The sequence below is a fragment of the Chlorocebus sabaeus genome, chromosome 18 (genome assembly GCF_047675955.1).
Source record: "Chlorocebus sabaeus isolate Y175 chromosome 18, mChlSab1.0.hap1, whole genome shotgun sequence".
Taxonomy (NCBI): Eukaryota; Metazoa; Chordata; class Mammalia; order Primates; family Cercopithecidae; genus Chlorocebus; species Chlorocebus sabaeus.
The window spans coordinates 60,497,101-60,569,189 of record NC_132921.1 but is presented as its reverse complement, the minus strand read 5'-3'; the positions used below and the strand labels follow the sequence as shown (position 1 = coordinate 60,569,189).

The following is a 72,089-nucleotide window of genomic DNA, read 5'->3' as shown; positions in this document are numbered from 1 at the left end:
CAAAATCCATGAATGTGTTGCAGTAATTATTCTTTTCCCTGGGAGATCAATAATGGATGAGGCAAGGATTGAAGCCAAGAGGATCTAAGGATCATAGGAAATGAGTCCCCAGGGCTTTCCAATGGAACCCTAGAGTGTAATATTTTTGGACATGGCTACAGTATTTGGAAAGGTAGTTCTTACTAATACAGTTCAGTCCATGTAGAGCTCACAGATCACAGGATGGAAGATAGGGGGTTCATGCCAAAAAAGTAGTCCATCAAATGCTTTATTAAGCATGGAAAAATGAGCTTTGGCAAGGATACACTCTCGTATGTGCAGAAAAAGTGATCAAGGTAAAGAAGCCAGTAGAAATCTCTAGAAGCCAGAACTGTGAACATTTTTCAACTGAGATGAAAAGAAAGAACAGACAACCATAATCAGGAGACATTTTTTGGCAATGAAGGATTATGACATGAGGCCATTTCCTCAGGGAAAGTTGGTTGTGGTTTGGGAAGTTTGGGCTTTGGAGCTGATGATGGATTGGAACAACCGATGCCTGATGGCAGCCCCTCAATTAGGGAACAACACAGGAATCTGTGGGAAGGGCTGGGTTCCCAAGAAGGCATTTCAACACTTGTCTAACCTCTTCTCTCTGTTTTTTTGAGCAGCCCTAAACAGGCTTCAGCCACCAAAGCACTAGGATTACAGGTGTGAGCCACTGTGCCTGGTGAATTTTGGTGAGTTTACTCCTATGCTCGGCTCCCTGTTGGGTACTGAGCGTGCACCTTGACAAGAGTGGCACTCGTCTCTAGACACCTGGCACCCTATGTTTAGCGCATAGTACAGTCATTAGTAAATGCTGATTAGGGATGAAGGCAGGAACAAATGAAGGAAATGAGTGATTGAATGAATGTATTTAAATGGATTTAGAATCCATTACTGAAATCTAAGTAATGGATTTCTGGGCGTCACCTGTTTGGGTTAGGGAAGTTAAACTGATTTCAGTTGCATTGTTAAAATCTTAGGTGTGTCTGAATAACAGCTGTGCTGGTGCCTACTGGAGGGCAGAAACATGGAAAAGAGTAAGGGGAACTGATGGTATAGAATGTGTAAGGTGGGAATTCAGGAAAGAATAACAGCAAAAGTGATTTGAGAAACAAAGCAAAAGGAAAAGGTGAGTTAAAAGAAAAGAAGGAAGCCCCATCTTCTACAGGGCAAATACCCTAGTTATTTAGCTTGGTGTATGAGGTCCTCTTGGTCTACATTTGCCTGCCTGCTGCCTCTAGTGTTGCTTCATCATCCCCTTAGTACAAGACAATCTGTAGTTCCCCAAATGGATGATGGGAGGCAGTGTTTAATCTGGCCCCTATGATCCCTACTTCCCAGTAGCCACATCACTGTAGAATCCCCTCTCCTGAGTGTGGGCTGGTCCAGCAACTTGCTTCTAACTGACGGAGAATGACAAGTGATGGGATGTCACTTCCGTAATTAACTTAAGAGAGACTGTAGCCTCTGTCTTGCTAGTGGATGCTCTCTCTTCCCTTCCTGGCTTGTGTGCTTTGATGAAGCAAGTGGCTGGGTCTACACCCAAAGGAAAGGAAATCCCTGTTTGGAGGGATGTCTAAACCCCACACTCAGGGCAGCACTATTCACCTCAGTCGAGGCGTGGAAGCCACCTAAGTGTCCATCAACAGATGAAAGGATAAAGAAGAATGTGTAATACACAATAGAGTACTCTTCAGCCATAAAAAAAGAAAGACATCCTGTCATTTGTGACAATGTGAGTGAACCCGGGAGACATTATATTAAGTGAAATAAGCCAGGCACAGAAAGACAAATACCATGTGATCTCACTTATATGTGGAAACTAAAAAAGTTGAATTCATAGAAACAGAGGGCAAAATGGGTAAAATGATGGCTACTACGGACTGAGGGAGGGAGATGTTGGTCAAAGGGCATACAATTTCAGTTAGACAGGAAGTGAGTTCAAGAGGTCTATTGTGCAACGTGATGATTATAGTTAATGAATTATATACTTGAAAATTGCCAAGACAGTAGGATTTAAGTGTTCTTATCACAAAAACGTAACTATTTGAGGTAGTGGATATGTTAATTAGCTTAGCATAGCCATTATACAACGTATATATATTTCAAAACATGTTGGATGCAATAAATCATACAATTTTTGTTTGTCAATTAAAAAATAAAAAATAAATTTAAAAAGTGAAAACAAACCCAGGTGCTCTTGTATTGAGAGCATTGGGTGGAGGTAGCGCTGGAAAAGAGAAAATAAAGTGCAGCCTGGCCTCGAGGGGCCCTTTCTGGGGGAACGTCCCCCCGATCCATTTTTTTTTTTTGTGCTGGGACGGCAGAACTGCCTGGCAGGAACACCTTGCTTTCCGGTGCATTCCACAAGCTCTGACAATCACCTGATAAGCACCAGACATTTCACCAAAAGGGGATGCTAGGACAGGGCACGATGAGCTTCCTGACCCTCAGGTGCTCACAGTCTGCTCGGCGGGAGAGTGGGAGGGTGAGGAGGGCCGATGCCTGCAGAGAGCGGGGTCAGATAGACAATTCCGGGTTGGCTCCATCTGTGCTTTAGAGGGGGCCTTGCCAAGCCTGCCAACTTGGGCTGCAGGGTGTTGTCAGGGAAAACTTCCTGGAGAAGTTGGCCCCGGGGTCAGGCCTGAGGAACAAAGAGGAGCTGGAGAGGGAGCGGGGAGGATTGGGGAGAGGAAGCAGCAAAGGAGGCCTGCGGGGTCCCCAAGGGCTGGGCACAGGCAGTCAGCAGGACAGATCAAGCCTAGCTGCCCCGTCTGGGTAGGACTCCGGCAAGGAAGAACGGTGGTGGGCGCTTTGCTGAGCCTGGGACTGGAAAGAGTGTGGAGCAACCTGCAGGGGCTTCAGGTGCAAAGGGAGGAGGGCCTGAGCTGAGGGACTGGGCTGTGGAGGAACGGGGGAGATGGGAGAGGCTTCTCTTTGGGGCCTGTGAGCAGGTGGAAGGGGAGCATTTCATGTCCCAGCCTGAGACAGGGCTGGCTGTGCACCATCCAGAGACAGACAGGCTCAAACTTCACCTGGTCCCAGGCCAGGGCTCCTCAGGGTTCTGAGTGGGCACTGGACACTCTGGCTCTTGACGTGAAATGACTTAATGCCCGGGGTGCTAAAGGACATTTGAAAGCACTGGCCTTTCAGAGTCAAGAGGACTGGCCCTGCCACTGATGACATGATGCTTGTCATAAGAAGCAACTGGCCCTGCGCGGTACCTTCTGTGGGGAATGCCCATTGTGCTGCTTGTGTCCTTGTGTGAGGTCATCTCAGTCCCAGGGAGCGATGAGCCCTCATATCCATGATCGCGTCAGACACAATGGACTGAGTGCCTCGTTCCAGAATGGGCTGGGATGTCAGCCCCGTAAAAAGCAAGCTGCAGGCTTGAGGCCAGGGCCCAGCCAGAGTTGCCCTGGGATTCCTGAGCACTGAGCCTCCCTGGGTGGGGTGAAAGGAAGTTCTCAAAGGGCAACCAACTTGCTCTAATCATAGATAACTCACCTGCTCACCGCTGCCCCGTTGCCCCTTGCTGGCCGGCAGCACCATGTCCCTGTGGTTTGTGGGCGTGAGGACAGGTGTCTCCACGATTAGATCAGGCCCACCCAGGTACCTCAGGAGAGTCCTCATCTCAAGGCCTTTCTACTCATCTTCACAGTCTCTCTGGGGTTTAGAATCTCTGGGGGTCATTATTCTGAAACAAAGTATACGTGCATAACTGTTGTTCAGTATTAGGAGGTGTTCAAATAAAGAACCATGGCAGGTTAGAGGAGACAGAGGCCACTTTAGGCTGTGGGGAGGCAGTGGGGCAGGCAGAGGAGAGAAGGACCCACCAGGGCTGTTGGCCATTTTTGACCATAAAACTTTTTAAAGAGGGTGAGCAGGTAGTGCAGGGCAGGAACAAATAGGATACAGACATTCACTTCCCAACTTAAACAGATGTTAAAGACCTTTGCTTAGCCACTCTCAGTGTCACCTCACTCATGGAGCTCTTCCCGGGCTCCAGGCAGCATCTTTTGGTTTTCAGCATGAGGAGCTGTGTGGTCTGGTGCGATGACTCTCAGATCTTGGTGAGCACTGTTTTGAAATCGGGTGGACTTCTCTATTGTCTCTACTAACTGGAGATTTTCTGGGGTCACATCGGGAAACTCTCCTGGATTGCCTGCTCCTCCTGCCCCTCCAAACAGGGATCTTTCTTAATTCTGTGTTCATAAACAGTATCTATCTATCTATCTATCTATCTATCTATCTATCTATCTATCATCGATCTACCTATTCTTCCAGGGATCTTTCTTAATTATATGTTCATGAACAGTATCTATCCATCCTCTATCTATCTATCTATCATCAATCTACCTATCCATCCAGGGATCTTTCTTAATTATATGTTCATGAACAGTATCTACCCATCCTCTATCTATCTATCTATCTATCTATCTATCTATCTATCTATCTATCTATCATCAATCTACCTATCCATCCAGGGATCTTTCTTAATTATATATTCATGAACAGTATCTATCCATCCTCTATCTATCTATTTATCTATCTGTCTATTATCAATGAATCATCAGTCTATCTCTCCATCCAGGGATCCTTCTAAATTCTATGTTCATAAACAGTATCTATCCATTATCTATCTATTTATCTCTTATCAATCAATCAACCAATCATTGATCTATCTATCCATCCAGGGATCTTTCTTAATTCTGTGTTCATAAACAGTATCTATCCATCATCTATCTATCTATCTATCTATCTATCTATCTATCTATCTATCTATCTATTTATCTATCTATCTATCTTCGATCTATCTATCCATCCATCCATTATCTAACATTGATTTATTTTACCATCACTCAGGCCCTTACCTAATTACATTTTCTGAGCTTACTTGCTTCCTAGGAATCTCTAACATTTCTAAAAGTCTGAAGTCTAAATTTCTAAAAGTCTAAAAGTCTAACATTTCTAAAGTCTGTTTCAATTTTTGCCAACTTTCCCTGACTCAGAAGATATGACTTCCCTTCTACAGACAAATTTGGGAAGGGACCATTTCTTTCCACCCCAGGGTTCTTGAGCACATCTTCTAGGGAGTCTCAGAGAAACTTATCACTTCTCAAGAGTTGTTCATGAATGTCAGATCCAGAATGAGGAGCCGAGTCTCTTGGCTCTTATGCATCTATAAGCATGCATTTCCTTAACATTCTGCAGTGCTCACCCACTGTTCCTGAACCAGGGGACACACACACACACACACACCCCACACACACCCCATACACCTCTTCAAAGAAAACTGCAACTGATAAAAGTTTTGTTTAGCAACACTGAGAATGTCACAAGGACCTACATGATTAAATGCCCAATGGTTGGTGCAGACAGAAATTGAGAGGAGGAAGAGATGCTACTAGTGGAGTCAGCCTGGGAGGAAGGACATCATGGAGGAGGAGAGAGAGACAACAGCGATGAAACCAGAGCAATTGCATAATTTGGCTGGTGCCATGGAGATGCATATATCACAGCTCTTCAACACAGAACTCAAACCTCCAAGGACAACTTTGAATTTGATCTGCAGCCTCCAGAGCTTGGGGGCTCCTCCCAGGGGATGCAGCTACATAAGTGGTGAACTCCACCCCTCAGCTGGCCATCCAGGGACACGTGCGTTGGTGGACCACATGAGGCCCTTTGGAAAGCCCCGACTGGTTGCCAGATCGCCTGAGAATTCCAACTCCTACTCTAATATTCAGAGCTGCTACTCGTGATGATAGTGGTGTATCCTTTTTGATGTTAAGTGCACACCAATCCCTTCCTAAGAGTTCCTTCCCTGCTCCTTCCTGTGGTTCCTGTTTCCTCCCTGAGGCTGGGGCACCGGTACCTGCCCACACCATCAGCACAAGTGTCACTTCCTTGCCCAGATGAAAGGGAGTCTGCTTCTGTCTTTTAGTTTAAGAACAGAAATGGGTTGCTATTTTTAGCTTTGCATGGGAAAAATCCAAGGGAGCATGGAGAAAATGGATGAGCCAAAAATCTTTTCTGGGGCAGCTGCCATCTCTGTTGATATGGAGCAAAAGAGGAGAGAAGGGAGGTAGAGATGTCTGAGACACTCCATTAAACATTGCAAGGCCCTCCCTAGAGCACCCTGGTCATTAGGGAAAGCGGGGAACTGAATCATTCTCGGTAAGGCAGACATTCTTTGCCTGCTATAGGCAATGAGGAAGGACAAGAAAGGCAGAGATGAGAGATGTGGTGTTCTCTGAAAACAGTGAATCCAGTCAGCAACGGGTTTAGAGATGAGTGGCCTGTAAGTGGGCTCCAAGCAGGATGGGAGGTGGCCCAGGAGAGGGGTCCAGCTACAGGTGATGAAAAGAAGCCCGATAAGACAGAGAGAAGGTTTGGGGACAGGGGACTGGAGGCAAGCCAAGCAATCTGTCCCTATCAAAGAGCAAGGGGAGTAGGTAGAGCCCAGAGAGACGTGTGGAGACAGGGTGGGGATGGGAAGAGGAGAGCCAAGGAGGTGCTCTGGGTGTTCAGTAGTGGCGGTCCCAGAGCCTGTAGGTAGGAACTGGCTCCAGCTATTGGGAAGAAATAGGGGGCAACTTTAAGCCTTGGAGGAAAGGGTAGAGCAGGGTGGGCACTGTCTTTTCAAAGAAATCCCGTGCCAGGCTCTTGATTTGGTCTTGGAGACGCAGCATGACTTATTAGAGTGTGAGCTTTTAGGCAGAATTGGTATCAGATTCCCATTATGATTCTTAATAGCTGAGTGAGCTTGAGCAAATTGCTGAGCCCCTCTCTATCTCAGCTTGCCCATCCATATCTTGCAGAATGAGAGCAGTTGTATTCAAATGACTTTACCAGAATTAGACTTAGGGAGAGCGTTATCCTTTGTGGGAAAGCTGTGTTGTCCTGTGCTGACACCCCCAGTCACTGGTGGCAGGGGACGGTGGGGTCTGTGCAGAGTGCATTGTGTCCTCTCTTCTTGATCCTTCAAATATTCAAGGCTCCTAACTGATTTGGTGTGAAGGAATCTTTTGTGATCAACAGAGAAAGGGCTCAGAGGTGTGTCAGGACTGACGTTGGACAAAGAGGCAGTAGCTACACATGAACTGAAGCAGGGTACATCCGGTCCAAGTTACAGGCAACAAAGGGATGAATGATAGCAGCCTCTTCCAGGAGCATCTGTGAGGAGAGGTGGGCCCAGTGCCTGCAGTCAAGTACCTGGCATGATGTTGGTACTAAGTAAATCAGAGTTACTCACTAGCCATGGAAGCCGACCCACAGGAGTTAGAGGGAAATCCACTGTCTAGCTTCTAGGAGGGGCTTTGGGCACTAGAATGAAGTGGAAGCCCACATAGGGACCTAGGGCCAGGTGTGGTGAGTCAGTTCCGGGACCACCCCGTGCTGAGTCTGACCAACCCCAGCCCAGGACCAGGCTGTGTGCAGGGAGGGCGTGGCTTTGCCACCTGCAACAGCATGTGGTCACATAAGCTGCTTCTAATTTTTCTTGAATTTGATGCCAGATTAGGAAAAAAAAAATGATGCCTACTTTATTGGATGCCAGATTGGGGAAAAATTATAACTACCTGAAAATGATTTAAATGTTCACGTATTAAAACCAAACCTAGGGGATTAAATAGAAATTTAATCCCTCAGAAGTTTCTAGAAGTTTTATTTTTCCTTTTTGTTTAGTTAAAGCCCTTATTTTCAAGTTTTTAATTCACTGTCTCATTTCTTTGAATGGGGCAGTGTAGCAACGTAAAATATTGAAACGTAAACCTAAGGTGAAGGTCGCAAAGAATAATGTGCACCCAGCACCGTTAACTGCAGAAAGCCCCCTGCAGCAGGCTGGCGTTTCTCCTCTCCAGCAAACCCATTGCTGACTGGATTCACTGTTTTCAGAGAACAACACATCTCTCATCTCTGCCTTTCTTGTCCTTCCTCATTGCCTTCCTGTGGCAGGTATTTATCAAAGAAACCTTGGAAACTTCTTCCTTTGATAAATACCTGCCACAGGAAATTAGAGTTACTGATCTCTTACAACTTTATCTTTTAAAAATTATAAATAGACACACCCCAAACAGTATTTTCTCCCTCCAAGTGCATTTGGAGAACCTGCTGCTTTCTTATGAACCGTATCCCATGCCGTCCTTTCCCGGACACGTTCTGTCCCTGAGTGAGGTTAACTTCCTCCCAGCATGGAGTGAGGCCACAGGATGACAGTCACAAGCATCAGGCTTTGAATTCATGGGGTTGGCGATGCGCTCCTTCTTGAATGTGAGAAATTAAACATCTCTTTCTCATTAGAAATCTCCCGTCAGGGTTGGAACATTTCCTAGCTGTATGTCCTTAACTCTGAGGAGCCTGGCTATGATGGCAATAGCGTGTGTGTGAATGGCGGGGCTGAAGTACGACGGGTGTTACTGCTTCTAGCGCAATGCTTACTGTTGTCATGAGCTTTCGGAACCCCATCTGGCATAGGTGGGCTTCCCCAGATGGAGACTGTGACGCAGGGAAAGTCATTCAGATTATTTTTCTGTGAGGGCTCCCATGAAAGACCAGCTGGCACGAGCAACATGAGACAGGCCAGGGAAGGGGGCCAAGCAAGGGGGGACATGAAGCAAAATCCTGCAGCAGAGCTCTGGGAACAGGGCAGGTCATGCATCCCTGTCATCAGCTCTCGGGTCGGGGATGGAAAACTTAATCCGCCCTGGGGGGCTGCAAATTCCCAGACCCATCCTGTGTGCAGATACAGTGGGCTCTGGCATCTGAGACAGTCCTGCCAGCTGTGGGGACAGACGGCACCGGGAAACAGCCACTGGAAGCAGGTGCTCAGTGACGGCCACCCCTTCCCAACAGGGAGACAGCTGTGCCTCTGTGTGACTCTCATGTCTCTTCATGTCTCCAGAAGTGTCTCATTTGTTTCAAGATATGAGCAAACACTACTTCAACTTACAGACAGAAGAAGAAATTGCTGACACCAAGTAGTAGCCAGCTCCACTGGAATCTGTTATCTTGTTATTAAAAGAGCGTTCAAAGCCGAGCACAGTGGCTCACGTCTGTAAACCCAGCACTTTGGGAGGCTGAGGTAGGCGGATCGCTTGAGGTCAGGAGTTCAAGACCAGCCTGGCCATCATGGTGAAACCCTGTCTCTACTAAAAATACAAAAATTAGCCTGGCATGGAGGTGGGCACCTGTAATCCCAGCTACTTGGGAGGCGGAGGCAGGAGAATGGCTTGAACTTAGGAGGTGGAGGTACGTGCCACTGCACTCCAGCCTGGACAACAGAGCGAGACTTTCTCTCAAAAAAGAAATAAATAAAATAAAAATTTTAAAAATAAAAAATAAAGAGAGTTGAAGATGGCTTGGGCTGGCTAGGGCTTCCTTTCTCCTTCTTCAAGGAAATTCCACCACATTGGGATGCACTGATTCTGCCCTGGTTCCAGCGAGTGGCTTGCAGATGTTTCTGGTGGCGCTCACTGCCTGTCACCAAGGGTTGTCTCTCACGGGCATTCTCTCCTCCCTTGCTCTCTCACAGTCTTCTCCTCTGCCCTTCCTCCCCTGTAAGCGTGGCATTCCAGGCTCTTCCTGACCCGTTCCTGCTTACCCCTCTGCCTTCATCCCACACCACGCCAGGCACATCTGATGAAAGCAGCATACCTGTATAAGCACCTACTGTGTGCCTGCCACTGCCTCTGGCCCAGTGATACAGAGACAAGCAATGTGAATACTATTTCTGCTTCCACAGAGCTTGGGGGCCAGGGTGGAATACAAACAAATAAACAGGTGGTGACAAGGTAGTGTGATAAGTGTCAGATGCCCATGAAAAGGGTGCTATGGGAACCAGTAAATGGAATGCCACCCGGACTTGGTGGGCCAGGGATGCTTCCCAAAGGAAGGGATATTTCCCTGGAGACCTGGAAAGTGAGTTGACATGAGCCAGATGAGGGTGGGAGGGTGGGGAGAGTGTTCCAGACAGCATGTGCCAAGGCTGAGGCATGAAAGGAAGAGTTCCACGTGGTGAGAAGACAGAAGATGTGCCGGGAAGAGGTAGAGAGGGGGCTGGAGGCATAGGCTGATGCTGGAGCCCACAGGGCCTTGGCAGCTGGCTCAGCAAGGCTGCAGAGCCACCAGCAGAACTTCATAGGCCCACAGGCTTCCTAACCTCTGGACCTTATCCAGGGATAGGGGTCCCTCCACTTCCAGTGCCGTTGAAATGGCAGGTGACCCATGTGCTCTAGTGTGTGTCACACCACACTCTGAGTGCCTGTTTGCTTGCTTGTCTCTCCCACCTGTTCAGTGGGTAAGCTGAGGGCAGGGCTAACTTTCATGCCCAGCTTTGAGCACAGGGCTTGGCTCAGCCTTGCCAAGGAGGCCACTGGCCTTCCTGGGAGGTGGGGGTTTGGGGCCAGCTGCAGGCTGGCTGACAAGGAGAGCAACAGGCAGAGAGTGGAGAAGCAGAGAGGGATAGAATATTGAGAGAGAGTGAGAAAGTAGAAAAAGGAAAGGAAATGGAAAATTGCCCCTAGCATTTTGGGCTTCTTAAAGGAAGGGAATAAAAGTATAATTTTTTTTCTCTCCCCCCTGCCTCCACCCCCCGCCCCTCTGTTTCTTTTGTTTGACTGGATCTCACTATGTTGCCCATGCTGGGCTGGAACTCCTGGGCTCAAGGGATCCTCCTGCCTCAGCCTTCTGCGTGCTGGGGTTAGAGGCTGAGCCACTGCACCCAGCTTAAAAGTACCATTCTTACTGCAGCTGGAAATGAACCACAGCAAATCACCTTCAAAACAAAAGGATACAGCAGATAAGTCAGTGCATAAAAGAACCACAGGCTGAGCCAAGGTAAGAGGCCCTTTGGTAGAGGGCTGAGTAATGGTGGTGACTTGGGCCTCTGCCCATCAGTTAAGAGCATGACTCCTGTGGCTTCTTCAAGCAATCGGGATGGTCAGAACCCACTGCAGAACTGCGGTGTGCTTTTACGGTTTAAATTAAATTAAATTAACTATAATAACCAGGGCTTCTGTCTGCTTCACTTTCCAGATCAAAATGGTCTATTGTAGCTGTTGGGCACAACGTTTCTGAGCTGAAAATCTAAGTTGCGTGTGTTGGTGCTTTTTTTCTTCCTTTACTAGAAGTGCAGGCTGATCTTTTGAGAGCTGAATTATAGTAATAGGAATGGAAATGAGTTACTAATGGCAACTCTGTATCCCTAGTACTGTCACTTCTTCCCATCTGTGTGCCCGAGGCATTGGCCATCATTCCGGGTAAAATGCAGAGTTAGAGCTCCAGCTAGGAGTCAGGAGACTTGAGCTTGAAACCCAGCTCTCTCCTTTATTAGCTTCAAGTTCATGGGCAAAAAACCTATGGAATAGTCCTAAATCCATACAGTGGGAATGATAATAGTACTTACTTTTCTGGTTATTTGAGGATCAAATGTTGCTCATGCAGCACCAGCTGATGTCACGTACTTCTTAAGGGCTTAACAGACCAACCAGTGATATATGTGAAAAGGTTCACAAAATCCCTCGTTTTCTGAGCGAGGAAGGCAAGAGTCCTTTGCTGGGAAAGGGAAAGCCCCTCTGCTCTCCCCATCCACCTCTTGGTAAGTGCCTTTGCTATTAACCCCCCCCGCCAATAAGTGTTCATTTGCTCCAGGATTACAAGGGGTGTTGCAGGGGGAGTGCTGGTCTAGCTCTCCCAACTCGCCGCTGTTGTTACTGGGCTGGGCTGACATTGCTGCCCTTCACTCTGGCTTTGTAGTCAGTTCTGCCCCCAGAGTGATGAGACTCTCCCTCCCGGGGCCCCTGATGTTTGTTCTCCCCCATGGCCACCTCTTAGGTCTTGCCTGCGTGTGGTTATCTTCCTCCCAGTGTGCAGAGAGGCCACAGGATGACAAATGCAAGCACCAGGGTTTGAATTCACGGGGTTGGTGGAGGGCTCCTTCTTGAATGTGAAAAATCAAACATCTTTTTTTTTCATTAGAGATCCCCGATGAGGGGGATTATAAAGCACCTGGTGTGCTTTCCTTCCTTAGCATCACTGCACTGCTGTCTCCACTCAAATCAGCTGTGGCCCCAAATGCTCTGGACCTCAAGGTTGATACAGATACAGCCCTCGATCCCTTTCCACTTCTGAAACCCACGAAGCCCTGAACACTGCAAGGTTTTTGTTGTTCTTTTTTTTTTTTTTTTTTTAAATAACACATTTGATGCCCAAACCTGAACTCCCATGAAGCTATTACAACCTTCATTTGCTCACTTAAGGGGCCAAACATATTGCTGCAGAATTATGAATATGTTTGTTTATAGGATGACACGAGGATGACACCTAAGACTCCAGACCCTACTGGGGAGTTAGATAAAACAAGGTATGCACTGATCTATTGTTCTAAAATTGGAAAGAGTCTGAATTCCAAACACACTCGGACCCTTGCATTTCAGAAAGAAAGTGACCATGCACCCACAACAATGGCGAGTCTTCATGGCGCACACTCATGCTTTAGGCCATTTAATCCCCACATAGCCCTATGGGAAGGTTCCTTTAGCTTTTCCATTTGACAGTGGGTGACACACAGAAAGATAAAGAAACCAAGCCAGGCTGCACATTTAACAAGCACAGAGTCAGGACCAGACCAGGCAGCCTGGCATCAGAAACTTTTCTCTGAAGACTCCTTTGTACTGCCTGTGTTTTCTGTTTCACTCCTACTGAGATATTCATCACCTACTGAAACCCAAAATACCACGAGACGCACACATTCTGCGGTGGTGATATGCACTATGGATACAGAATGCCTGAGAAGCACACATTCTGCGGTGGTGAAGAATATGCAGTATGGATACAGAATGCCTGAGAAGCACACATTCTGCGGTGGTGAAGAATATGCTCTATGGATACAGAATGCCTGAGAAGCACACATTCTGCGGTGGTGAAGAATATGCTCTGTGGATACAGAATGCCTGAGTTTACCTCTCAGCTTCATCACTTAGCAGCTGTGTAACCTGGGGCACGTTACTTAACTTCTCCGTGCTTCATCTGTAACATAAGGGTAACAAGAATATTTCTTAGGGTTGCTTGAGGATGAGTTAATATATGTGAGTAACTCGGCACATGTCTGTGTTAACTATTATTATTATTTCATCTCACCTATCCGCAGCTGAACTAGCACTCATGAATCTCATTATATTTTAACTGAGTTAGGTTAAGTTCCAGGGTCAGATCCTGCTCTCTTTATCTAGGGGCTGACAGTGTCACTCACTGTTGACGGGACAGCCTCTAACAGGGGTTACTGTCATCTCACGCAGTAGTGTTTCCTGTGGGTACAGAGAATGGCTGCATGAATAAACCAAGGGCTTCTCAACTTTCCAGCATATTAATAATGAAATGAAAAGACAGGAGATCACGCGTATTGACCAACTCCAAAGCAAATTCATTTTACGTTATCAAATTGTTACCAAAATATTTGCTATTTCAACTCTGGAAAAATACCTTTGCGAGGGTGAAAGGATTGAACTTTTACTTTTTATGCTTTAAATAATTTCTAAATACAAGCCTGTTTGGTGAAAAGGGAAAAAAACATGTGAATGTCTCACTTTGCAAAAGAACAAAAGGAAGCTCTTGTTGGCAAGGTTTTACACGCACTTCAGAGAGTTTAAGGTCAAGGTGCAGAAGGACTAGTGAGGAACTGGAGCTGAGGCTGAGCTTGTGGCTCAAGAGCTGGGTACTAGATGTCTGCCTGCTCAGGAGAGGCTGTGCATCTCCCTTCTCCCCTGGCCAGCTAGTCACAGGAACTTCTTTTTCCGGAGCCTTGTAGAAGATTCATCGTGGTCCCAGCACTCACACATCTGAGCCAGCTCAGGCTGGGTGGAAAGTTTTGAGGGTCACCTATTCCTAAATACTCAGGAGGGGAAAAAAAATCCCTTGCAAATGACAGGAAAAAGCCATCCTTTCTCAATACATAGACGTGATATTATGATTCCTGGAAACAGCAACAAAAAACAGAACAACGTTCACTCTGTGTCGAAAATTCAAGTGGGCACAAGGCAATGACATACGGTAGTTTTTGTTTCTCACAGGACTGAGATCTGCAGTTCTCAAGGACTTTCTGGATGGTGACTGCAGCCAGGGGCAATGAGGTCGGCGTGGCTGGGGCTTTCCGGTCACTGGTGGGCAGAGGAGCATAGGGAACGTGTACTAGGGTTGGATCTATGGGCTGGGAGCCAGCAGGCCTGCACTCAAATGCAGTTCTACCACTTTCTACTTGTGGGGTTTGGTAATAAGGCCTCTCTGCCTCAGTTCCTCAGCTGTCAAGTAGGGAGAATATAGTATTCAGCTCCCAGGGTTGCTGTGAGCGTTAAATGAATGAAGACGTGGCAAGGCGTTCAATACCTTGCACGTGTCAGCTATTTAGTTAATGTTATTTATTATTGTTGTGCTCTGATCCTAGTTGTGCAATCAGGGGAACGTCATTAACCTCTTTTTGTCCTCGTTTCTTCCTTATAAAATGGAGTAAAAATACTTCCTTTGGGGCTGTTGTAAAGTTTAAATGGAACAGTGTACAAATTGGCATTTACTGAGTTGAGTTCAGTAAGTGGTAGCCTTCCCAGTAAGGATTGTTTGGGAGTCTTCTACGCCTTAGATTCCCCCTGAGACCTTTTCAAAGGCAAATCTGATAACACATCTTTGCTTCCTGGAGAAGCCAAGATTTGATCCTGGCTCAGAGCAGCTTGAAGGAGCAATGAGTGAGTAAAGCTGGCAGCCCTCTAGCTGAGAGAGGAAACCTGAACAAAACTGTGGAAGGAAGCATCTAGAGGGCTTTATGCAGTGCTAGGCACACTTCTAAGGATGTGATAACTTAGTTCAACCTCCCACATTCATAGGAGCTGGAACTACTATCATTTCCATTTTGCAGGAGATGAAACTGGATTCAAACCCAAGTCATCTGGCCCTGGAGTCTGTGTCCTGAGCACAAAACACTGCCCTGGCATAGGAACTTTCTGAGGAGACAGGAGGCTGAGGTCTTGGTGGGGAAGTGAGCAGAGAGGTTGGTGGGAGTGCTGTGAACACCAGGCCCACCTTCAATGTAAAACAATTCCTTCAAGGAAACACAGCTCCAACTCCTCCTCGTCAGTAGAGCAGCTGCACGCAGTCCCTTGTCCTGTATGTCCTCATAATCGTCCTTTTCCACTTCCTCTCTCCCCTCCCCCGGCTGACTTATTGATACCGACGTGGACAAATGAGGTCAGAAAACTTCAGTGACCGCACACAGTGTCCTTCTCTGTGGGTCACTCGCTCACAAGGTCAGCACAACAAACTCTCCCGCTGCAAGGACTGTCCAGGGGAAGCTGGGGGAGGAGCCTGCGTGCTTCTGTGTCTCCCTTGACTCCTGCCTGTCCGGGGCCAGAGTGGGACTGCTGATTAGAGAGGGAGCAATTCTGGAGGGCAGGAGTGAGGTGGAGGAGGTGACCCTGAGCTAGGCAGAAGATCACCCAGGAGGCTGTTCACTGAAATGAGCTTTTGCACTTGTAACATTACATAATCACAGAACACCTTGTTGCCTTATTTTGGTAATAATTAAGAGTTCAATCACCTTTCCACTCATTTTTAAAACGACAGATGTAAGAAATCTAATCCTTGTTTTTACTGTTTTGGGGGATGTGGGGAAGCGAGATTAGCCAGCCTCTGAATCACCCACCCACATGTGGTACATTCCTTGGGGTAATTAAAAGACTGTATGTTCCTCTTTCCAGAGGTACTTGAAGAATCGTACTGTAAATTTGTGTAACATCTTATAAATTATTTTGCATACATTTTTAGGAGATGAGAAATCATTTTGTTTCAGATTAAAAACTCTCTCAAAATAAAATCTAAAGATCTCTTCCTGGGCATAACTTTTTTCAGACTGCAACTGCAGAATGGGGCTTTTTTTCTATCTCCCTTTATTTAAATATCACATAAATTTTAAGAAAAGAAAGCCACTGGTTTTAGGAGGTTAAGAGCAAAGATTTAGAAAGAAGAAAGAATACGCCTTTGGAAGATATGCATACTTTGGAAATGAAGAGAGTTTTACTTCTTAGAGACAGGAGGAAGATTTACAGATTTATGTTTCCTCCATAAGACAAATGACCGAAGCGCACGTTGTTGGTTGTTTTTTTTTTTTTTTTTTTTTTTTTTTCAGCAGTAAATCTAATCAATAACCTTTGTTACGAAAGAAATAAACAAATAATCGCTAAAGTTTAGTAAAGGTAAAATTCACCAGGTTCTAGTGTTCCGGGTTATTTGAAACTTTTGTGTGTGTGTCTCTCTAGAGCTGTGCTTTAGCTAATTTCTATTAAATAGTTACGGAGTATTTTTTCTTCTTGCTACGAGCCTTGATACATATGCGGCAAATCAGACAAGTTTAGAATCACAGAATGTTAGGGCTGGAGAGGACCTGGCGCTAGCCGCGTGCCCAGGGTTTACAGCTGAGACGCTGAGGCCCCCAGAGCTGCTGAGACTTGCCCAGTATCACCCAACTGCTGAGGCCCGGGGACCTCGGAGTCGCATCCGACCTGGGGCGTGCGCAGCTCTAATTCTCCGCTCTGAGTGCTGACCGTGGAGTTGTCCCTGCTCTTTTACAGCTCAATACTTGGGGACCAAACTCTCTCTCTCTCTCTGCTCCCCTCACACCTACCAAGCGCTGCACCCACCTCCCTCGCTAGCAGACAAAAAGTCCAGGCATTGGACACGTTTCCCCGCCGGGAGCAGCCCGGGTCCGGCCACGCTGCGGGGTCGGGTCTGCGCGCGCGGCGGGGCGATGGGCGCGTCTGGCCGCCCGGGTCTGCAAGCTTGCGGCGACGCCGGCCCGGGCCGTCGGTCTCAGCGCCCGGCTCCGGCTGGGCGGCCCCGGCCGCGCCGAGCCAGGCTCGCGGGGGTCAAGTCCAGGTTGCGGCGCAGGAAGGCGGCGGGGGAGGGGCGGGCCGGCCGCGCCCTCACCCCCTCTTCTCCGCGCCCAGCGCGGAATGTTGGGCCGGTTCCCTCGGTGTGGTATGTCTGTATAAACATCGTTAGCCCCCGGGCCGACACGTGGTGCATTTTTAATTTCGCCTTACAAATTGCGGCCTCCTGGCGCTGGAGAAGCGGTGGGGGACCTTGACTCCCCGCCTTTCGGGTGCATTCCTGGGCTCCCGCCTGCCCAGACGCGAAAGGGTGCTGTGCTTCCTGGCTTCGCAGCGCACCTCATTTGTAACATTATCTGTGCTCGGGAGTCAGTCTTTCCAACTTACCTGGAACTGACAAAACGTGGCTGCATGGTAGGGTTGACCCTTAATCTCCCGGGGCGGGAGCAGAGCGCAGAATCCTCTTTCCACTCTGTGTTCGCAACCACAAGCCCAGACAAGCGGCGCTGGCTGCTCCATCGGGTCTGCGGGCCCCAGGACCGTGCGCTTCCCCCCGTCGCCCTCACCTGCGTCCCCGCCACGTTTCCATAGCGCTCAGTCCTCTCCCACCTCCCCGCCTCGCTCACTCAGAGCACGGAGCCTCATCCAGAGCCGCCCCAAACCCAAACCCTTTAAAAATCGATTTCGGCATCCCTCAATTCTCTACTTTCCTCTTCCTGGCAGGAGGGGATCATTCTCCTTACTTGGGAGGTTGTATTTTGAGGCAGATCATACAAATGACAAAGATGGAAATCCCTCAGAGCCTATGGCAGTTTTGACTTTAAACATGAGGCGAGTTAACAAGGCAAGCAGCGATAAATTCAGCCCAGGGCACGACCCAGCACTAAATCCTCCCTTACAGTGTCCAGATTTCTGGCCAAGTTGTCAATGTGATGCCCCGTGTCTCCACTGGCCTCCTCAACTCCCTTTTAGGTTGTGTTGTTTTTGTTGGTTCACTTTTGTTTTACTGCCAAGTTATCTCTGCCACCACTCCCCACCGCCCTCATTTTCTGATTCTGTTTTCCAAGTTTCTTACGCATGACCAGAATAACACACCCCTCGCTTCTCCTGCTAAATCCCTCAAACTGCTGCCCTAGTAGAAATTTTGAAACAAGTTCGTGGCAGAACATTTTGTTCATTCCCCTACATGAGCTGGTGAAAGATGGAAGGACATGGTATTTGCTGGGAACGAAAACATGGGAAAAGCTGTTGGAACCGACACCACTATGTTCTTTTTGTCCCTTGCACAAGGTAATCATGTATCCTTCACATTCTATATAAGAACAACCTACAAAAAACATGTAGTCCCCCCCGACTGGAGATGATGAGTACTGGGCAGGGTTAACCAAGAAGCACTTAGGGTGCCTGAGTAAATAGTGCGGGAAGGATGACAGCGTGTTAGGCTAATAGGCTGAGCAGAGCGATAAACTTGTCCCGAAGATTCTTTCCGCTTTACGTTGAACAGTTACTTTGCTTCAAAGGAAATGGGTAAATGGTGTTGGTTTTATGGCCTGGAACCCTCTACTCAGACAGCTACACAACAAGCCTGCATTAAACGTTGTGTTATCTTCCTGCTCCGTCAGATTTAGAAAGAAATAATATTATTACATACATCATACATTATTTTCCTCTTGATGTTCCACAAAAGGAAGGAGATCAAGTTACACGCGGAATAAGTGCTCCGTGGAATAAATGGTGCACAAGGTAGAAGTAAGCGGATGATTCTGCCTGCCTACCTGACAGTGGTGGGGATTATACAAGGTAAGAAATAAAAAGAAAATGAGGATTTTCACAAACACATGAAGGTTCTTTAAGCTTCACTCTGTTTAGCGCTTTTGTTCAACCATAATAATAATGATAGTGATAATAATGGTAACTGCTAAATATTTGCCAAGTATTTATGATGTACTGAGCCCTGTGCTAAGCCCTTGCATACATGATCTTATTTAATTCTCACAGAACTTCAGTGAGGTGGGTCCCTTTTATCCCAGTTTTATAGGTAAGGAAATGAAGTCAGAAAGAGCTTATGTAACTTGCCCAAGGTCACACTGCAAGGAAACAGAAGGGAATTTAAAGTACTACTTTTAACCCCTGTTCTCTTCTGCCTCCCATGTGATTTCGTGCTGAAAAGTCGTTGGCAAAATCAGTAAAGAAATGAAATCAGCTCTATTAAACATTGGATTCTGAAAATAGTTACCATTAACCATTAATGGGGCATTTAGTATGAGCTGCTCCTCAAGGTAGTTTTGTAGTTGTAGTAGCATCCCCAATTTGACGAGGGTGCACCAAGGGCTCAAACAAGCTGAATGACTTTCTGAAGGTCATGTGGTGGCAGAGCTGGTGTTTGAACCCAGATCTCTTCACTCCTGAGCCTGAACTTTTAACCTTGCTGCTGTATGTGGTATCCTCTGCTCCCTGGTTCGTGTGTGTGTGTGTGTGTGTGTGTGTGTGTTGGGGGAAGGGAGACGGAGAAGTCCACTTAGGCTGAGCAGCAAGAAAGAAGCCTTTTTCTCCAACAATCTGTAGCCCTCCTTCAAATCCTATCAAGTGACTGTAATTGCGCTGGTGGCCCTGACAAAAGAGAAATTAGAAAGGGCACAGTGACTGTAGCACTGGGCTTGGCACATCATAAATATGTGGCAATTGTTAGCAGTTACTATTATCATCACTATGATTTTTTAAAAATTTATTTATTTATTTATTTAGAGACAGTCTCGCTATGTCGTACAGGCTGGAGTGCAGGGGCACGATCTCAGCTCACTGCAACCTCTGCCTCCCAGGTTCAAGCGATTCTGCTGCCTCAGCCTCCTGAGTAGCTGGGACTACAGGCGCCCACCACCACGCCCAGCTAATTTTTTGTATTTTTAGTAGAGATGGGGTTTCACCATGTTAGCCAGGATGGTCTCAGTCTCCTGACCTCATGATCCACCGTCCTCGGCCTCCCAAAGTGCTGGGATTACAGGTGTGAGCCACCGCGCCCGGCCATCACTATCATTATTTTTATGGATGAGCAAAAGCAAGGACACTAAAGAAAGTGAGTCTTGAAGAACCTTCGTGTGTTTGGGAAAAGTTTCAGGAGATAGGCGCTCTGGGGATTGCCCTTAAAGGGCAAGTCAGGTTTGGGTGGTGGGAGATGAAGGGGCACCAGCTTTGCAAAGAGCTGGAGGTAGAAATGGGCAGGGCAATGACAGAAGAGTTTGGCTGACGTGGGATTTGGTTCAAGGCTTATAGCTGAGCCTGGCATCACATCCTCTTCATTATTGACTCCTAACTTGTGTCTAGCACAATGTGTGGCAAGTAAATGCTGAGTAAATGTCAAGGTGAAGAGAACTGAGATAAATCGGCTGAACCTCTGCACACGACCCCCACTGCCTCCCTCGCTCCTCTCCCATCACGGCTCTGGGCCTAGCCTCCTTCACTCTTCTTTGCCTGCTTGTCCTGGATTCATCAGTTCCTTGCCAGAAACAAGACTTTTTTTCTTTTTTTAAAAAAAGGTTTTATTTGATTTTTAACTGACACATAATTGTATATATTCGTGGGGTACAATGTGATGTTTTGATAGATGTATGCATTGTGCAATGACCAAATCAGGGTAATTAGCAAATCCATCACCTCTAACATTTATCATTTCTTTGTGGTAAGAACACTCAGAATCCTCTCTTCTAGCTATTTTGAAATGTACAGTACATTATTGTTAACCGTAGTTACTCTACTGTGCAATAGGACACCAGAACTTACTCCACTTATCTAACTATAACTTTGTACCAGCCTCTTTCCACCTCCTCCTGCCCTCTACCTTCCCTAGCCTCTGGTAGCCACTTTTCTACTCTCTCCTTCTATGAGAACAACTGTTTTAGAGTCCACATCTGAGTGACATCATGCAGTATTGGTCTTTCTGTGCCTGGCTTATTTCACTGAACATAACATCTTCAGGCTCGTCCATGTTGTCTCAAATGACAAGATTTTATTCTTTTTTATGGCTAAACAGTATTCCACATGTGTATATATACCACATTTTCTTTATTCCTTCATCCAGCCGGTAATGAACACTGAAGTTGATTACATCTCTCTGCTATTGTGAATAGTACCGCAGTAAACATGGGCATGTAGACACCTCTTCCACATACTGATTCAATTTCCTTTGGATGTGTATCCAGTAATGGAATTGCTGAATCATAGGATAGTTCTATTTTTAATTTTTTGAGGAACCTCCATACAGTTTTCCATAATGGCTGTACTAATTTACATTCCCACCAACTGTGTGCAGGGGTTCACTTTTCTCCACATCCTTGCCAACACTTGTTTTGTTTTTTTTTTTTGTCTTTTGGATAATAGCCATTCTAACTGGAATGAGATAATATCTTACTGAGGTTTCTGTTTGCATTTCTCTGGTGATTAATGGTGAACATTTTTTCATATACCTCCTTGCCATTTGTATGTCTGCTTTTGAAAAATGTCTATTCTGATCTTTTTCCCATTTTTAAAATGGATTATTATTATTATTTTTTTGCTATTGAGTTGTTTTTGTTCCTTTTATATTCTGGTTATTGACTCCTTGTCAGATGTCTGGTTTGCAAATATTTTTTCCCATTCTGTAGGTTTCTCTTCACTCTGTCAATTGTTTTCTTTGCTGTCAGGAGGCTTCTTAGTTTGATGTAATCCCATTTGTCTGTTTTTGCTTTTGTTGCCTGTGCTTTTGAGATCTTATCCAAAAAAATCCTTGCCTAGACCAATGTCATGTAGTGATTCCCCTAAGTTTTCTTGTAGAAGTTTTATAGTTTTGGGTCTTACATTTAAGCCTTTAATCCATTTTGAGTTGTTTCTTTTGTATGGTGGGAGATAGGGTTCTAGTTTAATTCTTCTGCATGTGGATATTCATTTTCCCCAGCACCATTGATTCAAGAGGCTGCCCTTTCCCCATTGTATGTTCTTGGCCCCTTTGTCAAAAATCAGTTGTCTGTAGACTTGTGGATTTATTTTGGAGCTCTCTGTTCTGTTCCAGTGGTCTGTTTGTCTGTTTGTATGTCAGGATCATGTTGTTTTGGTTATTATAGCTTTGTATATTTTGAAGTCAGGTAGTGTGATGCCTTCAGCTTTGTTCTTTTTTGCTTAAGATTGCTTTGCATATTCAGTGTCTTTTGTGATTCATTACAAATTTTAGAATTGTTTTTTCTATTTCTGTGAAGAATGTCATTGGTATTTTGATAGGGATTTCATTGAATCTGTTGATTGCTTTGGGTAGCAGACATTTTTATTTTAGTTTAGTTTAGTTTTTATAGATTTAAAACAAGTGCAGTTTTGGGCCGGGCGCCGTGACTCACGCCTGTTATCCCAGCACTTTGGGTGGCCGAGGCGGGCAGATAACGAGGTCAGGAGATCAAGACCATCCTGGCTAACACAGTGAAACCCCATCTCTACTAAAAATACAAAAAATTAGCTGGGTGTGGTGGCGGGCACCTGTAGTCCCAGCTACTCGGGAGGCTGAGGCAGGAGAATGGCGTGAACCCGGGAGGTGGAGCTTGCAGTGAGCCGAGATTGTACCACTGTACTCCAGCCTGGGCAACAGAGCGAGACTCCGTCTCAAAAAAAAAAAGAAAAAAGAAAAAAAAAAAGTGCAGTTTTGTTACATGGATATATTGCATAATGGCTAAGTCTGGGCTTTTAGTGTAACCATCACCTGAATAGTGTACATTGTGTCAATTAGGTCATGTCTCATCCCTAACCCCCTCCCACCCTCCTACCTTTCTGAGCCTTCAGTGTTTATTGTTTTCTCCCTCTATGTCTATGTGTAGACTTTGTTTAGTTCCCCCTTATAACTGAGAAGATGCAGTTTTTGACCTTCTGTTTCTGAGTCATTTCATTTAAGATAATGGCCTCCAGTTCCCTCCATGTTACTGTAAAAGACATTATTTCATTCTTTTTTATAGCTGAGTAGTATTCCATGGTATATATACCACATTTTCTTTAACCATCTATTGTTCGGGACTTAGGTTGATTCTATATCTTTGCTATTGTGAATACTCATACGGGTACAGGTGTCTTTCATAGAATGATTTCTGTTCCTTTGGGTAGATACCCAGTAGTGGGACTGCTGGATTGAATAATAGTTCTATTTTTATTTCTTTGAGAAATCTCCATACTCTTTTCCTTAGAGGTTTACTAATTTACACTTGCACCAACAATGTGTAAGCATTCCTTTTTCACCACATCCTCACCACCATCTGTGATTTTTCCACTTTTTAATAAGAGCCATCTGACTGGTGTAATACGGTATCTCAGTGTGGTATTACAGTGATGATGGAAAGAGGTGAAAACATGCACATAGCTCTCTTTGTGTGTGTCAGTCACTGTTCTAAGCATTTTATATGCATTAATCAGTTTAATCTTCTACAAAATAAGCCTGCTGATATTCTTCACCTTACAGAGAAGGAAACTGAGGCACAGAGCTTAAGTAATCTGCTTAAAGTCACTCTGTGAATTTCGGACTGAGTTTGACTAAAACTCAGACAGTCTGGCTTCAGTTCCTGTGCTCTTCACCATTTACTTACTGCTTTTAAAAAGTAGCTGCACATTGCTCCAACTGCATCCAAGCCTCACACACCACCTCTTTGATGTGTGTAATTCAGACCTTCAGATCAAACAAGTAAACGTCAAAACTTCTAGCCTCAAGGAGTTTTAAGATGTGCTGACTTTCCTTCCTACCGTTTTTCTATCTCTCTCCCTCTCCTTCTCTGTTGTCTTTCAGCTTTCTTGGAATTTTTAATTCTTCTTACTCTTAATCATCATGGAATAGCACCAAGTTCAGGCATCCAACTATGCCCTTTTGAAATTCCCATAGAGAGCATCACGCAGCTCCAGGCCTGACCGTTATGCAGCTATTTTTACTCACAAAGTCTTTGTGAGAATGAGCCCCACATTCAGTGTTCTGAGCATCCTATCTGGGACATGAAGCCGTAAGGGGAGCTTTACCACACTTGGAACTCATCTGCTTTCCTGTCCATCAGTCAGAATCTTGCAGAAGCTTAGGGTTGAATAAGTGCCTTCTTCTAATCTTCAAGAAATGGAGAGAGTTCCCAGCCAGCTTCACCACCTCAAGCTGATAGTGCAGTTGTAGAGAGATCTGAGTGGTTCCTTAAAAAATGGAAACAGGAAGCAGCTACAGATGAAATTTTGGACTCTCGAATGAAGTTAATACATCAAGCAGATGTGCGGAATGCGACCATGAACCGGTGTTCCTCTAAATACACTTAATAGCATGGCCAAACTTGAACTTCCTGCATTCCCTTGCAAGCATCCTTCCAAGTCTGGCCTCTCAGTGACGTTGGTGAGTTGAACATTTTTAGGATTTGGGGACACTGTGTTAGAGTAGAGGCCAAAAAATCATGATAGAGAAAAAGGACATTAAGCAGCTATAAGATGATCCAGGGAAAGGGATGTGTCATTCTAATGTTGGAAACGTCCTCTGATAAGTGTGTGAAGTTTCCTGGACACTCAATAAGAATAGGCAGTGGTTTGCAGAAGACCTGTTCACATAGTAACTACTGAATTTTCTGATCCAACGTGTTGGTGGATTCGTAGTCAAGACGAGAATAGGAATTTATAGTGGTTTAGAGTTGTGATCCCAGATTTATATCAATGCCTCATTAGCTGAAGAGATGGACCATAGGCAGGCTCATTTAGGCAAAGCAAGGAACAGTTCAAGGGATCTCCTAAATCCTTGAGATAAAAGTCATATGTAACAGTATTCAGGCAACTTCCTCAATGCTGGGAAGTCAGTCAGTGTTGTATTTCTGCCAGTTCTAGAAATAAATACAATACCTTGCATCTTACTTTGATCCTGTGATCTCACTTCACCCTTCACAACAACCCTGTGAGGTAGGTAGCCCATAATATCCTTAATGTTAATTTTAGAGATGAATAATAGTCACAGGGAGATTGAGGAGCTCTGTTCAGGCTTCAGAGTTGTTTATTTGGAGAACTGGGCCTGGAACTCAGGCCTTCCCACTGCCTGGTTCATACGTCTCCAACATGCACAGCGTTCTCCAACATGCACTACTCATTCTGTTCAGGTTTGTCAGTACAGTTAATGTAAGATGTGTCCGAGAATGATAGGGATCTTGGTAATATCTGAATATTAGGGGGAAGTAAAGATAGTGCCTAGCGCCCTCACACCTGGAAATGATGTTCTGCTGACTCCCAGCAGCTCTCATGCCGAGGATAAAGGTCGAACCGTGAGCACTCAGCCCGCGGGAGTCCTTGAACAAGTTAGGAGGGGAGTTCAGGTCTATTCACTCCCATGGCATGTTCATTTCCTTTGTCCCCATAGCTGTCTCTAAGTGAGGATAAGGTCGGTGATTCATGAGTTGCTAAAGTCTGTGGAGGAAGCTACTCTTATGTAAACACCACAGATGCTGAATAGCTGAAGAAAACTAATTATTCAAAGTTGACTTTTATTGTACTTTGAAACTAAATTTTCTGTCATTCCACGTCTCTATTCTTTCCCTTTCTTTGAGTTCTTTCTTTCCCTCCCTCCCTCCCTCCCTCCTTCCTTCCTTCCTTCCTTCCTTCCTTCCTTCTGTCCTTCCTTCCTTCCTTCCTTCCTTCCTTCCTTCCTTCCTTCCTTCCTTCCTTCCTTTCTTCCTTCCTTCCTTCCTTCCTTCCTTCCTTCCTTCCTTCTGTTCTTCCTTCCGTCCGTCCTTCCTTTTTGCAAATACCCAAGTATCAGTAGCTTCAGAGGTAATGTCTTGCTCACATCAGATCAAAAATGAGTATTTCTGATCAGCAGGTGGCTCTCCTCCAAGCAGCAACAGGGCACAGGCTGTCCATGCTTGGGCTCTGTAGCATCCAGGCTCCCCACCAACATGAGGGAGGCCTCCTGGGTCATGGTGCTCACCTCCACCAAGCCAGCAGAAGTGAAAAGAGCCTGCAGCATTGCACGTGGGGAGACTAATGTGGACTTCTCAGGGAATGGCATGGGTTACTCCTGCTCGCATCCCATTTACTAGAGTTTGGTCAAGGTTCACACCTCCCATGATGGGCACTGGGAAGCATCTATCTGTGTGCCAGGAAAGCAGGAGCCAGGTTTGGAGAAGAGCTGGCGGTGTGCTTGCTAACTAGCAGGTAGATGAAGTCTCTTCCTAACAGAGCTGTATTTGGCCACGAGTCACAGAAGCAATATCAGGACACACAGGACAACAATAATATGTAAAGATGAACCACTTACTTTGAATAAGCCCCCAAGTGGTACCGATGTCCTCTACTGCAAGTAGGCAATTTTAAATTGAAAAGAAGTTTTCAAATAGTACAGCTCCTGAAAGAAAATATATAAAAAGCAGGTAAGTAAAAAATTAAAACCCATTGAGAACCACCATACCATTTTGATCTATTTCCCATATAAGAATTTTAATCATTAAAATAATTTTATTTCAAATACATTATAATCCCATCTCCAAATAAACTATATTTCTATTTATACTTAAACATAGGATTTTGTTTGTTTGTTTGTTTGAGACGGAGTTTCACTCTTGTTGCCCAGGCTGGACTGCAATGGCACAATCTTGGCTCAGCGCAACCTCTGCCTCCCAGGTTCAAGCAATTCTCCTACCTCAGCCTCCCGAGTAGCTGGGATTACAGGTATGTGCCACCATACCCATCTCATTTTATATTTTTAGTAGAAGTAGGGTTTCTCCATGTTGGTCAGGCTGGTCTCGAACTCTCGACCTCAGGTGATCTACCTGCTTTGGCCTCCCAAAATGCTGGATTACAGGCATAAGCCACCGCGCCAGGCCAAACATAGGTTTTATGTGATTGCAGTGGTAAGGAAATATAATTTTAAGCACTACCCTTTCATTCTGTAATAATGCTTTACACTAGCATAGCACATTGCTACATGCAAAAGACATTTTTGCATGTTTTTGTGATCTTATTTCAGATTTTTCTCTTTTTCATGTATTTGTGTAGTCTTCATATTTACAACCTTTAATACAATGTATGTGTTGTTAGTTGAATAACTATAGCAGGCTTAATTATTCTTTTTTTAAATTTTAATTTTCTCCCCGCCTCCCCACGGTGGTCAAGGTTAGTGCTCCTTCTAGATCCTTTTCAAATCTTTTCAACATTTTCATGTTCATAGAAATGCGAATAATTTTAGATTCTTTTGGAAGGCTAGCTGGTAGAATGTATTAAAATTTAAAATGTATGTGCTCTTTGGCCAAGAAATCTCCTTTTTAAAAAAATTTTATTTCCAGAGATTGGATAGCTGGAAAACACATTGAGAAATTATTCATAGTAGCAAATGGAAAAACAAAAGCCCAGAGTGAAATAGTAAAAACCTGGTGACAAAGTGGTTGTCCAGTAATAGAATATTTTGTAGCCATTAATGAGAATGAAATGGAGTTATATCAGTAGAATTGAAGGGATTTCCGTAAAGTATTGGTAAGTGAGACAAAATGCAGCCATTGTGCAGAATGTGTAGTAGAATTCCATTTCTGGAAAATAGACAAGATAGAAACAAACAAAAACAAAACTGTAAAATATAGATGACCCAAATGAAAGCACAGATATGTTCACATCCTAGTCACAAATTTTATTTTTTCATATAGCTGGGATAGTGATATTCCAGTGACACTTATCTGTTTCTTTGGAGCAGAAATTATTACCCACCTCTAATACCTCATGATAACAAGCATTGTAAATATGTGGTCCAAAGACATTCCTTTAGAATACAAAGGTTTGGCCAGGGATGGCAGCTCTTGCCTGTAATCCCAGCACTTTGGGAAGCCGAGGTGAGTGGATCCCTTGAGCCCAGGAGTTCGAGACCTGCCTGGACAATATGGCAATACGTACACTTTTTGTATTTTTGGTAGAAACCCCATCTCTACCAAAAAATACAAAAAAATAACTTTGTGTGGTGGCACACACCTGTAGTCCCTGCTACTCAGGAGGCTGAGGTGAGAGGGCTGCGTGAGTCTGGGAGGCAGAGCCAAGATTGCACCACTGCACTCCAGCCTGGGCAACAGAGAGAGATCCTATCTCAGAAAAACAAAACAGAGCAAAACAAAACAAAAAAAGGGTTAAAGGAGACATTTATTTTGAATGTGCACAAGTAATGTTATTCTTAGTCAATGATTTTGCTTTACATTTTCAGTACTGCTTTAAAAGCATGATGATATTTGTGCCTGGAATAAAATAAAATAGTGAGTTAAAGAGTGTGTCTGTCCTAAAAATGATAAGGATGATGACTAACTTTCCTAGTTTTTAACTATGTTCCAGATATATGGCTGATTGCTTTACATATATTATCTTATTTGTCGCAATTCTGAGAGGTATTATTATTTGCTCCATTTTACAGGAAAACCCAGAAATATTAATATTTATCTAAGGTTATACAGCTTGTGAGTTGTAAAAGTCAGATTTGGAATCAGAGTGGCTGACACCAAAGCCTGTGTGCTCAGTCTCCCTCCTAAATGGCCTTGTAGTGTCTTTCTATGAAATGAACAATTTTCCATACATGAAATTAATGCTTTCTTGAAATATCATGGATAGAGTTAATTTTCTTCAATTAAATAATAATTTATAACTGACTTATTTTTTAAAATTAGATACATGTTCCTAAGGTCTAACTTTTTGTCAAATGATGCTATAAAGTTATATATGTATATATACATGTCTCTCTATATATTTATTTATGTCCATGTAGAATATAATGTGTATATATATAGAACGTTATATATTATTATATATTATAAATACTGTTACCTTTGGCATACACACACGTGTATATAGAGAGTGGAGTGCTGTGAGTGGGGTGGAGAAACTTTGTACTTTATTCTGTGTCTGGGCAGTGGTTTCACTTTTCTCTTGTTTGGGTTCTAGATGGCAGGAGGGAAGATGAGCTCTGGGCTGCTCATCCTATGGGTTTTTGTATTGCTTTCAGAATTTCCAGATACTTTGCTTAAGTCAGTGCCCCAAGAAAGACTGGAAGTGGTAGATGCAGCTATAAGATGAAGGAACCTGAACAATCCATGAACAGGAGGAGTTTGAGGTAATTATATTTAAAACGTTAAATAATGTTTCTATTTTGTATGTCGATTATTGCTCAATTCAATATAATTTATCTCATAATGATATTTTCACTTTCAGTAAAATCCAAGTGTAAGTAGACTTGGATATATACTAAAAGTAATAAAATGAGATTAGCCATATTGCAAAGTAGAATTTCTGTTCTAGATTTTTAAAAATCAACTTTATAAGCATAGAGGATTCATGGGATAATTGTGAGTTCTCTATTTTGCTAAGGATGGTAAAAATGTATTAGGCATACATTAAAATGTTTCTGTATTATAATCTCTTAAGCCTAAATAAAATTTTTCAGTACATAAAGGGCTATCTATTCAAAATTAAAAGTATTCAGGAGTAGAAAGAAAAAGTATTCAGATTAGAAAGAAAAAATAAAAAAAGTAACAAAATCCACAAAAACATCAATAACTTCTTATGCTGCAATGTTTAAAAACTGCGGACTTGTGAACCAGGAAGGCAGAGGTTGCAGTGAGCCGAGATGGTGCCACTGCACTCCAGCCTGGGCGACAGAGTGAGACTCCGTCTCAAAACAAAAACAAAACAAACTGCAGAATTTCTTCTAAGACAAAACTCAAACATCTTCCTTATTGATACTCTGAAGACAAAATTAGGTTTGCATTTCCACAAAGTGCAAGCTTACTGGAGGAAGCAAGCAGCTTGGTTGACAGGGCATCTGTCTGCACTCAGGGAATGTCACTCCACTGTTATTTTGATCCTCTTATAGACTCCCCTAGTTTTAGGAAACATAGCCAAGGACTGGATATCAGGAATTCTCACTATGAATTGATGGAGATCTGCTAATGAATCTTTTCTTAATTGCCCAAAGACAAAATAGTAATTGTTTTTGGTGTAGCATCACAGGGATGGGAAAAGTTTTCATTTCTCATGCCAACTCTGACGCAATGGTCGTTGCTTCTTAGGTTGAGAAGGATTTTGAGGCCAGCTTCAATTCTGAGTTCAGTCAAAGTGTTCTGGGACCAGTACCTCATGCTGAACTTTGGAGTTTACCATATTTGATAGACTGACCTTATGTGGACATTTTTCCTATTGCAAATACATAAAAATGTTTAATGTAAAGAGTGTCAGGAAAACACTTGAAAGTATATATTCGAGCAAGCAAGAAAGGGAAAGTTGTGGTTTTCACAAACAAAAAGAAAACTGCAATTTAGAAGGGAGAGCTACAGTTGATGCTGAGGTGTGCCGTGGGCTTAGGTCTCAGGAGCTGTGGACTGGGAGTTTAATGCTTAATCACGACAAGGCATGGCTTGAGGGCTGGAACTCAGTCCCTCAATTCAAGATACTCAAAGGGCTACTGGTCTTTGTAAAGGAACTACACAAACAAATATCTTCGGGTCAGACCAAAACCTTGAATTTAATAGAAGCAAAGATAAAAATGTATCTGAGGAGACCTTTCCACAACTAAGGGTACATGGGACTCCTACTGAAAAACACCTTTTGCTGAAGATGAGCTAAAATAAATTGCAGACTACGTGAGGGACAAACCCACTGTGGTGCAGAGTCAGCAGATGCAATAAGTGGGAACACGGTAACCAAGACTGTGAGAAAACAGAACGATCCAAAAGAGACATAAAATAGAAATGCTGAAAATGAATAGAAATAAATGATAGAAGTGATAAGACAAGCAAAAGACCTTCTAAGAAAAGAATAAGCAAATTTGAAAAAGAACGAAATAGAAATTGTGAAAAGGAAAAATATTGACATTTAGAATTCAGTAGATGGGTCAAAGAACAAACTAGTCATAGTAGAAGGCAGAATTATTGAATCAAAAGGTAGAGCTAAAGAAATTACCCAGAATATAGTACAGAGAGATAAGGAAATGGAAATTTCAAGGGAGTTTTTGTGATTTGTATGATAGACTAAGGAGACCAAATCCAAATCCAAATGAGAGTTCTGGAATGAATATCTTCAGAGAATTGGGGAAATGTAATATTGGAAGACTAGGAGGCTGGTAATTTTCTAGAAATGAAGAAAAATTTGAGTCCCCAGAATAAAGAAGCACACTCCAGCAACTGCAATCTCTCTTTCTCCTTTTGTCCATCAGTTTTTTTCCTCTCAATTATGTTATTGCTATCAGCAAGAAAAGATATTGTAACAACTTGTCATAGTAAAATAAAACAAATTTCCCTTGTCTGCTACTGCTCCAGATACTACTCCATTCCTCTGCTCCCTTTCACAGCAACACTCATTCAGAGAGTTGCCTGAAGTCCCCATGTATACTTTCTCTGCTCTTATTCTTTCTCGAAACCCCTCTAATCAGGATTTCATCCTGGTCACCACACAGGAACAGTTTATTAAAATTGCTGAGGATACTCACATTGCCAAATCCAGTGGCCGATTCTCCATCTTCATGATGTGCAACCAGCAGCATTGGACAGAGTCGCGTGCTTTCTCCTCTTGGAAACATTTTCTTCACTTGGCTTCTAGGGACCACTTTCTCTGGGTTCTCCTCATACTGTTCTGGTTGTTCCTTTTCAGTTTCCTTGTTGGTTCCTTTTTACCTCTGAACCTTAAACATGAAGTTTTTGAGGACATAGGCTCCTTCCTTACTCTCTGAGGCAATGTCCTCCCAGTCCTGTGGCTGTGAGTCCTAATGCTAACAACTCCCACATTGCTCTCTACAACCTGGACCTTTTATCTGAAATTCAGATTCCCGTATCCAGCCTCCTATACCACAACTCCATTTTATCATCTGATAGACGTCTCGAACTTACCATCTTCAAAGGAAAACCCCTGACATTGCATCTCTCCCTCCACCTATACTGTTCTCAACAATTGTCCATGTCATAAAATGATTTTTTTCATTCTTTCGGTTATTTGGTTCAAAGAATTTGATGTGATGCTTGTATCTTCTCTATCTCATACCCCACATCCAATTCAGCAAACGTCACCAGTTCTTCCTGAAAAGATACCCAGAATTTGACCATTTCTCAATGCCTTCATCACTACTGCCACGGTCCATTATCTTTCCTCTGGAGCACTGCAGTAGTCTACAACTGATCGTTCTGCTGTCCTACTTGCATCCCTACACAATAAAATGTCTGTTCTCTGCACAGCAGTCACAGTGAGCCTTTTAGACAAATGTCATACTCTATTATTTAAGACTGTTTAGTGGCTTCCCAGAACCCTTCCAAAGTCCTTGCGAGGGACTGGAGGATCCATGTCCATCACCCCTCCATGTGTCTGACCTGATCCATTCTCCCTCTCACTTCTCCTGTCCAGACACATTGGCTTCTGTGCTCTTCCTTGAGCACACCAGGCATGCTTTGACCTCCAGGTTCGTGCTTGTGCTGTATCCTCTGCCGCAATGCTCTTTCCCCAGATGTTTAGGTAGTTGGTGTCCTCATGTTCTTCAGGTATCTGCTCAGATATCAGCTTATCACAAAAGGCCTCCTGACCGCCTTATACATAGTACTCTCCCAGTACCCGCTACTCCCATATCCTAATTTTTTTCCGTAGCTCTTATCATTATCAGACATAATTGTATTTGCATGAGATTGTCAGTTAATTTCCATTTCCTTCCACCAGAGTGTAAGCTGCATGAACACAGGAACTTTGTCTGATTTGCTCTCTGCTGATCCCTAGTGCCTGGATCTAGCAAGTAGTGGGCGCACAATACGTATATATCGAGTGAATGAATGAGTTTCAAGCAGAATATACAGTTGACTCTTGAACAACATGGGTTTGAACTGTGTGGGTCCACTTACATGCAGATCTTTCTCAATAAAATTTAAGCTAAGTGTGCCTGCCTCCCCTTCCACCTCCTCCTCCTCTTCCGCCTCTGCTACCCCTATACAGCAAGACCAACCCCTCCTCTTCCTTCTCTTCGGCTACTCAACATGAAGATGATAAAAATGAAGACCTTTATGAGATCCACTTCCACTCAATGAATAGTAAATATGTTTTCTCTTCCTTATGATTTTTAATAACTTTTTTCTGTAGCTTACTTTACTGTAAGAATACAGTATGTAATACATATAACATGCAAATATGTGTTCAGCTGGGTGTGTTATTGGTAAGGCTTCTGGTCAGCAGTAGGCTATTGGTAGTTAAGTTTTTGTGGAGTCAGAAGTCATATGCATATTTTCAACTGCATGGGGTTGGGGAGCCAGTGCTCCAACCCCCATGTTATTTAAGGGCTTACTGTAAATATAAATCCACACCTAGCCACATCAGAATGAAAACTGTAGGACATGCAGAACTATATTTTATTTATTTTTATTTATATGTATTTTTATTGATATATCATAGTTGTACATATTTGGGGGATATGTGTGATATTTTGATACATGTATATAGTATGCAGTGATAAAATCAGAGTGATTGGGATATCAATCACCTCAAATGTTTATCTTCTTTTTGTGTTGGAAACATTATAATTCTTTTATCAATTTATAAATATGCAATAAGGTATTATTCACTATAATTTCTCAAACTGCACCATTGAATACTAGAACTTATTGCTTCTATTGAACTGTATTTTTGCACGCACTAACCAATTTCTCTTCATCCTCTCTACCCTCTTTCCTCTGGTAACCACCATTCTCATTCTACTCTCTCCCCTTTTGTTTTTTTTTTTCCCGAAGTCTTACCCAGTCACCCAGGTTGGAGTGCAGTGGTGTGATCATGGCTCACTGTAGCCTTGGCACCCTGGGTTCAAACGATCATCCCACCCCAGCTTCCTAAGTAGCTGGGATTACAGATGTGCGCCACCATGCCCGGGTAATTTTTTAATTTTTTGTGGAGTTTTTTTTTTGCCATGTTACTCAGGCTGGTCTTGAACTTCTAGGTTCAAGTCATCTGCCTGCCTTGGCTTCTCAAAGTGTTGGAATTACAGGTGTGAGCCACTACACCCGGCCCATCATTCTACTCTCTATCTCCAAGAGATCCACTTTTTCAGTTCCCGCATATGCATGAGAACATGCAATATTTACCTTTCTGTGCCTGGCTTATCTCACAGAATATAATAACCTCCAGTTTCATACATGTTGCTGCAAATGCCAGGATTTCATTTTTTATGACTGAATAATATTCCTATATATATATACACAGAAATATATGTATATACATCACATTTTCTTTATCCATTCATCACCTTGACTATTATTAATAGTGCTGCAATAAATGTGATAGTTCAGATATCTCTTAGATATACTGATTTCCTTTCTTTTGGATATATACCTAGTAATGGGATTGCTGGATCATATGGTAGTTCTATTTTTAGTTTTTTGAGGAACCTTCATACTGTTTTTCGAAATGGCTGTACTATTTTACATTTCTACTAATAGTGTGCAAGTGTTCCTCTTTGTCTGCATCCTTGACAGCATTTGTTATTTTTTGTCTTTTTGATTATAGCCATTCTAACTGGGGTGAGATGATATCTCATTGTGGTTTTGATTTGCATTTCCTTGATGATAGTGATGTTGAGTATTTTTTCATATATGTGTTGGCCATTTGTATGTCTTCTTTTGATAAATTTCTATTCAGGTCTTTTGTCCATTTTAAAACTGGATTATTTGTTTTGTTTTGTTTTTTGCTATTGAGTTGTTTGAGTTCCTTATTATTAATCCTTTGTCAGATGGATAGTTTGCAAATATTGGGAACTAAAATATTAGAAGAATCCGGGGAAGAAAGACAGATTATCGACAAAGGAATGATGGTTAGATTGAGAATAGAATTCTCAAAAACAATACCAAAGGATGGTGGAATATCATTAAATTGTGGAAAGCAAAAAATAATTCACCTACAATGAGTACCCAGCTAAGTTATTTAGGAGTAAAAGTAGAATGAAGTAATTGCCAATAATAAATTGGAATCCATGAAAGCACTACTTAAAAATATACATGTATTGCCCATTTAACTCCAGTAATTCCTCCCCCAAAATCAGACATTCTAAATGAAAATATTACCAAGCCTATTTTTTATTATTTCAAATGGGAAAAATTCAAATTCATTACATGCTAACCCCAAACCACTAACTATTTCCTAAAATGCAAGTCAATACAGTAAAATATTAACACAATAAGTAACAACCATCAAATGATTAAATAAATAAATGCTTAATGCATCACTTCCTGAGCAGAACACAGTGAATATGGCTATTAAACACTTGTCTGGAGTAATGTCATGATGCTTCTCTTTAGCATCACCAACACATGAGATATACATTTTGCTGACTCTCAGTGGGCTTTTCCATATGCCTTCCCGTGGTTCTGACATCCTACCAATTGTATTTGAAATAAAACCCGCGACTCTTCTTGCATCTTGTTTTGTTTAAAATATTGATGAAATGTGGAGAGGTACATGAACTTCTATAAATATATCAGTCAAAATACATTGTGCTTAGAAGTACATAAGTTTTATGATGTTTGGGAATTAAAAACAGGGAAATGTTAATCTAAGAATCAGTTATCAGGCTATGCCTGTCTTTCAGTAGGAAGGGAATTGAAACCAATGGAGAACAAAGAAATTGCTAAACATATTAGTAAAACAAATAATCATTGATATTTAAAGAAAACAAAGAAGGTAACAATAGTATTGAGTAAGGGGAAAGGGGAAAAATGAAGTGGAATTAAAACACTAATAATAGAGAAACAAGAAAATGTGAATGGCCCCACCTTGTTCTTGTTCAGGAGGAGGAGAAGAGCCATTGGTGATTTTTGACTTTATTATTTGCTCATGTTAAACGTTTAAGTGGTAAGGTACTAGAAGAATAGAAATACAATGTATAACTTCAAGTCAGGAGAAGGAAACAAAAGAGATTAAAGAAAGCTTGATTCCATGGAGGAAAGAACATGGAGAAGAAGAAACAAGCAATGCAGCAATAAAATACCCACAAAATTAGATGGTAGAAATAAGTTGAAGTAAGCAAATTATTCATTTAAAACACAGGAAATCTCAGATTGTGTTGGAGAATATACTCAACCATATTCCATTTTTAAGAGACACATCTTAGACACAATGACTCAGAAGGACACCACAAGATGTGAAAGAATCTTGTAAAGTACAAAATTCTTTCTTAATGGGAAGGACTGTTACTTATTGAAGTCACATCCCTCACCATGTTATTCCTTGAATATCTTTAGCTGATTGTTTTTTCTGCTACAGTCTAGTCAACTTTTCAGAGGCAAGAATCGTGTCTTTTTAACAGTCTACCCTAATGTCTGACACCTATTAGGTTCTGAATGAATATTTGTTAAATGAACATGAATAAATATATAAATGAATGTACAAGATAGCAAACCCTTTGACATTTACTATTTTCCCAGTGTGTGTCTGTGTGTGTGGCGGGAGCTGGGGGGAGGGTGTTCTTTCCTTGAATTTGGACCATATTTAGGTGTCAATTTTATTTTATTTCTTATTCCAGCTATTATGAATATCTTGGTTATTTTGTAATATGTTAGGTCTTTGTTTCCTAATTTCCTCCCCTCCTCATTCAATTGGCTCCATGACTCTAGATCTCTTCTTGAAAACAAAATGGTGCCAAATACATCAGATTTTGTAAAGCCTGCTTGGTGAGTGTATATTGTATCTTCTTTCGGTGTTTCTTACTTATGTTGCCCAAGGTTGTGGTTATGATTATATCTGAAAACTACAAAAACATCTCAATGCAGACACACCCTCATTTGTAAATAATGCTTGTGTCACTTAGAGACTATGTACAACTTGGTGAGCACTGGAATTAAAACAGTTCCTATCAACACTTTTCCTGAGGGCATTAAGATTAGGGAGGTGTCTGGCTGGGCTCTGTCCTGTCCAGACTTAAACCAGTGAAGCTGCCCAGATCCAGGTTTCAGGCAGGTTTGTGTAACATGTAGTGATAGTTTGTGTTCCATCCTTGGGAAACCAGAGACAGGAAAAACGCTATGCAATATCCCAGTAACAAAGGACAACACCACTTGGTGATAATTAGTATAATCCTCATGACTAAAAATAGGTGTTAGCCAAATTGTTCTGGCATGTTGCTTCTTCTGGAGAAAATGTTGTCTGGTTTTGGCTTTTATCGTTTCTATTAGATCCAGCTTTACATTTTTGTGTGTGATGTGCTGTACGAACATTGCCTCATACTCTAAGCTTAATTACAATTGATCAACATAGAGGCTGAGACTGCAAGACAAAGCTGTGGAAAGCAAAAAATAATTCATGTACATTGAGTACCCAGCTAAGTTATTTAGGAGTAAAAGTAGAATGAATATCTGGATATTCCCAAACACTGTTTTCCAGCCCAAAGTTTCATTTGTTGGGATGGATTTGCTGACCTTCCTTTTGAACAATAGCCATCAACAAAATGATCCCCAAATAATCCATAAAGGTGTTGCTCAAATTCAGAGTCTCTTTACCAGGAATAATTTATTTGCACAGAAAAAAAGTGAGCTAAAATGCTCTCTTTCCTCTTTCTACATCTGAAATCACCGTGACTCTCATTTGTGGGCTGTGTCTGGCTCCAGAGGTGCACAAACAAGATGAGCCCCATTGCTTGGGCTGTAGACTCCTTTTAGTGGCTCCATGGCCTTTGCTTCAGTCCAGCTCATATGAGGCCTGCACCTGGGAAATGCTGGGCACCGTTGAAGGCTCTTGTTGGCAGCACAAACCCAAACTGCAACTTGGAGATCTGCTGAATGAGATACTCATCAACAAAGAAAATAGATCATGGGGCCATTAGGTGACCAACTCTCCCAGGTTACCTGGGACTGGGGTCTTTAAATGCTAAAGACTTTAAATGCTAAAACCAGGAGAGTCCAGGGCAGACCGGGATGGTTAGTCACCCTCGTGGACTGCTGGGCTTTTGGGGATGTGACAAACATCATGTGGAGCCCATCTGTGATCACCTGAAATGCCTTCCCTGCACCATGTCTCCTGTTTTGTTTTTGTTTAATTTCCTTTAGGGCCAGGCACAGTGGCTCATGCCTATAATCCCAGCGCTGTGGGAAGCTGTGGCAGAAGGATCACTTGAGGCCAGGAGTTCAGGACCAGCCTGGGAAATAGAGCAATACTTTATCTCACAAAGGAATTAAGCAATTTAATTTCCTTTACAGAAAATGTATACTACTTCCCTAGCTAAGATGTCACTTTCTTTGTGACACCTACCTCAATTCAATTCTCTAAATAGACTAGTTCTCTACTGCTGGAACGGGCCCACGGTTCCTTCTCTGTACTTCTGAAATCCAAAAAGCTCTGAAAGTGGAAAGCCTTTACATCACTCACTTGACCTCAAAGCCCTTTGTAATCTTTATCTATCTTGTGAAGTGTGGATATTTATATAATTGGTGGTGCTGCATAAATATATTAATGACAGAGGGATGCTTGGGCTCTGATGTGGGTGTTAATAAACAGTGAGGCAGTACATTGTCTTCCTAGAAGCTGAAGACTGTACATGTGAGTGCTCCCAAGGGTTTCAGATAAGGAATCGTGGAGCTGTTCCTACCTCTACAAAGCCCTGTTTCATTCTGCCTGCTTGTAGTTGATCTGTATGTTTCTGAGCCTCAGCTTTCTCATCTCTAAAATTGGAACAATGCTGTCTGTCCTGACATACAAACTGAGAAGTGTTGCAAACAAATAAAAGGCATCATTACCATTGCTCTGTCATCTTGCTTATCCTGGTATGCTTTGCATTTTAGTTGTCTCTACAACTTTTAGTGAGTCTCTACAAAAAACTACCATTTCCATGGTTGGTGTTCAATACACATTATGGAATCTGAGTGTGGAGTTAAAATGACAAGTTCATGGGGTTAAAATGACAAATTCATGAGTAATTTCTTCAGTGTCACATCCTGTCATTCAAACTTAACATTCAGTTCATCTTCAGTGAATTTCCAGAGAGAAGCCAGAATGTGGCCATTAAAATGTTGTCTCCATCCTGTTGACCACATGTAGAATGGGTCATAATATATGGAGGTAACTTCTCATGGGGTATCCTTGAGCATGATTAAAATAAGAATTAATAAACCCTTTAGAGGATGTAATGTACAGTATATCTGGGGCTGTGAGAAGTTGCCACAACAGAAGACGAGCTCTTCTGGCATTCAGCAATCAGAATTGAGGTGATTCATTCAGAGTGAAGCAGTGTTCTCAAAATGGAAATTTGACCAGAATAGTCTTAAATCAAACAGTCAGTCTTTAATTCAGATGCAATCTGTAGCAATAAATTATGAGTCACTGATTGGTTCCACACAAATGCCAAGGTGAAAGAAACTTGGAACAATATCTGCATATTTCCAAATATTGAGATACTTGGTGTCAGGAAGGTATGGTTTTTAATCCTGAGCAGTCTAGAAGAATAATTGGTCATCTGTCACTCTTTTAAAGCTTTATATATGACTAGGAAATATTAGTAGTGCTTTTTCCAATGTAAAGGTATGGTATAGTAATTAGAGTTGAAAGGGACTTTGGAACCTCTTGACCATGCAGAAATTTCTTCTTCAGGCAGGCAGCCACATTCTTGAATGTGCTTGTGATGAGGGATCATCGACTCCAAAGCAACCTCTTTTTCTAGCAATTCTATTTGGTAGAAAATGATTTCTGATAATGACCCGAACTCTTCCTCCTTGTAACTTCCTCTCTGTGGTTTCAGTTTTGCTTTCTAGAACTTCTGAGGACCAAGTGTGTTTTTTTCCCCATGATGATAGTATCTTTTAGGAGTGTGTTTGGCTACAGTGAACAGAATACCTTACTACAGTGGTTAAACAAATGGAAGCTTGTTTTTCCTCATAAGGCAAAATATCTGGAGACAGACAGTTCAGCTGGTACAGCTCTCAAAGATATAGGTGTGTTCTATCTTTCTGCATTGACATTCTTAGTGTGATGGCTTTGGTGCTTATGTTTGGCACCTCTTAGTCATGAGTTGACTGCTGTATCCTCAGGCAGCAAGAAAGAGAAAGAACTCGCAAGTGAAGTGCATGCCAGTCAACTTTCCTTCTTATAAGGTAAGCAAAAATCTTCCCAAGGGCATGATTCAACCGACTTCTGTAGCCAGAATTTGGTAATATGGTCACCCTTAGATCAATCACAGGTCACGAGGAAGATTACTGTGATTGGTTTAGACCCATCATGATTCTATGCCTGGCACTTAGGTAAGGTCTCTTCTTACTAAGATCCAGGGGTCTCTGGGACCATCTAAACAAATCTGGTTAGCATGGAGGAAGTGGGTAGGATGGAGAGGTTGGATGGTGGTGAGCTATGGGGACAGAACCTGCTACAACCACACTTCAAATATTCAAATATTGCTCTCAAATCTCCTTGATTTTCTCTCCTCAGTGCTAAAATGCATTCAGTTTCTTTACTTAATTCTCCTTCTTATTTTAGTTGGCCTCCTGTGTATGGCTCTAGCATGTGCCTGGAACTCAGCCCAGTCTTCCCGATGTGCTTGGTGCTGGGGTGCAGCCAGTAGGACTAATCCTTTATGGTCAGACTCTGCATTTTTCATCCACATTGTTGGTTTTTGTTGCAGTAATTTTGTGGGCTGACCCTTGTAGAAGTTGTGACCAGTTCTTCAGTTTCACAGTCACTGCCCGTAGGTCATATCTCCTATCCAGTGTTTGTGTGATTGATTTTTAAAGAAAACCTAAATGAGGCCTGCAATGTGCTGATTTGGGGAAACCAATGTATTAAAATACAGTGAGGACTTATTTTGGTTAACCATAAACAGCTGTTCACTGATGAAATATGTTTAGAGGACTAACACATGAATTTTATAAAGAGACTTTTATAAATTTCTGTAAAACCCATAGGTAGCATTGATATATTTATTACTGCATATGGATTTAAAGGAAAAACTGTCACCTCTTTATGTTTCTTTTTGCCTCCCCTGAAACACTTTTTTTTCTGGCACATTATTGTGTGCTACCACTAGGCCACACCAAATCAATTTGATTTACGCTTTAACAGAGTAGAAAATAGAAAGCAAGGTACAATGACTTTAGTATACACAGTAATAAGTGTGTAATGGAGAGCTAATACTTTTGGAAATACACTCTTCCATAAAATTTTAGGAAATATGGAATTCTGGTTGTAAAGTGCTTTTTAGTTTAAAGCATTTTTATCCAATATAGGATTAGTATACCTTGAAAAGTTGAAGTGTTAGCAGTTATACTGTAGTGATCACATTTGATTGTCCACATTTGGTTACCCAGCATTTATCCAGCCATTTCTAGTATGGTCGTAAAGTATGAACTGTAAATATAAATGACTTCACTTTGTACAGAGACGAAGATGAATAGCTGTAAAGCTAGATATAGATGACATGTAAAAATTATAGAAAGCGTGAGATATATTATGAAAATCTGTATCCAGAATAAGATACTTAGTACCACGGTTTGAATGTCCCCTCCAAAAATCATGTTGAAATTCAATTGCCATTATAAGAGTATTAAGAGGTGAGGCCTTTAAGAGGGGATTAGGCCATGAGGGCTCTGTCCTCATAAATAGATAAATGCATTTATGGAGGTAGTGGGTTCCTGATAAAAAGGATGTATCCAGCCCAGTTTCCTGTCTCTGTCTCATGTGCTTGCTTGCCCTTCCACCATGATGTGACAAGCATGAAGGTCCTTGTCAGATACCAACACCGTGCCCTTGGACTTCCCAGCCCCCAGAACCATGAGCCAAATAAACTTATTTTCTTTATAAATTACCTAGTCTATGATATTCTGTTAAACAGCAGAAAACGAACTAAGATACCTGGTGTCTGAATTATAAATCACAGTTACATTTTATAATGTGGCTTTGTAAGTTCTTCAGTTATTCACCAGCATAGTAAGCATGTGAGTTTTAAGGTGTGTCAAGCTGTTCTGAATGTTAGAATTTCTTCACAATCTGTGAGAGATTACTCTCATTGACTCTATAAGAAGCCATTGAGATGGTGATGAGAGTATTTATTTCACAAAACTTATGAAAAGCTCTCTGAGCAACCTGAAAAGAACAAGGTTGGTTTCCAAGCCAACATACAAAATTGAAAGGCTCATGTGTTAGAAGACTTTTAAAAGTACACTGTTGTCCATGGAATGTGAACATGATAGCATTCTGTGAGTGAGTTATGCCAGTGCATCAAAATGAACATATAAAAATAACAATTAAAGAAAAACAGAATTAAAAACGATATGTACACACTACTTAAAATCATATAAAATACATGTAGACATTAAATATAGAATAACTTTTAGAGCTATAATTAAGAACTTAAGTTTTTGCAAGTTTTTTCTGTATCTTTCAAAAGTATCTTTCACTTTTGAGATTAAGAACTTAAGTTTTTGCAAGTTTTTTCTGTATCTTTCACTCTGGCTATGGCTGAGTGAGGAGAGTGGCAAATTCTGTTTTTTAAAAGTTAACTATAAACATAGGCAAATTGGAAAAAAGAACAACAACTTTTCAGTACCTGGAAATTGGCCAAAGGCACATAACAATCTGAGAAGCATTTATACTTGAAAAACTGCTAAACACTAGATAAGAAACAGGAGAATTTGTAGTGTTCTGGCTTGCAGATGCTCCTGTTCCTCTTCCACCTCACAACACTCTACAAGTTCAGTTCACACTGAGGTTCTGCCTGGGATAGGTTTTGCCAGATGAGGACTGGAAGCTTCTCTATCATAGTCAAAGGGAGCCCACTTGGTTCGGATTTGGAGTAGTGGGAAATGCCCACACCCGGTGGTGGTGGTGGTGGAGTAAACATGCCAGCTGTTTGGACCTAAGGTTGTAGTGGTGGTTGGGGCAAACTAGCTGAGGCTGCATGGATGCACAGCAAGGCAGAAGAGTGCTCAAGCCAGCCATCGTCTTGGCCAGCGCTGAGGCTGTTTGCATACACAGAGGAGATGGAAAAGGGCTCAGTGAAAAGTCATGGCTGGGAAGACTTGATCTTTTAATATTCTCCTTTACCCATACACAGATCCATTGACAAGGAATGGAAAGGTTACTGGCTCAAGGTGGTTGAGCAGAGCCTCTCTCTAATCTTTGCCTTACCATTACACTATGCAGACAGGGATGAATGTCATAGGGAGCCAGGCTTAAAACCACCACCACCAAAAAGAATGTAAAGACATCAACAGCTGAACACTTCAAGGGAAACAGATTGCACAGATTTAGTACAGGTAAATTACTCAGCAAAGTAATAAGCAAACCAAAAAAGCCAGCCAGTGTAACAACAACTACAACTTTCAGCAGGGAAAAGGCAAAATCCAATGATATATTGGATTTGTTGTGATATATTATCTAAAATATTCAGGTTTTTTTGGTTGGGCACAGTGGCTCATTCCTGTAATCCCAGCACACTGGGAGGCTGAGGCAAGTGGATCACTTGAGCTCAGGAGTTTGAGGCCAACTTGGGCAACATGGTGAAACCCCATCTCTATAAAAAACACAAAAATTAGCTGGGTGTGGTGGCACTTGCCTGTAGTCCCAGCTACTCAGGAGGCTGACGTGGGAGAATTGCTTGAGCCTGGGAGGCTGAGGCTGCAGTGAATCGAGACTGCACCACTGCATTCCAGCCTGGGCGACTGAGCCAGACCCTGTCTCTCTCATACACACACAAATTCAGTTTTCAATGAAAAATAAGACCTTCAAAGAAATGAAAAGTGTGCCTGTATTCAGTGGGGGAAAAAGCAGTCATTAGAAACTGTCTGTCTCTTAGTATCAAATGTTGGATTTAGAGTGCAAAGACTTCAAGGCAGGTATAATATGTTCAAAGAACTAAAGGAAACTAAAGAATTAAAGGAAAGTATGGCTAAAATGGTTCAATAAATAGAGACTTTCAATGAGACAGAAATTGTAAAAATGAGTTAAATGGAAATTCAGAATTGAGAAGTACAATAACTGAAAGTAAAATTATTTAGAAGGGGTCAACAGCAGAATCGAGATGGCAGAAGAAAGAATCAGTGAATTAAAAAACTGGATAAAAAGCCATATCTAACTATATGCTGTGTGTAAGAGATACATATTAGGCTCAAAGATACAAACAGGTTGAAAATAAGAGGATAAAAGAAACATACACCATGAAAGAGTAACCATGAGAGTTGTCACCTTAAGAAACCAGAAAAGAAAGAGCAAACTAGTCCAATGTAAGCACAAGAAAAGAAATAAGAGACTAAAGCAGAAATCAATGAAACAGAAAAAGGAAAAACAGTAGAGAACCAAAGTAACAAAGCTGTTTCTTAAAAAAAAATTTTTTTTAATGAAAAAGGAAATACTTTCAGCTAAACTGAGAAAGAGAAGACTACAAGTTTCCAAAATCAGGAGTGAAAGAGGCGGCTTTCTACTGACCCTATAGAAGTTAAAATTGTAAGAAAATATTAAGAACAACTTTATGTAAATACGTTTAACAACACAGATGAAATGGACCAGTTCCCTGAAAGACCCAAACTACCAAAACTCATTCAAGAAGAAATAGATAACCTCACTAGTACTTATCTATTAAACAAACTACAGTTAAAAACCTTCCAACAAAGAAAACTTTATGATTTCACTGGTGATTATTTTAAGAAGAAATAATATCAGTTCTACACAATGTCTTCAGAAAAGTAAAAGAGGATGCTCACTTTATGAGGGTAGAATTATTCTAATATCAAAACCAGACAATGATACAGCAGGAGAGACAGCTGCAGACTAATTTCCCTCATAAACATAAATACAAAAATTCTCAAAATATTAACAAATTAAATATAGTAATGTATGTACAAAATTTTGGCTAAGTAGCGTTTGTTTCAGGAATGAAGACTGGTTCACATTTGAAAGTCAATCAGTGCAAATACCATATTAACCTACTAAAGAAGAAAAAACACATAATCATGTTAGTAGATGCAGAAAAGCATTTGACAAAGTTCAAAATCTATTTGTATTTTAAATTTTCAACAAACTAGAAATAGAGGAATTTTTTAATCTGATGAATGGCATTAACAAAAACCCTGCAACTAACATACTTAATAGTGAAAGACAGAATGCTTTCCCCCTAAGATCAGAAATAAGGCAATATCATGCTGGCAGTTCCAGCCAGAGTATAGCAGGGTAAAAATGCACTTATAATGGAAAGAAAAAAAATTAAACTGCCTCCATTCACAGATGGCATGATTGTCTACATAGAAAATTCCAATGAATCTTCTAGAAAACTGGAATTAATGAGTTTAGCAATGTTGCAAGATACATGGTAAATATAAAAGCCTCGTATATGTATGTACTAACAATAAACAATGGCAAATAGAAATTACAAAGAAAGGATCAATTACAATAGCTCCAAAAAATCAAAAAATGAAATAGTTGTGAATCTAGCAAAGTACATATAGGTTGGTATGCTGAAGATGACAAAATGCTAATGAAAAAAATCAACAAAGATGGAAATAAATGAAAAAATATATTCTGCTCATGGGTTGAAATACTCAGTCTTATTAACATGTCCATCCTCCCCATATTGATATAGATTCAATGCAATCCCAAATAAAATAACAGGATTTTTATAGCTGATTCTAACATTTTTATGGAAAGGCAGAGGAATTACAATAGCCAGAACGGTTTTGAAAAAGAACAAAGTTAGAGGACTAACACTACCTGAACTGAAGACTTACTGTAACATCATAGCCATGAAGACCGTGTGGTATGGGCAAAAGGACAAACACATAGATAAATGGAACAGACAGAGAGTGCAGAAACAGAACCACACAAGTATTATCAGTTGATTTTGACAAAGATGGAAGGCAATTCAATGGAGAAAGGATTGTTTTTCAACAAACAGTGTTGTACTAATAGGACCTTCATTTACAAAATAAGAACCTAGACCTAAACCTCATACCTTTTAAAAATTAAAATGGGTCAGAGAACTAAACATAAAATACGATAAAATTCTTAAAAGAAAAAAATGGAAGAAAATCTTTGTGATCTTGAGTTCAGTGAAAGCTTTCTCTCAGATATAATACTAAAAACGTGATCAATTAAAAATTTGATAAACGAACTTCATAAAAATTGAGATCTCTTGCTCTGAGCAAGTAACTGCTAAAAGAATAAAAAGACAAGCTATAGATTGAGTGAAAATATTTTAAAATCACATATCTGATAAGAAACTTATGTCCAGAATATATAAAGAGCTCTCAAACCTCAGTAAGAAAGAAAGAAACTCAATTATATAATTGGCAAAAAATGTTAACACTTCACCAAACAAGACATATACGTGACAAATAAGTATGTGGAAGGAAGCTCAATATTATTCATTAGGTAAATGCAAATGAAAACCGTAAAAGATACCCCTGCATACCGATTAGAGTGGTTAAAAAACAAACAATCAAATAAGCCTGGCAGGACCAAGTGCCGGTGAGCATTCAGTGCAACTGGGATTATCATATATTGCAGGCAGGACGCTGGGATTATCATATATTGCAGGCAGGACGCTGGGATTATCATGTATTGCAGGCAGGACACTGGGATTATCATATATTGCAGGCAGGACGCTGGGATTATCATATATTGCAGGCAGGACACTGGGATTATCATGTATTGCAGGTAGGATGCTGGGATTATCATGTATTGCAGGTAGGATGCTGGGATTATCATATATTGCAGGTAGGACACTGGGATTATCATATATTGCAGGCAGGACGCTGGGATTATCATGTATTGCAGGCAGGACACTGGGATTATCATGTATTGCAGGTAGGATGCTGGGATTATCATATATTGCAGGCAGGACGCTGGGATTATCATGCATTGCAGGCAGGACGCTGGGATTATCATGTATTGCAGGCAGGACGCTGGGATTATCATGTATTGCAGGCAGGACGCTGGGATTATCATGTATTGCAGGCAGGACGCTGGGATTATCATGTATTGCAGGCAGGACGCTGGGATTATCATGTATTGCAGGCAGGACGCTGGGATTATCATGTATTGCAGGCAGGACGCTGGGATTATCATGTATTGCAGGTAGGACGCTGGGATTATCATGTATTGCAGGCAGGACGCTGGGATTATCATGTATTGCAGGCAGGACGCTGGGATTATCATATATTGCAGGCAGGACGCTGGGATTATCATATATTGCAGGTAGGACGCTGGGATTATCATATATTGCAGGCAGGACGCTGGGATTATCATATATTGCAGGCAGGACGCTGGGATTATCATATATTGCAGGTAGGATGCTGGGATTATCATGTATTGCAGGTAGGATGCTGGGATTATCATGTATTGCAGGTAGGACGCTGGGATTATCATATATTGCAGGTAGGATGCTGGGATTATCATGTATTGCAGGTAGGACACTGGGATTATCATATATTGCAGGTAGGACTGCCAAAGGATAGCCACCATTTTTGAAAAACAGTTTGGCAATCTCTTATAAAATTACGTATACATTTTCCACATGACTCAGCAATTCTACTCTTAAATGTTTAACCTAGAGAAATGAAAACCTGTACATGAATATTTATAGCAATACTATCTGTAATCACCAAAAACTGAAAACAAGTCAAATGCCTTATAACAGGTGAATGGATAAACAAATTTTGATACATCTATGCTCAGCAATAAAAATAATAAACTATTGATACATGGAACAACATAAATGCATCTTAAGTGCATTATGCCAAGTTAAAGAAGCCAGACTCAGAAGGAAGATTCCACATGTATGACATTCTGGAAGAGGTTAAACTATAGAGATGGAAAACCTATGTGAGTTCTAGGTAAGATAATTCATGTCTCTGATTGCCTAGGATGGTCCTAACTTGTCTCTACTATCCTGCCTTTACATGTAGTTTGTAATTTTCCTGACTTTTTATGTTTTTATTTTTATTTATTTATTTGTTTGTTTAAAGATGGGGTCTCACTATGTTGCCCAGGCTGGCCTCAAACTCCCAGCCTCAAGCGATCCTTCCAGCTCAGCCTCCCAAGTAGCTGGGATTACAGATGAACACCACTGTGCCCAGATTGATTTTTTATTTTAAATAAAGTATTTTTATTATTGATTGAGTTAAATAAAGCCAAGTATTTGGTAAACCTGTTGATTAGAACAACTTCTTCCAAGGCTGTATAGCAGTGATTGAAATTCTCACTTTAATATGTTAGTAATTTTGAAAAAGGACCGAAAATAACCCCACTCTTTTCTCCCGGGTTTCTTTTCCCATTCTTTCTAGATGGAATATAACTAGCGTCTCCCTTTCAAGGATAGCATGCAGGGCACTCAGTGATAAAACTAAGTGCAGCTGGGTATGAGCGGCTCAGAACAGCTAATTCCTTCAGATCTAAGGAGGTATTTGATGCGACTACACCTGCTGGTCACTTGGTGTGCCATCTAGTTGTGCCATGGCTCCTGCTGCAGTTTATGAGATGTGCAAAGCTGGTCGACCATTAGTCTGCACCATCCGACGGAAATAAAGCAGATTTTAGGTTATGGGTGCATAAAAAATGTGGGGGAACTAGGATCTGAGCAGTCAATCTGCAGGGCATAGTCCAAATGCTCTTGTTAGAGTAGTCTTGTTACTTACTGTATGGGGGGCATCACAAATATTGCTTTATTTTTATTTGTTAATATTTTTCTAAAATTTTACAATAAATGCTTTCAGCAGCAAGGAAGTTAAAAATTAAGTGCGTGATTAATAAAAAATTAAGTGCTGAGTTTCTATTTCTTAAGAAAGTTGATGATGAAAGGGTAAGTGACACAAACTATTGGTTGGCATTCAAAGTGCTACAGTGGTAACATTGCCAAAACTGCTGAAGAAATGTTAACATCTGCTTCCCAGTTAGCATAAGTAGTGTAGTGGGTTGAATGGTAGTCCACCCAAAAGGTATGTATACTCAGAACCTGTGAAAGTGACCTATTTTTTTTTTAAAAAAAAGTCTTTGCAGATGGAATTAAGGATCTTGAGATGAAATCATTCTGGATGATCCAGGTGAGCCCTAAATCCTATGACAAGTGTCATTATAAGACAGAGAAGAGGAGACACAGGGACATGGAAGAGAAGGCCATATGAAGACGAAGGTGGAGATGGAGTGCTGTGGCCACAAGGAAAGCTGACAGCCACTACAAGCTGAAAGGAGCAAGGAAAAATTGTCCCCCAGAGCCTTCAGAGGGAGTGTGGCCCTGTGGACACCTTGATTTTGGACTTCTGGCCTCCAGAACTGTAAGAATAAATTCTGTTGTTTTAAGCCATGTTTGTAGCAATTGGTTATGCAACCTTAGAAAACAAATAACAAGTAGCCTCGAGGATTCAACACATGAACCTACAGCAGGAAGGTTACATATCACCCCGTGAAGACTATGTATCTATTTTTCTAAATTCACTTAAATCCTTTTCATTCTAAATTTTCTTTGCATGTAAGAAAATGAAGCTGTACTCTAAATGAATTGTCTCTGTTTGCAGGAAAAGAACTTTGCACACAGTTAAATGATGCCAGATTTTCATCACTGTCATCAGATGCTTTATAAAGAAAATTAGTTAATTTCAGTAATGTCTGGATTTATTTTATCCAATTCACGGAATTAATCTAGTTCATGGAAGCTCCCCGTCACAATGGGGACATCTGACATTATTTCAAATGCTACTGCAAAATAAGACAAGTCCAACACTGAAAATACACACACACACACACACACATATACACACACATATATATACATATATATATATATGCTTTTTTTTGCGGTACTGATACAAATATAAATAGACACATTTTGTTGCTGGTGATGGAGGGGGGTGGGCAGGGAGGTTGCTGAGCAATGCATTGATGTCCAGGTTTCACAGCCACCTCCAAAGCAGTGCAATCCAGATGAAGGACAGAGAAGTTATGAAGGATGTGTTCACCCATGGGAAGTCGCCGGGCAATGGACAGGCACACTCAGGACCTATCGGGACAGATGCAGTGCAGTGCAAAGCCAGCAATGGTAATTACAACAACCTCTGCAGATTCCCCCTTCCCTCTCTCCCTCCCTCCCTCCTCGCTTTCCTCCCTCTCTCCCTCCCTCTTTCCTTCCTTCTTTCATCATTTTATTATGTGAATTTTCAAAATTATAAAAGCTAGAATAGTACAAAGAACCCTTATGTCCCTGTCACCTAGCATTAATATCAATATTGATATATTGTCAAGTTTGTTTTATCTATCTCCCTCCAACTTTTTTTTTTTTTTTGCTAAGGTAGTTTAAAATAAATCCCAGGACCATGCCACTTCACCCATAAATACTACATTATTACGAATGATTTCTTTCTGCTAGTGAAACTAATGCGTATTTTTTAGAGACAATTCAGATAAGCATAAAGGGGAAATTAAATTTGCCCATGCTCCTTCAATCTGCATCACTGTTAATTTTTGATGATTTTTGATCTAGACCTTTAAATTATGTGTGTATGTGAATATATATACACACATATATATATATTTAATATAGCCTATCTATCTGTATGTTAATCAGTGAGAAGGCTTTCTGTAACAGAAAACCCAGTTCACACTTGCTTAGACAAGAAGTGGAATTATTTTGGCTTATATACTTGAAACACTCAGTGGCAGGATAGGTTTCACGCCTGGTTTGATTAGACCTCCTGCTCAGTTTCTTCATCGTTCTCTAGTGACTCTTGTATATTGTCTGGCTTTATTCTTGGACTGGCTTCCCTTCTGGCAACAAGACTAGGATTCAGGCTCTCACATCCATCTTCACAGGGAGGAAGAGCCTCACTTCTCATAGCTTTTGCACAAGAGTCCTGAGCTCTCCTTGGATTGGCCCACTTGTGAACTAATCATTAAAACAAAAGACCCGAGAATACCCTGTCTGAACAACTTGGATCTTTGGGAGGTAGGGGCAGGAGGATGCGCCCAGACACCATGTCTTCACCCAGTGGTGGAGGTATTAAGAGAAGGAATGGATGTTGGGGAGGAAGCCTTAACATGTATTATCCTACGCCTTCTTACTGTCTCTATGTGTGTATCTATTTATATTCTCCCTGTCTCTTTAAATCTTGGAAATTTAGTTCACCTCCCTCCCCTTTTCACATTCAGGATAAGCACACAATGCCCACTGCAAGCTATATGAATTTCTGGGGTTTGGGAGGAGAAGGGAAGGTGGCCACTTTGGGCTCTTCCTCCTTCTGCTGGACCCTTGCTCTCTACTCTGTGACTCGCACTGACCTCAGTTGTGGAATTTGCCCCCTCCTTGCATATCCCAAGAGAAACAACTCATATAAAACATTTGCATATCTGGTAGACTCCACTTAAGGTTTAGGGCGTTTGGGAAGGGAGGGTTCTCAACAGAGGGAGATTTTGCCACTCAGAGGACATTTGGCAACAGCCAGAGACGCTTTTGGTTGTTATAACATTTTTGGTTTTTGTAAGTGCTACTGTCTTCTAAGTGAGTAGAGACCAAGGACGCTGCAAGGCACAGGACAGCCCTCCCCAAAAGAGTCATCCTCTCTCTGTGTCTGGGTTGAGAAGCTATGCTTTGAGATATCTGGAAGTCCTGGGGCCATACTTGACGGTGCTTGGCAATTCCCTCCGATTCCTTCCTACGTTCCTTGTTCATTGCTTTTCCTCATCCGTAATTCTTCTTTATTTCTAATATAGAGCATGCTAGCTTTCCCTTATGTTCTCATCCTCCAATAGACCTTGCTTTCAGGCTCATACCTCCACCCCAAGATGTTTAATGAGGTGTCTTCCTAAACAGATGTAGTACAGTCTCTAAGAGAAATTGTATTGCCATTTGTTAAGATAATTATTATTTCCAGCTTATTATATACCCACATCCTCCAAGTGATACTTGGGATAAAACAGTGGATAGTATTTCCCCACATGCTTTTTAAAGTTAATATTGGGTTTCCAGAATATTTTTCCATTGCTTACCGAATATGGTGCTATTGGCCAAATGTTTCTGGCTCTTCTCACTTCTAGGCATGTCGCAAGATTGTGCTTCCTGACATCCCTGTGACCAGTGGGGCCCTGTGCCTGGTTGACAGTGGAAGGAACATGTAACTTCTAGGTGAGAGCTTTTAATTACGGAGCTGACCCCTTTCAGGGCTCTCTATTTCCTTGTGGTAAGGTGATTATCGACGTTTGAGGTGGAACTCCTGCATCAGCCTGGATATCCGAGAGACCATGGTGAAAAGATGACCTTGTTGATATGATGTACCTGTGACACAAGAAGTAGACTTTTGTTATTTTATTTATTTTATTATTTATATGTATTTTTTGAGACAGGGTCTTGCTCTGTTGCCCAGGCTGGAGGGCAATGGCGTGATCACAGCTCACGGCAGCCTTGACTTGCCGGGCTTTAGCGATCCTTCCACCTCAGCCTCCTGAGTAGCTGAGACTATAGGTGCGCACCACCACACCTGGCTAATTTTGTTTATTTTTTGTAGAAACGACGTCTCATTATGTTGCCCAGGCTGGTCTCAAACTCCTGAGCTCAAAGGATCCCCTGTCTCAGCCCTGTGAAGTGCTAGGATTACAGGCATGAGCACTGCACCCAGCTCCAACTTTTGTTATTTTAAACCATTGGAACCTCGGGGTTGTTTGTTACTGCATAGTCTAGTCTATCCTGATGGATACATCTGATACCTCTTCTTCACTTTAGTTCAGAGGCTTCCTCCTCCTCATCAGATGAAGGTGACTGCATCCATGATCATAGGGGTTCATCCTAACTGGTCTATACCGATAGTTGTCATCTGCTGTTCTTTCCAGTGAGTAGTTTAGGGGTGGGCACATGTCCCTTTTGAGAGATAATGAGAGGTCTGCTGGGGCTTCTGAGAAAAGCTTCCCTGATCCTAGACAAGAGACCCGAAGAAAAAGTTCTTGAGGCCTCTGGACATGGCGTTTGTTGGATGTGGTGCCTGGAGCTTTGTAGCTATCCTGAAACTGAGAAAGAGATCGACACGAGGACAAATGTGACCCATGAGGGTGGCGAAGCAAGGGTGATGGAAAGAACCTGGCCCTCGATGGCATTATTGAAACTTGGAATCAACCAACCCTGAAATTTCTACCTCTGGACTTCCTGATATGTGCAATAATAAAAGTCCCTATTTTAAAGTCAATTTCAGTCAGGGTTTTATGTTACTTGAAACTGAAAACATTCTAAGTGATACATCAACTTGACTTCTGTAATGTTATTTTAATTGTAGAACATGTCTAGACTGTAATATATTTAATTAATCTTCTGTGACTTAACATTTAGGTAGTTCTCTATTTTTAGCCACTATAATATGAAGAGGGTCCCTTTCTGAAAATAATGCCAAATACAAGTTGTAAGCACATTTTGGCTTCCTAAGGACAGGAGGCCTATCTCCCCCTGAACCAGATCTTCATTCATCCCTTCATTCATTCATCCAGTCATTTATATTTGTTGAGTCCCTTCCATGCTAAAGGCTTAGGATAAAATAGTAACTTCAAATTAACAAGAGACTGGGTGTGGTGGCTCACGCCTATAATCCCAGCACTTTGGGAGGCCGAGATGGGCGGATAGAGGGTCCTGGTACTTGAGGCCGGGAGTTTGAGACCAGCTTGGCCAACATGGTGAAGTTCCATCTCTACTAAAAATACAAAAAATTAGCCGGGCGTGGTGGCTTATGCCTATAATCGCAGCTGTTAGGGAGGCTGAGGCAGAAGAATCACTTGAACCTGGGACGTGGAGGTTGCAGTGAGCCGAGATTGCACCATTGCACTCCAGCTTGGGCGACACAGCAAGCTCCATCTCAAAACAAAAAAAAAGAAAAGAAAAGAAAAACTGACAAGTTCCTGGTTCTCATGTAGCTCCTAAGAGCTTGTGTTCTTTAGATTTGGCAAAGCCAACACATGGTCCTTTAGTTATATAAATGTGAAGCTAATTTCCACCCACGGGTTCTTGGAAAAATAAATGGAACAGCGGATATATTGGATTGAGAGATTAAGTGTTTTGATTAATATATAAAGTAAACATGTATTTTAGCATACAGAGTTATGGCTCTAGACTTTGTAACTTCTTACAGAAATGCACAGTTTTGCATGTGTTAATTTGAATGACCTGTCCTTTTAAATTATTATTTATTCAAGGTTATGTGTTTTCTTTGAATATCATTTAGGAAAAGTTGGGGACAAGAGTGATAGGAGTAGTACATTTTGCCCGAGCATATGGATATATAGAAATAATACTATTGGCCGGGCGCGGTGGCTCAAGCCTGTAATCCCAGCACTTTGGGAGGCCGAGACGGGCGGATCACGAGGTCAGGAGATCGAGACCATCCTGGCTAACCCGGTGAAACCCCGTCTCTACTAAAAAAATACAAAAAACTAGCCGGGCGAGGTGGCGGGCGCCTGTAGTCCCAGCTACTTAGGAGGCTGAGGCAGGAGAATGGCGAGAACCCGGGAGGCGGAGCTTGCAGTGAGCTGAGATCCGGCCACTGCACTCCAGACTGGGCGACAGAGCGAGACTCCGTCTCAAAAAAAAAAAAAAAAAAAAAAAAAAGAAATAATACTATTAAAATAAGAACTGATTTTTGAAAGGACTGGTTTTTGTTTGTTTGTTTGTTTGTTTGTTGAGACAGAGTCTCGCTCTGTCGCCCAGGTTGGAGTGCAGTGGCGTGATCTCGCTTCACTGCAAACTCCGCCTCCCAGGTCTACGCCATTTTCCTGCCTCAGCCTCTCGAGTAGCTGGGACTACAGGCGCCCGCCACCACACCTGGCTAATTTATTTTTGTATTTTTAGTAGAGAAGGGGTTTCACCGTGTTAGCCAGGATTGTCTCAATCTCCTGACCTCATGATCCACCCGCCTCAGCCTCCCAAAGTGCTGGGATTACAGGCGTGAGTCACCACGCCTGGCCTGTTTAGCTCTGCAAGAAGAAGAAATTGTTTGTGCAGTAGTAGCAGTGGTGGTGGTAGGGGCATAGCATAGCTCATGGAGCACGAAGCCTGGGGATGCTGTACAGTTCTGCTTCTTGTTCGCTGTGTGATGTTGGACAACTCTCTACACTACTGAGTCCTAATATCTTCATTAACCAAAGGCAGAGATAAAATGAAATCATTTACCTTATTGGGTTACTTTGAAAAATTGCATCTTAATGTATGCAAAAGAGTTTAACTAGCCAGGTTCAGTGGCTCACCCCTGTAATCCTAGCACTTTGGAAGGCCAAGGCGGGTGGATCACCTGAGATCAGGAGCTTGAGACCAGCCTGGCCAACATGGTGAAATCCCGTCTGTACTAAAAAAACAAAAAAATTAGCTGGGCATAGTGGCAGGCACCTGTAATCCCAGCACTTGGGAGGCTGAGGTAGGAGAATTGCTTGAACCCGGGAGGTAGAGATTGCAGTGAGCCGAGATTGCACCACTGCACTCCAGCCTGGGCAACAAGAGCAAACTCCATCTTTCAATAAATAAATAAATAAATGAGTTTTTAAAAAGAGTATAATTAAGTGGGAACATGTCAACTTTAGTTTTTGTTTGTTTTTCAGGTGAGTCAAGGGAAAAATACTTCAAAAATGGAGTTCTCAGCCAGGCGTGGTGGCTCATGCCTGTAATCCTAGCACTTTGGGAGGCCAAGGCGGGTGGATCACCTGAGATCAGGAGTTTGAGACCAGCCTGACCAACATGGTAAAACCCTGTCTCTATTAAAAATACAAAAAGAAAAATTAGCTGGGTGTGGTGGTGGATGTCTGTAATCCCAGCTACTCAGGAGGCTGAGGTAGGAGAATCACTTGAACCTGGGAGGCGGAGGTTGCAGTGAGCAGAGATCATATCATTGCACTTCAGCCTGGGCAGCAGAGCAAGACTCCATCTCAAAAAAAAAAAAAAAAAAGAAAGAAAGAAAAAGAAAATTGAGTTCTCAGATATTTATGTAAAAAACAACATGCTTTTATTTATTATTACACAGTGATACATGATTATTGTTGGAAAATGAAGACAGCAAATGCACCCTCCCGCAATGTCAAAGTGTCTGCTTAGAGTATCTCCCTGACATTTTGTTGCCCTTTGCCTCAAGTCAATGGGAGGCAGTGACACCATACATTCTTTCTTTACACGGAGTAAAATCTATCAGCATTATCCTCTGATGCTGATTAATTCTTAGTCATTCTTAGGAAATCCTTCTCTGCTCGAGTTTCATAAATCATCACCCATATTTTACTCTAGCAACGTGAAGATTGATTTTACAAACATTTAAATTATTAGTCCATCTGGAATTAATTTTGATATAGATGGGAAAGATGTGTCATTATATGACAAAATGGATATCTTTGCAAATGGTACTTACTGCTATTTATTGAATAACCCAGACTTTCATCACTAATTTGAGTTGGAAACTTTTCCATATACTAAACTACTACGTGTTTTTGTGAACGTTTTTGGGCATGCTATATATTGTGCACTGAATTTTCTATCCATTGCTCAATCGATACCGCATTTTAATTAATATTGTAGGAGGTTTTAATGTCTAGTAAGAGAGACCTTCAACCTTTCTTTCCAAAGATCACTTGGCTTTCTAGCTTGTTTATTGCTTCTGAAGATATTTCTAATCCTTTTATTTTCATGTTCCAGATACCCATGAAGATGCAGAAAAATCTTCACACTCTCAGCAATTTAACAATCTAAGGTAACAGGTAATATAATACCAGAAGCAGGAAGTAAGATGTCTAAATTCTAAGAAAATCAGAGTTGGGTTTAGAAAAAACTCCTAAGGATTCTACCTGAGGAGTTTCCTGGTTTTGCTGCCTCTGATTATACCCTGAATACACATTGCAAAACTCTATTTTTGCTACTAGTTTGCATTTTGTTTTGTTTTATTTTGTTTTTAGAGACAGGATCTTACTCTGTCTTCCAGGCTGGAATGTAGCGGCACAATCATAGTTGACTGCAGCCTCAAACTCTTAGGCTCCAACAATCCTCCCACCTCAGCCTCCTGAGTAGCTGGGACTACAGATGCACACCGCAACACTCGGCTAATTCTTTTTTCTTTTTCGTAGAGACGGGATCTCACTATGTTGTCCAAGCCACTCTCAGACTTCTGGCTTCGCGTGATACTTCCTCCTTGGCCTCCCAAAGTGCTGAGATTACAGACATGAGCCACTGCATCTGACACTGCATTTTATCTTTTAAAATGTGCAGTTCCCCATCAGAATATGAGCTCATTTAAGGGCAGGAACTATATCTTAGATATCTTTTGTGTCTTTGCACAGTGACCAAGACATAGTAAATGCTCAAAAAACATTGAATGAATTAATTAATGGTACACAAAACTCTTGTGTGACGGAGTTCTCTGGCTGTGTCTTTCTTGTGTCTCCACTGGAGTACCAGGTGCTGGGATATGGTAGCTTGCCCAGCCACCTCGTTGCTCCTCTGTGTTGCCTGGTGAGTTTCATATTTATACAACCCTGTGCTTTCCAGGCTTTACAGACCCTTGCTAATGGATTCTTCAATGGCTTCATCCTTCCAGTTTCTTCCTCTTGACATTTTGCATGTTGGCCTGAAATAATGTGTCTCTTGGCCGATGGTGAGCACTCCATGATCTCTATCCTTCCCCTGGTTCTAAATTTCCCCAAGGGCCTGGTAGGTAGGGAGGTGATGAGCAGATAAAGCTGAGGCCCCGTTGGTTCTATCCTGGGCCTCCTAAGATCCAGTTTCTTTTCTTCTAGTTCAAAACAAGCCTCCCTTCCCCCATCCTTGGCACATAATGGGCACTTGACAAATGTTGATTTCTTTCAACTTGACACCCTCTATTCTGCTTCCCTCTCCAAATGGCAGGGTATGAACAGCAAGGCCTCATGTCATCTGTTACCATTTTCAAAAGAAAGCTTGGGGCTACCATGGGGACATGATGAATTAAAAGAAAAAAAAATCGTTCCCAACTACATTGGTGCCCAGGCTGGATGAGGATTGACCAACTAAAATGACTTTATCTAAGCCAGTGCACATGACCTTATTTTTCTTAAAGGGTAGAGAAGTGGGACCTTTATTATGACTTTGAAATCTGCATACTCGGATGCAAATCAGGAAGTAGGTGCAAAATGCCCATGAGGAATGAGGCCCGGAATAATACATTATTCTTTTGAAGTTGGTCACCCTGGAGTTTACTTTGAATGTCATTGGTACCTTTTCTCTTAATGCTTTCTGGGTACCCTACATAGGTAAAACGAAAAACCAGAGGTCTTCGCTTGAACCACAGGATTAACTGGTCAAACTGGTCATGGAAGGCCATCTGATTACAGACAGCCACAGTGATACATTTTTTTTCAGTGAAAAATTAAACCTTGTGTTCATGCAGACTTGCCATTTGTGGTCCATTGAAACTCTGGGATTGCTACCCTTTTAAGGAGGGAAAGAAAATCAGTGTGGTTGAGCTCTCTCTCTCTCTCTCTCTCTCTCTCTCTCTCTGATGTCCTCTCAGTTTTTCCATAGCAATTTTATTTGACTTAAAGTGCAACTCAAGAGAATTCTTACAACTCACTAGCATGGAGTGAACCCTGAGGCTGGAGAGAGTTCTATGCTTCTTGCACTTATGCTGATGATGCCATTGTCAGGACGCAGCCTCCTGAGAGATGTCCGCTCATTTCCATCCTTCATTCAGGTGCTCCTTCCCTGAAGCTGCCCAAGAATCCCTTGTTCCTCTTTAGATAAGGAGGCCAGGCTCAGCCCTAGCTTGCTTTTTATCTGCCCAGAGTGAGGGAGGAGATTGGACCACGATTTTGTCCAGTCCAGTTTCCTGCTTTGCTTGTTTTCATGGTTGTTGGCTTTTGTTTGCAAGGAAAACCTTGGATTTCTCAGCCTGTGAACAGGAATATTTTCTCAGGCTCTTGATAGACTGTTTAAGAAAGAGAGGACAGAGGCACATGGCTTTCCTCTCTAGTCACATAAAACAAAGCTTTAAGGGATTCTTTGGATTGGGGCGGATACAGAGAATTTGGGTGTGGGAGTGGTCAGGAACCTTGGGGGTGACAGTGCTACCTTGATTTTATGTGTTAGACCTTGGACCTCATATCTTAGAAGAGTCTACCTCATAGTCTGAAGAATGGGCCCATCTGATTGGGTAGGTCACCTGCAAGTCAGCTTGCACCTTTGCAGGGGAGGAAGAGAAAGGGGGCACCTGTGTTAGTTATGCCAAATTGATGCTGGTCATTAATGGGGTGACGGTCATAGCCAGATTTCCCCGTCTCTCATACAGGGGCAGAGGATAGTTGAACATCATGTGGCAGACACAGTGTTTGCCTCCTGTGGCCCTGTGGGTAAGTTAGGAATAAATGTCAAGGAGCAATTGACTTTCTCCCTGCTTGGGCCTGATTGTTTTCCCCTTCTTCATAGGTTAAAAAAAGTGTGTGCTTTAGCAAAAGAAACTATCATCAGAGTGAACAGGCAATCTATGGATTGGGATAAAATGTTTGCAACGTATCCATCTGACAGAGGTCTAATATCCAGAATCTACAAGGAACTTAAACAAACTTACAAGAAAAAACCAAACAACCCCATTAAAAAGTGGGCAAAGGACATGAACAGGCAATTCTCAAAAGAAGACATTTATGCTGCCAACAAACATTAAAAAAAGCTCACCACCACTGATCATTAGAGAAATGCAAATCAAAACCACAATGAGATACCATCTCACACCAGTCACAAGGGTGATTATTAAAAGGTTATGAAACAACCAATGCTGGCTCGTTGGCAGAGAAATAGGAACGCTTTTACACTGTTGGTGGGAATGTAAATTACTTCAACCATTGTGGAAGATGGTGTGGCAATTCCTCAGAGTTCTCAAACCAGAAATACCATTTGACCCAGCAATTCCATTACTGTGTATACGCTCAAAGGAATATAAATCATTGTAATACAAAGATACATGCATGCATATGTTCATTGCAGCACTGTTCACAATAGCAAAGACATGGAATCAACCCAAATGCCCATCAATAATAGTCTGAATAAAGAAAATGTGGTACATGTACACTGTGGAATACTATGCAGCCATAAAAAGGAACCAGATCATGTCCTCTGCAGGAACATAGATAGGGCAGGAAGCCGTTATCCTCAGTAAACTAACACAGAAAGCCAAACACTGCATGTTCTCACTTATAAGTGGGAGCTGAATAGTGGGAACACATGGACACAAGGAAGGGAACAACACACACTGGGGCATGTCGGGAGGTGGGGTGGAGGGAGGGAGAGCATTAGGATAAATAGCTAATGCATGCTTGGCTTAATACCTAGGTGATGAGTTGATAGGTGCTGCAAATCACCATGACACACGTTTACTTACGTAACAAACCTGCACATTCTGCACATGCACCCCAGAACTTTAAATATAAGAATAAAACGATGTGCTTGCCCAGTGCCCACTGTGTGCCAGGCCTCATATGTTGCCTTGCTTCAGTCTTAGAAATTATACTCACAACACTGTAATGTGGGAATAATGTCGTTCATGTTTCCTTTCCTTTGTTATTTTTACCATTAAAGGAACTGAGGCTCAGCGAGGCAAAGCGACTTGTCCAAGGTGGGGTCATGTCACATGGATAGAAAGCAGTCTGTAAATGCTTATTGGTAATGAAATTCAAGTTGAAGGGAAAGAAAAGTAAAAGGTGACTTTGTGCTTTTATTCATTTGGTATTTGTTCACTGAACAACAGTTCACTTTCAGGAATAAAACGCTAAGTTTTCGTAGCATCGTCTTCAGTTCATCATTCCTTGTAAGAGCTGCTTCAGTATTCGTTAATAATTTTTCTCTTTCTTCTTTCAGCCTCATTTCTTTCTCCCCCAGAGATATAACACTACTCTGTTTGGTATATGTCTTTGGGTATACATATGTCCTTGAAAAATGTATGTAACATTATTTTACATAGGTGTGAGCACATTTGCATATGTATACATATGTAAATTACATACATAGCATTGTGCTATGCACTTCATTCTATTTCTTGCTTTTTACTTAGTGCTTTTAAGTTCCCCATACATTTATTTATATCCATCTAGTTCATTGCTTCCGATTGTTATATCCTATTCCATAATATCCATCCATGTTCTCCCAATGATGGACAACTGGGTTACCTCTGTCTCAACACATTACATCAGTAATGTGTTGGGATCCTTGAATATGTTAGCATTTCTCAGGGGAAAATATCTAGTCCTCTATACTTTCAGTGGCAAGTCAAAGCATGTAAGGAGAGCTGGACAGCTGGAGATGGTGTAATATTTATTTTAAATGCAACTAACGGAACCGGAGGGCATCCCCCATTAAAGAGACTGCTCTACAAAGAGAACCATTAACATGAATGTAAATCACAGTAGCTTCAGGGACAGCTTAATAACAATCTGACTTTTTATTGGGTGAACAGGAGATGTACCAGCTTTCTCCTTACAGAGTCTTCTGGATCTTTTGCAAAGAGAGATTATATCTGAACTGCTATCGAGATGACTGAGGGCAGAGGGCTGCTCTGGGAGTAATGGCCATAAATCCAATTAGTAATTCACTTTCTCTTTTGCTACAGGCTCCATTTCCCCTGAATGTGGAGAAGATATGCATGTTGGCCATACTTCAGAACCCGGTCAATCCTGAGGGCTCTGTGTCATCATGCCACCAAAATATGCAAGACACCTTGCATGGGAAAATACTAGAATGATACACATCACCCTAGCGACAGTGGAAACCTCTGCTGAAGGGAGAGGAAAAGGTGGTGGGTTGATGGCCTGGAGACTCGTCATACTTTATTCTGTATACTTGTGTATTGCTTCAAACAAAAATTTGTTCCTGTCTTACTTGTGCAATAAGGAAAAAGAAAACCCTTTAGGGACCTCTAGAGAAGTTTATCAAGGTTAGAGCTCATAAAACTCCCTCTTTATGAATGAGGAAACAAGGCAGCTGGAGCACCAGCAGGTTATGTGTTCCTGCTCACATGGCTGGGTGGGGACCAGCGCTTGTCCCTCTTGATTTCTCCTCTTCAGTCCTGGGGACACTGGGTATATGTACCAGTGTGACCAGTGGGCAAAGCTGCAAGTGGGCCAATGACCTCAGAGGCTGAGCCAATGCAGAAATGTCTTGGATTCCAGACCTATTCTTGAGAACTTGGAAACTTAAGAAATCAAATGCTTTAATGACTAATCTTTTTGATCCAAAGTAAAGAATGGAGATGGCTTAGATTAAAAACAAAACCTGTACCAGATTAATTTTGATTTTTAAAAAATCACATAATTGAGACCAGCCTTGGCAATATGGCAAAACCCTGTCTCTACTAAACATACAAAACAATAGCTGGGAGTGATGGCATGTGCCTATAGTCCCAGCTACTCAAGAGGCTGAAGAGGGAGGATCACTTGAACCTAGGAAGTTGAGGCTGCAGTGTACCGTGATCATGCCACTGCACTCCAGCTTAAGTGACAGAGCAAGGCCTTGTCTAAAAAAAAAAAAAAAAAAAAAAAAATTGCATAACTGCTTTACATTTATTTTCTCTGAGATCAAAAAGACACATTTTGAGAACAAGGGGGTTCTTTGTTATGAAAGAACATAACTGACTTCTTATGTCTATACTGACTACAAAGGTGTTTCTTGTGGGTTGATCATTTAAAAAATATTATTATCATAATTGACATATAAATGACAAAACCACACTTGCATGAGCTAGTGAAAAAAAAAAAAGCACAAAGGATTTGGGTTTGAACCCCAGCCCTGGCATTTACTTGTCACCTTGAGCAAGTGACCAAACTTCCCCATGCCTTAGTTTTATTATTTGTAAAGTGGGAATAATATCACCTAATTCACATGATTACTATGAGGATCAACTGAGATACTCTAAGTAGAGGTTTTAGTACAATGGCTGGCACATAGTAAGCACTCAATAATGATGACCATTATTATTTTAATAAGGACGTATTCACTATTATTATTTTCCCTTGGACTACTCCAGGGATCAGTGAGATATTTATTAGGTATACTAATAACTTGCTTTGAATTTCTCAAAAGCAGAGTCTGAGACGAGGATCTGTGTGCAGAGTGTTTGTTCGGAAGGTGATCCCAGGAAATGCAGTGAGGAAGTGAACCATGGAAGAGAGAAAAAAGGCAATAAAAGTATATCTCTGTGGGCAACTGAACACAGTCCTAGGGCCTTCTGAGGTACTGTGTAGAGTATATTTCAAATAGCATGGGGGAGGCGTAACACTCATGTAGTGTCTGGTACAACTGCGTAAGTGCAATCTCCAATTAGGTTTTTTTTTTTTGAGACAGAGTCTCACTCTGTTGCCCAGGCTGGAATGCAGTGATGTGATCCTGGCTCACCGCAATCTCTGCCTCCCAGGTTCAAGCAATTCTCATGCTTCAGCCTCCCAAGTATGTGGGACTACAGGCATGTGCCATCACACCTGGTTAATTTTTGTATTTTTAGTAGAGACAGGGTCTTGCTGTGTTGCCCAGGCTAGTCTTAAACCCCTGGGCTCAAGCGATCCATCCACCTCAGCCTCCCAAAGTGCCGGGATTACAGGCGTGAGCCACCGTGTCTGGTCTCCAGTTCGGTTTTAAGTATAGGTTATGTTTTTGCTTATAATTTTTTTCTTGTTAAGTAACAGATGTCTGCATTGGCTGATGTTCTCCATGGCTGCTCTGCCAGTTTTTTCTCCATTAACTGATATGAGGGCATAATTTATGTGGCAAAATGTTTTGGGATGGTAAACACATCTGTAACGATAAGCTTAAAAGTTAAGTTTGAATGATATATTTATCATTCCATTGCAAGTCAAGGTAGGTTATCTCTTAGACTGGTTCTCAAAACCTAAGCAAAGGGGCTTCTGGAAACAGTGATACTCTTTTCAGAGAATGCTACAATCATCGCAGAATACCAGAGTTCCCACATATTCAATTCCAAGGCATAAACAGAAAAAGTTATTGCAAGAAATACGACCATCTTATGAAATTATTAGTATGGACATGCATACATACATCAACCAAATGTGACTGACTTTTTATGAATTTCTATTATTATTTGTTTACTGGGTCGTTGCTCACTTGTTATCTGTGGGAATTTGCTTGCAGATGACAACAGTAGGCACCACGGGCATATGAAAATATGGAAGAAAAACATTAGACGGTAACATTTTACCCATTTTTACATTAACCTGAGAATAAAGAATCCCTAATTCTCTTTCAGGGACAAAACACTTCTATGTCATTTTTAAAACACTGGCCTTTGAGAACCAACGTAAAAGGTCAACCGAACAGCTACAATGCCAATTTGTGGCTATATTCACTAATCAAAATAAGGGACATCCCACAATTCCAGGCTACTAGGAAGTTTGCAGGTGACTTGGCAGATCTCATAGATTGCACCTCCTAGGTGCTGTAAGAGCAAAGTGTGAGCTGCCCACGGCACTAGTGGGCAGACACTTGACTCTTCTGTGGGATCACTTGAAACTGGAATTATGTATCTAAAGTAGCCCCCCTTAGCCACAGCTTGGCTTTTGGCTGTTTCAGTTACCAGTGGTCAACCGCAGTCTGGAAATAGGTGAGGACAGCACAGTAAGATATTTTGAAAAAGAGAGCGAGAGGGACCACATTCACATAACGCTTGTTATTGCAGTATATTGTTACAGTTGTTCTATTTTATTGTTAGTTATTGTGCTTAATCTTTTACTGTGCCTATACATACATACCTATAATAAAGTTTATAAATTATACTATGTATATATAGGAAGAAATGTTTAGGAAAAATACATACATATTATAGGTACATATATGTATAGGAAAAAAGTTTATAAATTAAACTTTATTATAGGTATGCATGTATAGGCAGAAACATAGTGTATATAGGGTTTGGTATTATCTGTAGTTTCATGCATCCACTGAGGGTCTTGGAATGTATCCCCCATGGATAAGGGGATATTACTATGTATATATGTCTGTGTATGCATATATAAACATATATATGTATACAGACACGTAGTTTATATATATACACACATATACATACATATGTATATATATAATTATATATATATAGTTTGTATGAGGAAAACTTTGTGTATTTTACTATTTTGCTCTAAATTAGGCAATACACTACTGACTATAACTAACACAACTGCCTTCTTTGCTTTCACTATTACTTACTTCCATGCATTCATTTCCTGAGTCTGGAAATGGATCCGCCTTCTACCATCCTTACTGAAGGCCTAACTCAAATCTCATGTCCCCACAAAACTATACATGACCATCTCCGCCATCTGCTAGCGGGTCCTCTCAAATTCTTAAAATACTTTTTATACTTTTCATTTCACACTGAGTGCCACCCTATATTGTTAGTCTCTCTCAGTCTCCTTCACACACACTCTCTCTCTCACACACACACATTCCTGTCTTCCCTAACTAGACAAGATTTGCATTTTATTACTGTTTGTGCCCAGCGAGTGCCTCATACACAGTGGCTCTGGCAAATGTGTTAGAATCATGTAATCAGGCACAGCCCCCAACATTGTTCACAGCCCCACTCTATCAAACATCAGTGTTTCCCCAAATTGAGGAATGTAGAGATCCTTAAAGAAAAAGAAATCCGCACACACCCAGTGTCGAGTTAAATTTTTAAAATAATAGTTAAATATGCCAGAGTATAAAACAAAGTATAAACTCCTTCCACTAATAGCTTTAATACAACTATAAAATGAAAACAGTTTACAATTAAATGCAAATAAACCCATATATTTGAATTAATATTAATTTAATCTGACAGAGGATGCTATTTTGCTGCAAATAAATCACTGTTCAGAATGAGAATAGGGTCATGACTGCTATCATGCAGGCTGTTTACAATTTGTCGTGCCCGTATCGTGGTTTGCTCTATGACCATTCCAATTTTCCATCCATTTGCTCTATTTGAACCTTACAAAACCATCATTCAGGTAATAAAATGTCATGTCATTGGACTGCATCTGGCACAAGTACATCATTGCTGTGTTAGTTCCAACCTCTCTTCTTTCTCATTTACCTATGACAATAATATACCACTTGGCGTCAATGTGACCTTAAACATAGATGCTATGAAATCTGCAGCAGTACTTTGTTATAGATGGTCATCCAAATGAAAATACTCATAATAATATTAATAGCTATTATTTACAAACTTTTTAATGTGTCAAGTGCTTTCCTATATGTAGATTATCTCATTTAATTCTTACAATAACTCTCTGAGAAAGGTGCCATCATCATTTTACAGACAAGGAAACAGTGCCTCAGAGTTCAATAGCCTTCTCAAATCCATGCTGCTCATAAAGAATTTTAACACATGAAATCTGACACGGAACATGAATGCTATACTATACTTATTAATTTGCTCAGCTGGGTGGGCGTGGTGGGTCACGTCTGTAATCCCAGCATTTGGGGAGGCCAAGGCAGGCAGATCATGAGGTCAAGAGTTCAAGACTAGCTTGGCCAACATAAGGAAACCTCGTCTCTACTAAAAATACAAAAAAAATTAGCCAGGCATGGTGGCGAGCACCTGTAGTCCCAGCTACTTGAGAGGCTGAGGCAAGAGAATCACTTGAACCTGGGAGGCAGAGGTTGCATTGAGCCAAGATTGCACCACTGTACCCCAGCCTGGGTGACAGGGTGACTCTGTCTCAAAAAAAAAAAAAAAAAAAAAAAAAATTTTGTTCAGCTTACCATTCAAATGAACACAAAATTAAAATAAAAGTGTTACAGAGAGTCAACATACCTCAATATTTGAGAAACATTCCTATATACCCAGAATTCATCATATGCTCAGTAATCATGCCTGCAGATTCTTTTCCACTCAAGAAGTACTGGTGTAGTTATCACTAGCCAAAATATGAAATAACTCAGCTTTCTCGTGCGGTTGACTGGTCCAATCAAGAAAATGTTTGGACAAGAAAAAGTTGTATACTTCTGTCTTAGTCCATTTGGACTGCTATAGAAAAATACTATAAACTGGGTGGCTTATAAACAACACAAATTTATTTCTCACAGCTCTGGAGGCTGGGAAGTCCAAAATCGAGGCATTGACAGATTCAACATCTAATGAAGACTTGCTTCCTGGTCCATAGGCAGTGTTCTTACGTGGTGGAAGAGATGAGGGAGCTCTGTGGGGCTTCTTTTACAAGAGCGCTCACTCCATGTTGGCCCCTCATGACTCGATCACCTCCCAAGGGTCCCACCTCCCAGTGCATCACATAGCAGGTTAGGATTTCAATATATGAATTTTAGGGCACACAAACACTCCACCTACAGCACTTTAGTTCCATCGTCCCACACCCCCACCCCAGGTATAGTTACATTGTGTGTGTTTAATCAAATCCCTTGCTATTCTTCACAAAAATTAATGGTGTGATTTACTTATTGGCTTCTGTTTCCCAAATAAGCAACTTAGGAATGAGAAAAAAGCTTGTACATTTCAGATCTGTACAAAACAGTTACCAATTTTTTATGATATTGCAAAACACATAGATTAATCTGATTTCCAGGTCATCTACTGCATACCCAGCACATTGCTTTGGCCGTGGTTTAATCCGATGAAGTCTCTATCCTAAAAACCACTAGACAAGGTCTCTTCTTAAGACTTGAGTGTGGTTGTTATTAATAGTATATATTGACTGGACACGGTGGTCCCAGCACTTTGGGAGGCCAAAGGGGGTGGATCACCTGAGGTCAGGAGTTTGAGACCAGCCTGGCCAATATAGTGAAACCCCATCTCTACTGAAAATACAAAAGTTAACTGGGTGTGGTGGTGGAGACCTGTAATCCCAGCTATTCAGGAGGCTGAGGCAGGAGAATCGCTTGAACCAGGGAGGCAGAGGTTGCAGTGAGCTGAGATTGTGCCACTGCGCTCCAGCCTGGGTAACAAGAGTGAAACTTCATCTAAAATAAAATAAAATAAAAATATTAATAGTATATATTGGAGTCATGCACTTCTACAAAAATAGCTACATTCTGAGTTTGGCTGTTTCTTCCATCTTAGAAACAATTAGGTTAGGTAAAATTTGAATGTTATTACCCTCACGCCCATGAGGCTATTAGTGCACAGGAGGTTAAATCTAAGGTCACACAATTAGTGCTGAGCCAAATCTAGAAGTCAGGTTTCCTTGTCTACAGTTCCTCCCACTGGACCAAATTCCCCCTTAGAGCAATGCAGAAACAGCATTCTAGAAGGAATTTAGATTTATTTCTAAACTCGATCTGGTTCCATTGTGAGTATAAAATCCTGATTTGCAATCGGAGCCTGGAGTGTCACCCACTGCCTGTGTGGATGATTTTGTTACCAGCTGCTGAAACACTTCAATGGGAAGACATGGAATTCCTGCAGGAAATGACTCCAGGCAGCTCTGAATAAGTAAGGAAATTAAATGACTAACTTCAATGTTTCCTGGTTTTTGTCTATCTTAATTAACAATTTATTTTGGTAAAGGAAAAACTGAATAACTTTTTAATAGTCAACACGTAAAACCTAATATTTGTTTATAATAAAAACATGACTTCCATGTCTACTTTTATTTTCAAAACACCCAGGTTTTTAAATAATTTTCTCTTTCGGTAATTGTATTTATTAAAGAGTTTCTCTTTAAAAACACGATGACAGCATATATATGTGGGAAATATCAATTTCCTTCTCATAGTTCCCAAAGGCACACTTATGAAAAATGTGTTGATTATTAACAGAGCTAATATTTTTGTAGTAATGTTATTACTGAACGTCTATAAGAATTGGAGTTTGGGGTTGCAGCCCAAATACATTATTGATTTCTATGTCATATTAAATGTAGCACAGACCTAATTGAACATAATTACGACTTTTGATACCTATTTTATGTGGTTCCTACTTTGCCTTCATTCATTTATTCCACAGTGTTTACTGAATGTCTGCCATGTACCAGGCATTCTTCTAGGTGCTGAGATACAAGGTAACTTAAACAAAGCTCCTAGTGCCATGGAGCTAACATTCCAGTTGAAGGAAAAACAGACAATTAACAAAAAGACAGGAAAATATGTCAGGGAGTTGTAACTGCTATGAAGAAAAACAGAGTGAGACAAGAATGAGGGAGGGGTACTACCTTAAATGGGAGGGTCAGGAAATCAGGGAAATCCTGCCTGGGTTTGTCTGTGGAAAGTTAATAATTTCAGACCAATAATCCATCACGGACAACTACCATTGTGGTGGTATAATTGTGACATTCCGTTGTTTCCTGGGTTCTACAAGTGTTTAGGAAAAACTTTTAAATTCGAGGTTAATGGTTAGCAGTTTCAAGAAAGCTGATTTTATATCCGTGTAACTTGTGTCTTTATTTCTAGCTTTCTTTGGAAGACAATATCTCTTAGGACTAAAGATGGGGCAAAATTAAAGTTCTCGTCACAGGGCTAGTTAACTTTACTGCGAAGCAAGCATAAACAAATTTGTATTAGCAATTAAGTTTAGAGACTCCAATTACATTTTTACTGAAATTAAATAAAGGCAAATTCTCCTTAATATTTCCAGAATGACTATTAACAAGCACAAGTGCTACCTTTTGTTGAACAACAAAATGTGCCAAGTACAGAACTTCATGTACATTTTTTTTTCTTATTTTTCAAAAGCCCTGGCTATGGGTACAATTGCTCCCATCTTTTACCTAAAAGAAATTGGGACTCAGACAAGCTACATACTCTCCCTGAGGTCCCAGAAGTAATCATGTCATACTTGGAGTCTGACATCACTTCTGCCTGATCTTATGGGTCTGCAAGGAACAATGAAGATGATCTAATTTAACCTCATTTTACATATGGGTAAACAGAGACAGCTGTGGTGACCTGCCCAGGGTCACAGAACCAGTGAGCTGGTAGCAGAGTTGGGACTAGAGCCCAGTAGGAACTCCTCCGATGACACTGTGCTGCCTCCCAGTGAGCGCTGTGCAAGCCAAACTCTGCAACCCACTGCCTTTTCAATGAACAGCCAGGTCAGCTGGGTACCCACTTGGGACCAAGATGAATCCTGAGTCCTACTCATATCATACACAAAAAATCAATTCCAAGTGCATCATTTATCTCAATGTGAAAAGCAAAATAACAAAGCTTTTAAGAACAGCTACATGATCTTGGGGTGGGCAAAGAAGTGTTGACAGCTGTAAAGGTTAGAATGGGTAAATTGAATTATACTAAAATTAATAACTTTTCTTTATTAAGATGTACCATTAAGGAAGTGGAAAGGAAAAGTCCCAGAGTGGGAGAAGATGTCTGTATACACATGTGGTGACATAGAGCTTGTATCCAGCATGACTCTGTGTGCGTGCGTGTGTGTGTGTGTGTGTGTGTGTGTGTGTGTTCATTCCTACAAATTAGTGGCAAAAAGGCAGTTAATCCAATAAAAAAATAGACAAAAGCCTTGAACAGGTACTTCAAAAAAGAAGATATACTAATAAACAAATGAAAGGGTGCTAACATCATTCGTCATTAAGAAAATGCAAATTAAATCCACAACTGATTCTATTACAGATTTAGAAGAAAAATTAAAATGAAATAAATTACGTTGGAGCATATGAAACTGCAATTTTTACAGGTCAGAAATAGTCAAATATATAATTTAACCAATATCAAGTATTGATGAGGATGTGAAAATTCAGAACTTCAGATATTATTTGTGGAGTGTCAGTGGGTGCCACCCTTTGGGAATCTGTTTGGCAAAACTACACTAAAGCTTGGTGACTTAAAAAAGCAACCATTTGGACAGGCATGGTGGCTCACGCCTGTAATCCCAGCACTCTGGGAGGCCAAGGTGGGTGGATCACCTGAGGTCAGGAGTTTGAGACCAGCCTGGCCAACATAGCAAAACTCCGTCTCCACTAAAAATACAAGAATTAGCCAGGTGTGGTGGCATGTGCCTGTAATTCCAGCTACTCAGGAGGCTGAGGCAGGAAAATTACTTGAACCCAGGAGGCGAAGGTTGCAGTGAGCTGAGATTGTGACACTGCATTCCAGCCTCAGTGGCAGAGCGAGACTTCATCTCAAAAAAAAAAAAAAAAAAAGAGGAGCCATTTATTATTTCATACAAGTTTATGGGTCAGGTGAGCAGCTCTGTGGCTCTGGGTTAAGCTCAGTCAATTCTACCTGGGCTTCTGTGTGCAGCTGGCAGAATGGCTGGGACTGGCTAGTACGATGATCTGTCCAGGATGGCTCAGCTCTCCTCATGTCCTTCAAATCCTTCAGCAGGCTCACCTGGAGGGGTAGTCACAGACGAGAGAGAGAGTGTGTGTGAAAACAAGCAAGTGCTTGCTTATAGGAGCACTACTGGTCCTAACTTTTCCACTGTCCATTGGCCAAAGCAAGTCAAATGACCTAGCCCCAAGCCAGTGTGGGAAGGCATTATGATGATGTGAATACAAAGAAATGTGAAGATTGGGCCAGTATTTACTCAGGCTGGACAGACATTTGTATACCCTATGATCCAGCAATTTCACTCTTAGATCTATACCCAACAGAAAAATATACATGTGTTCATGAAGAGAAATATCCAAGAATATTCATAGCAGCACTTTTCATAATAACCTCAAGCTGAGAACAACCCAGATATTCATGTATAGTAGTGTGGATAAGCAAACTGTGCTCTATTCACATGATGGAATATTATACAGCAGCGAGAATGAATGAACTATGATTCTCTCTCTCTCTCTCTATATATATATATATATATGCAATATATATGAGCAAACAAACAGTAAAACAAATTCATGTTGTTAGAAGTTTGGCTAGCAGCCACCCTGAAAGGAGGCTAGTGGCAGGAAAGGGACAGGAAGGGGCTTCTGGAATGTGAATCATGTTCTATTTCTTGATTGGGTACTGGTTACATGGCGGTGTTCATTTTGAAGATGTTCATTAAAATGTATACTTATATTTTGCACAGCTTTCTCTATGTGTACTTATGAAATTTATATGAAAATCATTAAATGACAAGCATAATTTTCATGGGTTTTTTGCTTGTTTTTACATGTGTGTTCTGCTTTCCTATTGAGAAACTCAGATAACTTTAATTCCATCTGTTGTCTCCTCGTCTCCTCTGTCAAGGTGATGCGTTTCAAAATTAACAAGCAAATTAGTTGCATCATCACTATGGCAATCACTTCTTTCAATTCAATTCCATTTAACATAACAAGCATTTACTGAGAACTCAAAACACAATGAAAGATGCATAAGGTCTCCACAGGTGCTTTTCAGACCTCATT

The 72,089-nt window shown here is 41.5% G+C and overlaps 1 long non-coding RNA gene across 2 annotated transcripts; it reads left to right on the top strand.

The window, feature by feature from the left end:
• The first annotated feature begins 28,824 nt into the window (after positions 1–28,824).
• On the top strand, positions 28,825–71,832 carry LOC140709004 (uncharacterized). 2 transcript variants are annotated; one of them, XR_012089321.1, is made up of 7 exons: positions 28,825–28,977; positions 48,828–49,111; positions 49,724–49,872; positions 51,864–51,951; positions 56,473–57,424; positions 58,319–60,497; positions 61,403–71,832. It is a non-coding gene; the product is annotated as an uncharacterized lncRNA (long non-coding RNA). The 2 variants fall into 2 exon arrangements; XR_012089320.1 differs by having other exon boundaries at positions 58,319–71,832.
• Positions 71,833–72,089: the final 257 nt, after the last annotated feature.